Source organism: Salvelinus namaycush, chromosome 37, assembly GCF_016432855.1.
Source record: "Salvelinus namaycush isolate Seneca chromosome 37, SaNama_1.0, whole genome shotgun sequence".
Taxonomy (NCBI): domain Eukaryota; kingdom Metazoa; phylum Chordata; class Actinopteri; order Salmoniformes; family Salmonidae; genus Salvelinus; species Salvelinus namaycush.
The window spans coordinates 29,579,215-29,651,303 of NC_052343.1; the positions used below are offsets into that span (position 1 = coordinate 29,579,215).

General features: G+C 43.9%; 1 protein-coding gene across 1 annotated transcript; it reads left to right on the forward strand.

Moving 5' to 3' along the window:
- The first annotated feature begins 6,726 nt into the window (after positions 1–6,726).
- Positions 6,727–57,511, forward strand: LOC120031346 (copine-4). Its single transcript, XM_038977056.1, has 14 exons — positions 6,727–6,762; positions 8,065–8,136; positions 11,190–11,264; positions 16,068–16,151; positions 16,236–16,325; positions 33,548–33,646; positions 38,027–38,113; positions 41,622–41,681; positions 43,057–43,190; positions 43,522–43,576; positions 44,123–44,174; positions 56,024–56,157; positions 56,362–56,598; positions 57,196–57,511. Exons 1-14 carry the CDS (start codon positions 6,742–6,744, stop codon positions 57,325–57,327), a joined length of 1,332 nt encoding a protein of 443 aa, XP_038832984.1. The 5' UTR covers positions 6,727–6,741; the 3' UTR covers positions 57,328–57,511.
- Positions 57,512–72,089: the final 14,578 nt, after the last annotated feature.

Consider the following 72,089-nt stretch of genomic DNA (forward strand, 5'->3'; position numbering starts at 1 on the left):
CTATAGATCCTTCTATTGTTGTCTGTTCTTCTACTATAGATCATTCTATTGTTGTCTGTTCTTCTACTATAGATCATTCTATTGTTGTCTGTTCTTCTACTATAGATCCTTCTATTGCTGTCTGTTCTTCTACTATAGATCCTTCTATTGTTGTCTGTTCTTCTACTATAGGTCCTTCTATTGTTGTCTGTTCTTCTACTATAGATCCTTCTATTGTTGTCTGTTCTTCTACTATAGATCCTTCTATTGTTGTCTGTTCTTCTACTATAGATCCTTCTATTGTTGTCTGTTCTTCTACTATAGATCCTTCTATTGTTGTCTGTTCTTCTACTATAGATCCTTCTATTGTTGTCTGTTCTTCTACTATAGATCCTTCTATTGTTGTCTGTTCTTCTACTATAGATCCTTCTATTGTTGTCTGTTCTTCTACTATAGGTCCTTCTATTGTTGTCTGTCTTACTGCCTGTTAGGTCCTTCTATTGTTGTCTGTCTTACTGCCTGTTGGGTGTGTTAGTCTGGCACTAGATCTCAATACTTCTACTTAACAGCCAGATGGCACTGCCAAGAAAGACATCTCAGCAACCAATTTACGCCTGCCTGAAGCTAAATTGCTGAACCCCAAAAAAATGCAACATTAAAATATCAATAGATATCATTATTTCTGCATTGTGTCCCTCTCCCCTCAGACAAACACTATCGGAATATACCAGTGGCGGTCGGTGCCATTTAAGATGAGGGAGGACAATATATTTTTTATGAGCATGGCCTTATTTCTACTGTAGCATATTGGATTTTATTTAACTAGGCAAGTCAGTTAAGAACAAATTCTTATTTTCAATGACGGCCTACCGGGGAGCAGTGGGTTAACTGCCTTGTTCAGGGACAGAACAACAGATTTTTTTCCTTGTCAGCTCGGGGATTTGATCTTGCACCCTTTTGGTTACTAGTCCAACACTCTAACCACTTGGCTACCTGCCGCCTGTCATTCATATTCCATTCACCTAGCTCAATGCAACATCAATAGGTTTAGGCTACTACATGATACTCTAATTATCCCCATACCCATCATGAGGTTGCTACAACTTAGCCTATGAATTTAAGTTTTCAATGTAGGGGCAAAGGTCGCAAGAAATTTGAGTAATTGGATGACCGACAGAGACACATTAAATATCTCCTTGCACACTCTCGCCTTCATCTAGCTGATCTAGGGTGTTGTAATTAGTCCAACAGTTGCAAACAAGAGTTTCTTTTGGACAGATTCAAGTATGTTTATCCCCATTTCTTTCCGTTTGCTTCCGTTTAATATATTTTTTTCAACAGAATTAATATACCACTGATAGGACGCAAACACATTTCACTTCCATAGCAGCAATATTAATTTATTTTACTAGGCAGGTCAGTTAAGAACATATTCTTATTTTCAATGATGGCCTAGTGGGTTAAATGTCTTGTTCTGTGGAAGAACGACAAATGTTTTACCTTGTCAGCTCTGGGATTTGATCTTGCAACCTTTCGGTGACTAGTCCAACACTCTAACCACTAGGCTACCTGCCACCCCATATACAAACAGCATGATCATTTTGATCATTGGATAATTCCTTCTCACATCTACGCTCTCTCCTTTTCTCACATTTTCCCTTTGCTTGTGGACTTCAGTGCACAAAACATGAGCTGTCTGTGACTAGGCAAAAAAAACATTCCAAGCTAAACCTTCATATCATAACCGCTACACACAGCCTACATTGTTATCACCAATTTAGCTAATGTCAAGTCAACATAGCTAGTAGAAAACGAATGCATTAGTAAACCTGCTACAATCATGCTGTACAGTGTACAGTTAGCAAGCAGTTTAGCAGTTACACCGGCAAGCCACGGTGGAAATATATTAATTCAACCAAAAGCTTACCTTGACTTGGAATAGTTCCAGTATTGGATAGCCATAGCCAGCTAGGTAACATAGCATCCCTCTCTGTTTTAGCCGGGTGTTTGAGTAGGTTAAACTAGCTAGCTGCATTTGCTAGCTAAGTAAGTGAAAGTGAACGTTAAAAGAAATACAAAATATAGTTTATTCTCTCTCTCTCTTTCTCACTCTCTCTCTCTCTTGCTTCTCCTTCATTTTTGAAGAAATACATTTATACGTAACTGTTCAACTGTTGTCATTCTCTCTCTTTAAGTCATCTAATCAACACATTTTATGCACTGCAGTGCCAGCTAGCTTTAGCTTATGCTTTCAGTATTAGATTCATTCTCTGATCCTTTGATTGGGTGGACAACATGTCAGTTTATTTATTTATTTGTATTTTATTTCACCTTTATTTAACTATGTAGGCCAGTTGAGAACAAGTTCTCATTTACATCTGCGACCTGGCCAAGATAAAGCAAAGCAGTGTGACAAAAACAACAACACAGAGTTACACATAAACAAACGTACAGTCAATAACACAAAAGAAAATAAAAATAAAAATCTATGAACAGTGTGTGCAAATGTAGAAGAGTAGGGAGGTAGGCAATAAATAGTCCATAGAGGCGAAAATAATTACAATTTAGCATTAATACTGGAGTGATAGATGTGCAGATGGTGACGTGCAAGTAGAGATACTGGGGTGCAAAAGAGGAAGAGGGTAAGTAATAAAATGGGGATGATGTAGTCGGGTGTACTATTTACAGATTGGCTGTGTAAAGGTACAGTGATAGGTAAGCTGCTCAGACAGCTGATGCTTAAAGTTAGAGGGAGATATAAGACTCCAGCTTCAGAGATTTTTGCAATTCGTTCCAGTCATTGGCAGCAGAGAACTGGATGGAAAGGTGGCCAAAGGAAGTGTTGGCTTTGGGGATGACCAGTGCAATATACCTGCTGGAGCGTGTGCTACGGGTGGGTGTTGCTATGGTGATCAGTGAGCTGAGATAAGATGGGGCTTTACCTAGCAAAGACTTATAGATGACCTGGAGCCAGTGGGTTTGACGACGGGTATGTAGTGAGGGCCAGCCAACGAGAGCATACAGGTTGCAGTGGTGGTTAGTATATGGGGCTTTGGTGATAAAACGGATGGCACTGTGACAGACTACATCCAGTTTTCTGAGTAGAGTGTTCGGGGCTATTTTGTAAATGACATCGTCGAAGTCAAGGATCGGTAGGATAGTCAGTTTTAAGAGGGTATGTTTGGCAGCATGAGTGAAGGATGCTTTGTTGCGAAAAAGGAAGCCGATTCTAGATTTAATTTAGGATTGGATTAATGTGAGTCTGGAAGGAGAGTTTACAGTCTAACCAGACACCTAGGTATTTGTAGTTGTCCACATATTCTAAGTCAGAACCGTCCAGAGTAGTGATGCTGGTCGGGCCGGAGGGTGCGGGCATCAATTGATTGAAGAGCATGCACTTAGTTGTACTAGCATTTAAATTCAGTTGGAGGCCACGAAAGAAGTGTTGTATGGCATTGAAGCTTGTTTGGAGGTTTGTTAGCACAGTTTGCAAAGAAGGGCCAGATGTATACAGAATGGTGTCGTCTGCGTACAGGTGTATCAGAGAATCACCAGCAGCAAGAGAGATATTATTGATATATACAGAGAAAAGAGTCGGCCCAAGAATTGAACCTTGTGGCACCCCCATAGAGACTGGCAGAGGTCCGGACAACAGGCCCTCCGATTTGACACACTGAACTCTATCTGAGAAGTAGTTGGTGAACCAGGCGAGACAGTCATTTGAGAAACCAAGGCTATTGAGTCTGCCGATAAGAATTCGGTGATTGACAGAGTCGAAAGCCTTGGCCAGGTCGATGAAGAAGACTGCACAGTACTGTCTTTTATCGATGGTGGTTATGATATCGTTTGGGACCTTGAGCGTGGCTGATGTGCACCCATGACCAGCTCGGAAACCAGAATGCATGGTGGAGAAGCTACGGTGGGATTCGAAATGGTCAGTGATCTGTTTATTAACTTGACTTTCGAAGATTTTAGAAAGGCAGGGCAGGATGGATTTAGGTCTATAACAGTTTGGGTCTAGAGTGTCTCCCCCTTTGAAGAGGGGAGGGCAGCTTTCCAATCTTTGGGCATCTCAGAGGATACAAAAGAGAGGATGAATAGGCTAGTAATAGTGGTTGCAACAATTTCGGCGGATTATTTTAGAAAGAGAGGGTCCAGATTGTCTAGCCCGGCTGATTTGTAGGGATCCAGATTTTGCAGTCCTTTCAGAACATCAGCTGTCTGGATTTGGGTGAAGGAGAAGTGGGGGGAGGGTTGGGCAAGATGTTGGCCGGGGTAGGGGGAGCCAGGTGGAAAGCATGGCCAACCGTGGAAAAAATGCTTATTGAAATGATCAATTATCGTTTGATCGGTGGTGACAGTGTTTCCTATCCTCAGTGCAGTGGGCAGCTGGGAGGAGGTGCTCTTATTCTCCATGGACCTTACAGTGTCTTTGGACCCGTTACGGACCCGTTACGCACGCAGGCAATGAGGCAGTGATCGCTGAGATCCTGGTTGAAGACAGCAGAGGTTTATTTAGAGGGCAAGTTGGTCAGGATGATATCTAAGAGGGTGCCCATGTTTACGGATTTAGGGTTGTACCTGGTAGGGTCCTTGATAATTTATGTGAGATTGAGGGCATCTAGCTTAGATTGTAGGACGGCCGGGATGTTCAGCATGTCCCAGTTTAGGTCACCTAACAGTTCGAACTCTGAAGATAGATGGGGGGCGATCAAATCACATATGGTGTCCAGGGCTGGGATGGGATGGAAATGTCAGGATTTTCGGTGGTCTTTCAAAGCCAGGATTCAGACATGGCTAAGACATCCGGGTTGGAGGAGTGTGCTAAAGCCGTGAGTAAAACAAACTTAGGGAGGAGGCTTCTAATGTTAACATGCATGAAACCAATACTTTTACAGTTACAGAAGTCAATAAATGAGAGCACCTGGGGAATGGGAGTGATGCTGGGGGCAGCAATGCCTGGGTTAACCTCTACATCACCAGAGGAACAAAGGAGGAGTAGGATAAGAGTACGGCTAAAGGCTAAAAGAACTTGTCGTCTAGTGCGTTCGGAACAGAGAGTAAAAGGAGCAGGTTTCTGGGCGCAGAAGAATAGATTCAAGGCATAATGTACAATCAAGGGTATGGTAGGATGTGAGTACAGTGGAGGTAAGCCTAGGCATTGAGTGATGATGAGAGAGGTTTTGTCTTTAGAGGCACCATTTAAGCCATGTGTGGGGCATGTGTGGGGGGTGGAACATAAGGGCTAGCTAAGGGCTAGCTAAGGCATATTAAGCAGGGCTGGAGGCTCTGCAGTGAAATAAGACAAAAATTACTCTCCAAAACATCAATAGACACGGCATATTGACATTAGGGAGAGGCATGTGTAGCTGAGTGATCATAGGGTCCAGTGAGTAGCTAGGCGAGCTGGAGGCACGGCGATTCAGACAGCTAGCATGCCGGGGCTAGCAGCAGGCTAGCAGATGGGCCTTAGGGGGACGTCGCAACGTGAGAGCCTGTTGAAACCCCCTCTGATGGTTACGTCAGTAGACCAGTCTTGATGGATCAGCGGGGTTCCATGTCGGCAGCAAAGGGTCCAGGCCAATTGGCAAAAGAGGTAATTGAAGCCAGGAATTGCTTGATTGATCTCTTCGGCTAGCCGGGAGATGGGCAAGGTTCGAGGCTAGCTCCAGGCTAACTGGTGCTTGCTTCGGGACAGAGACGTTAGCCAGGAGTAGCCACTCGGATAGCAGCTAGCTAGCTGAGATGATCTGGAGTAAAGGTTCAGAGCTTGCGGTAGAAATCTGGAGATGTGGTAGAGAAAAAGCAGTCCGATATGCTCTGGGTAGATATCGCGCTGTGCAGGCTGGCAGGAGTTGACCGAGCTGAGGCTGGCAGTCCGAGTTAACGGTGATGACCGCTAGCAGTGGCTAACTGACTACTAGCTAGTAGCTAGTTAGCTGGCTAGCTCCTGAAGGGGTTCCGGTTCTAAAGTGTACAAAATAGCAGATCCATACCACATTGGGTGAGGCGGGTTGCAGGAGAGTATGTTCAGTCCGTAGATGGAAAATGAGATTGAAAATGTAAAAAATATATACGAAGAAAAAAACGATATATACAAATGACAGGGCAAGACAATCAAAACAGACATCCCACTGCTACGCCATCTTGGATTTTAGAGAGGGAGGGTAAGGAGTTAATGCTGCAAGAGCTCTAATAGGTTAGAGGACGTTCTCCGGAAGTTGTCATAAAAACTGTGTAACTCTATAGAAGGGGGTGAGAACCAGGAGCCTCCTAGGTTTTGTATTGGAGTCAACGTATACAGAGGAGGACGGAAGCTAGCTGTCCTCCGTCTACACAATGGTGCTACCCTACAGAGTGCTATTGAGGCTACTGTAGACCTTCATTGCAAAACAGTGTATTTTAATCAATTATTTGGTGACGTGAATATATTTAGTTTAGTTTTATCTTAAAGTGATAACTTTTTAGATGTTTCACTATTTTATTTATTTCTGAAATTCAATGAGGATGATGGTCCTCCCCTTCCTTCTCTGAGGAGCCTCCAATGGAATAAACCCACTGGGCACACACTCATTCTATCTCTCTCTCTCTCTCTCTCTGCAGGTTGACAGGACAGAGGTGATCCGTAGCTCTATAAGCCCCACCTTTTCTAAAGTCTTCACCGTGGACTTCTACTTTGAGGAGGTACAGCGGCTACGTTACGAGCTCTATGACATCAGCAGCAATCACAACGGCATCAAGGAGGCTGACTTTCTGGGGGCCATGGAGTGCACACTGGGACAGGTGTGTTCTCACGGCAACGCCACACTAACTCCGACACTATCTCTGACACAGTGCTAAGTGCTAATGCTGGACCGAGCTGAACTTAGAGACCATTAAAAGCAGTTAGCAGAGGCTTTTTAGTAGACCCAGTGAGACTGTTTATTCAAGAAAGACAACACCTACCTCTCACCCTCCCTCTCTGCACGGGTCATTTCCTGTAACGTAAAAAACAAGCGAGTTAAGTGGTTTAGTGGCAGTTGGTCGGGCAGTGTAGCGTGTTTTATATCAACCCTTTTCACCGGAAAAAGGGAGCTCTCTCTCTCTGTAATGTTTGCATACTGTCAGCCTCCAGTAAAATGACATGCCGCGTGCAAATAATGATAAGGCACATAATGAAATAATCTCCCAGACGTTCATTAAGAGTGTTTTGCTACATGCAGCTGTCGTCTGAAACAGTTGGCGTCCGGTACGCCAGCGGGCCTGGAATGTTTGAGCCTTCTGAGCCTCTCTCTGGTATTATTGTCTGTCTATGCCAACAGCAAACGATTCTTCCCCAGCACTGCTGACACATGGTTCATAGGCCCTGCTATCTTCATCTAGTTGTTCTGAGGAATTCTCCAGAAACTAATTTCATGTGTTATGAATTCCAATATTTAGTTTGAGTTTGATCCAAGTTTCAAAGTATCACTCTCTGCCTCCCTCTCTCCCCCTTCTCTCTCTCTCTCTGTCTTTTCCCTCTAACTCCTGGGAGATCTTCATATGGATGAGCTGTTCATTTTGTTCCACTCTGTTGTGTCTACAAGGAGACGGTGGGACTGTGGGTACATCTCAATGCAAATAAGAGACATCATTTAGAAACACCTTATATTGTGAATAGGATTCACCAAGGGGTTTTACTGCATTTCTACAGTTTTACTTCATATTTTATTCTCAAAATCATCCAATAGGCCTACTGTACCATGCAACCATTCCAGCATTGACAATTTACTGAGAAGGCTTTGAACCTTTACAAAGACTCACATATTGCATCTTACTTGCATAATGTGGAAAGCCTCACAGCATCCAATTATTTTATGGCATCTTTCCAGCATGTGTTTACGGCAAAACTTCTCTTCAGAACTCCCCAACCTCACCCTATACAACCACACTCTCTTTTACTTCAGACATTTGTGCAAAACTCTTCATTTTTTTTATTTATTTCTTTTTTACTGTGCCGGTGATTCCCTCATCCCAGTTTCCCCCGTCTGGTTCTCCTGAGTTGCTGTGTTGTTGATGTGAGGCATCGAGTCAGGGGAGTCTCACCTCTTATCTTTCTCCAAACAGATTGTGTCCCAGAGGAAGCTCACCAAACCGCTGCTCAAACAGGGCAGCACAGTGAGCAAGTCCTTCATCATGGTAAGGCCCTTCTCTGTCACTTAGCTCCCTCTCTCTCTCTAGCTTTCTCTCTCTCTCTAGCTTTCTCTCTCTAGCTTTCTCTCTGTCTGTCTGTCTGTCTGTCTGTCTGTCTGTCTGTCTGTCTGTCTGTCTGTCTGTCTGTCTGTCTGTCTGTCTGTCTGTCTGTCTGTCTGTCTGTCTGTCTGTCTGTCTGTCTGTCTGTCTGTCTGTCTGTCTGTCTGTCTGTCTGTCTGTCTGTCTGTCTGTCTGTCTAAAGCACAGCAAAGGTAACTGAACTTAATGACTATCGCCCCATAGCACTCACCTCTGTCATCACGAAGTGCTTTGAGAGACTAGTCAAGCATCATATCACCTCTACCTTATCTACCACCCTAGAGCCACTTCAATTTGCTTACCGCCCCAATAGATCCACACACGATGCAATCGCTATCACTCTGCACACTGCCCTATCCCATCTGGACAAGAGGAATACCTATGTAAGAATGCTGTTTATTGACTACAGCTCAGCATTCAACACCATAGTACCCTCCAAGCTCGTCATTAAGCTTGAGGCCCTGGGTCTGAACCCCGTCCTGTGCAACTGGGTCCTGGACCTCCTGACAGGCCGCCCCCAGGTGGTGAAGGTAGGAGACATCACCTCCACTCCGCTGATCCTCAACAAGGGTGAGTGCATGCTCAGCCCCCTCCTGTACTCCCTGTTCACCCATGACTGCGTGGCCAAGCACGCATCCAACTCAATCATCAAGTTTGTAGACAACACAATACTAGTAGGCTTAATTACCAACGATGATGAGACGGCCTACAGGGAGGAGGTGTGGACTATGGGAGTGTGGTGCCTGGAAAACAACCTCTCACTCAACGTCAACAGAACAAAGGAGATGATCGTGGACAACAGGAAACAGCAGAGGGTGCACCCCCCTATCTACATCGACGGGACAGCAGTGGAGAATGTGGAAAGCTTCAAGTTCCTTGGCGTACACATCACTGACAAACTGAAATGGACCACCCACACAGACAGTGTGGTGAAGAAGGCGCAACAGAGCCTCTTCAACCTCAGGAGACTAAAGAAATGTGTCTTGTCACCTAAAACCCTCACAAACTTTTACAGATGCACAATTGAAAGCATCCAGTCGGGCTGTATCAACGCTTGGTATGGCAACTGCACCGCCCGCAACCGCAAGGCTCTCCAGAGGGTGGTGCGGTCTGCCCAACGCATCACCGGGGGCAAACTACCCGCTCTCCAGGAATGGAACACTAATAATGTTTACATATCTTGCATTACTCATCTCATTTGTATATACTGTATTCTATACTATTCTACGGTATCTCGTTCACTTAATAATGGTTACATATCTTGCATTACTCATCTCATATGTATATACTGTTTTCTATACTATTCTACTGGATCTTAGTCCGTTCCACTCTGACATCGCTCGTCTGTATGTATATAGTCTTAATTCATTCCATTTGTGTGTATTGGGTATATGTTGTGTAATTTGTTATATATTACTTGTTAGATATTACTGCACTATCGGAGCTAGAAGCACAAGCATTTCGCTACACCCGCAATAACATCTGCTAATCAGGTGTCTGTGACCAATACAATTTGATTTGATTTGATTTGAGAAGCCTACCACCTAATCTACAGTCAAAGTGACCAGGCAAACTTTAATTCAGACACAGGAGTTATTTTTTACACTTTCTGAGTTTGGTGTAGAGTAGCATCTGAACTTAACAAATAGATATGCATGCATGTGTCTGTTTGAGATGAACATACGTATTGTTTTGTTTCTGAAGCACATTGCCTGTTTGCTTATGCATGGAAAATAACCTCTTTCAAAAAAGGCATCAAGGCAGTCTCAATAGTGTAATATATTCATCTTTTATTGGGCCACACGCACACAAACACACACACACAAACACACACACACAAACACACGCACGCACGCACACACACACACACACACACACACAAACACACACACAAACACGCACACAAACACGCACGCACGCACGCACGCACGCACGCACGCACACACACACACACACACACACACACACACACACACACACACACACACACACACACACACACACACACACACACACACACAATAGTACATAAAGAGAGAACTAAATAGAGCGGTATCTCAAGGTCATTATGAAAACAAGCTCCCAGCAGAAAGAAACTAACATCAGTGTCAATAGGACTTATATTAGACCAGATGAGGAATGGTTCCACAATATTTCATATCTAAACAGTTGACAAACAAATATGAACCCGGAGGCAGATACAGAACAGTACAAGCAATTTATGAACTCAAAGTATGAAAGACAATATGCCTATCATGCGTTTCACTACAATGATTACAAGTTCTTTTTGGTTTCTGGTTTCTGGTTATAACCAGGGTGTGTGTGAATATTAGTACCAGGTGTTTGTGAATATTAGTACCAGGTGTTTGTAAATATTAGAACCAGGTGTGTGTAAATATTAGAACCAGGTGTTTGTGAATATTAGTACCAGGTGTTTGTGAATATTAGAAGCAGGTGTGTGTGAATATTAGAACCAGGTGTTTGTAAATATTAGAACCAGGTGCGTGTGAATATTAGAACCAGGTGTGTGTGTGAATATTAGAATCAGGTGTGTGTGAATATTAGAACCAGGTGTGTGTGAATATTAGAATCAGGTGTGTGTGAATATTAGAACCAGGTGTGTGTGAATATTAGAAGCAGGTGTGTGTGAATATTAGAACCAGGTGTGTGTGAATATTAGAACCAGGTGCGTGTGAATATTAGAAGCAGGTGTGTGTGAATATTAGAATCAGGTGTGTGTGAATATTAGAAGCAGGTGTGTGTGAATATTAGAATCAGGTGTGTGTGAATATTAGAAGCAGGTGTGTGTGAATATTAGAAGCAGGTGTGTGTGAATATTAGAACCAGGTGTGTGTGAATATTAGAACCAGGTGTGTGTGAATATTAGAACCAGGTGTGTGTGAATATTAGAACCAGGTGCGTGTGAATATTAGAAGCAGGTGTGTGTTATGTACCTGCAGGTCACTGCCGAGGAGCTGACAGGGAATGATGATTATGTGGAACTTTCTTTCAGTGCCAGGAAACTTGACGACAAGGTAAGGTTTCAACGCTACAGAACATGTTTAATTTGCGCTCGTTAATTTATTATGAATGCATTACATTATCGTATATCCTCCATTAACCATGGCATCAACTGGTCTCAGAACAGTGATTATACACATAGAGCTATGCTTCAAGGGGAAAATCCCATCAGAGGAATAATTACAACAGAAACACATTAGCTACAGAGAACCAATCCCTCCTCAATGAGGATCTATGATCCATCCAACTCCCCATCTCAGTCTCTCCTGCTGTGTTTGTGGTTCTGGCTCACACAAACACACAACACACAGATGTGAGATGGGGAGATACGAAAGGAGAGAGAGAGCAGAGGTGTGTGTGGTGGGTTTGTGGTTAAGTCCAAGAGATGTTTTTAAGTCTCCTGGTGTCTTTCTCAGCCCCAGTGTATCTCTAATCACAGTCTAATTTAAATGAGTTAATCTCCACTAAATGGAAGATGCTGTGTGTGTGTGTGTGTGTGTGTGTGTGTGTGTGTGTGTGTGTGTGTGTGTGTGTGTGTGTGTGTGTGTGTGTGTGTGTGTGTGTGTGTGTGTGTGTGTGTGTGTGTGTGTGTGTGTGTGTGTGTGTGTTTGGCGTGTGTGTCTGCCTTCAACTGAAATAAGTTTCCCCTCACCACAGGTGCTAAAGTACATTATTCCAGCACTAAAATGCAAATAAGCATTGCATCTGCAGGGAGAAATGCAATCAATCAAAGCAATTTGCTCTTAACTTTCCTATCAGTATCCTATCAGTAAGAATTGTGTTTATAAATGATTGATTTCATGTTTTTTGAACTGTAGATTTATTCTGATCAGCAGGTATTTTGAGGGAATTTTTCTCCTGGAGCATCCAGTCAAGTTGATTGTAGTACTAGGATCAGACATCAGGTGTGCATAACCAGACCAGGATATATCATGACCATTGCTGGCCCCAATTCAAATCAAATCAAAGTGTATTTGTCACGTGTGCCGAATACAACCTTACAGTGAAATGCTTACTTACAAGCCCTAACCAACAGTGCAATTTTTAAGTAAAAAATAGGTATTAGGTAAACAATAGATAAGTAAAGAAATAAAAAAAACTGTAAAATGACAGTGAAAATAACAGTAGCGAGGCTGTATACAGGGGTACAGAGTCCATGTGTGGGGGCACCGGTTAGTCGGGCTAATTAAGGTAATATGTACATGTAGGTATAGTTAAAGTGACTATGCATAGATGATAAACAGAGAGTAGCAGCAGCATAAAAGAGGGGTTGGGGGGGACGGGGGGGATGACACACAATGCAAATAGTCCGGGTAGCCATTTGATTACCTGTTCAGGAGTCTTATGGCTTGGGGGTGAAAGCTGTTTAGAAGCCTCTTGCACCAAGACTTGGCACTCTGGTACTATTTGCCATGCGGTAGAAGAGAGAACAGTCTATGACTGGGGTGGCTGGGGTCTTTTTACAATGTTTAGGGACTTCTTCTGATACCACCTGCTGTAGAGGTCCTGGATGGCTGGCAGCTTAGCTCCAGTGATGTACTGGGCTGTTTGCACTACCCTCTGTAGTGCCATGCGGTCGGAGGCAGAGCAGTTGCCGTACCAGGCAGTGATGCAACCATTCAGGATGCTCTCGATGTTGTAGCTGTAGAACCTTTTGAGGATCTGAGGACCCATACCAAATCTTTTCACTCTCCTGGGGGGGAAAGGTTTTGCAATTCCCTCTTCACGACTGTCTTGGTGTGTTTGGACCATTCAAGTTTGTGTGTGATGTGGACACCAAGGAACTTGAAGCTCTCAACCTGCTCCACTACAGCCCCGTCAATGAGAATGAGGGTGTCCTCGGTCCTCCTTTTCATGTAGGCCACAATCATCTCCTTTGTCTTGATTACATTGAGGGATAGGTTGTTATTTTGGTACCACCCGGCCAGGTGTCTGACCTCCTCCCTATTGGCTGTCTCGTTGTTGTCGGTGATCAGGCCTACCACTGTTGTGTCGTCTGCCAACTTAATGATGGTGTTGGAGTCGTGTCTGGCCATGCAGTCGTGGGTGAACAGGGAGTACAGGAGGGGACTGAGCACACACCCCTGCTCCAGTATTGAGGATCAGTGTGGCAAATGTGTTGCTACCTACCCTCACCACCTGGGGGCGGCCCATCAGGAAGTCCAGGATCCAGTTGCAGAGGGAGGTGTTTAGTCCCAGGATCCTTAGCTTAGTGATGAGCTTTGAGGGCACTATGGTGTTGAACACTGAGCTGTAGTCAATGAATAGCATTCTCACGTAGGTGTTTCTCTTGTCCAGGTGGGAAAGGGCAGTGTGGAGTGCAATAGAGATTGCATCATCTGTGGATCTGTTTGAGCGTTATGCAAATTGGAGTGGGTCTAGGGTTTCTGGGCTAATGGTGTTAATGTGAGCCATTACCAGCCTTGCACTCACGGCTACGGACTTGAGTGCTACGGGTCTGTAGTCATTTAGGCAGGTTGCCTTCGTGTTCTTGGGCACAGGGACTATGGTGGTCTGCTTGAAACATGTTGGTATTACAGACTCAATCAGGGACGTGTTGAAAATGTCAGTGAAGACACCTGCCAGTTGGTCAGCACATGCCTTGCCAGCGGCCTTGTGAATGTTGACCTGTTTAAAGGTCTTACTCACATCGGCTACCTCAGTGTTGCCTCAGTGTTGCTTGCCTCGAAGCGAGCATAGAAGTGATATGGCTCGTCTGGTAGGCTCGTGTCACTGGGCAGCTCGCGGCTGTGCTTCCGTTTGTAGTCTGTAATAGTTTGCAGGCCCTGCCAAACACCCGACATGCATCGGAGCCGGTGTAGTACGATTCAATTTTAGTCCTTTATTGGCGCTTTGCCTGTCTGATGGTTCGTCACAGGGCATAGCAGGATTTCTTATAAGCTTCCAGGTTAGAGTTCCGCACCTACCCTTTAGCTCAGTGTGAATGTTGTCTGTAATCCATGGCTTCTGGTTGGGCTATGTATGTACTTTCACTGTGGGGACGACTTCCTCGATGCACTTATTGATAAAGCCAGTGACTGATGTGGTGTATTCCTCCATCGGAAGAATCCTGGAACATATTCCAGTCTGTGCTAGTAAAACAGTCCTGTAGTGTAGCATCTGCTTCATCTGACCACTTTTTTAATAAACCGAGTCACTGGTGCTTCCTGCTTTAATTTTTGCTTGTAAGCAGGAATCAGGAGGATAGAATTATGGTCAGATTTGCCAAAGGAGGGTGAGGGAGAGCTTTGTACGTGTCTCTGTGTGTGCCGTAAAGGTGATCTAGAATTTTTTTCTCCCTCTGGTTGACATATAACCTGCTGATAGAAATGAGGTAAAACGGATTTAAGTTTCCCTGCATTAAAGTCCCCGGCCACTAGATGCGCCGGCTCTGGGTGAGCAGTTTCCTGTTTGCTTATTACCTTATACAGCTGACTGAGTGCGGTCTTAGTGCCAGCATCCGTCTGTGGTGGTAAATAAACAGCCACGAAAAATATAGATGAACACTATCATGAGATACTCCACTTCAGGCGAGCAAAATCTAGAGACTTCCTTAGATTTCGTGCACCAGCTGTTGTTTACTAATATACACAGACCACCCTTGTCTTCGAAGTGTGCTGTTCTATTTAGCCGGTGCAGCGTATATCCCACCAGCTGAATGATATCCATGTCGTCATTCAGCCACGATTTGGTGAAACATAAGATATTACAGTTTTTGATGTCCTGTTGGTAGGGTATTCGTGATCGTTCCTCGTCTAATTTATTGTTCAATGATTGTACGTTGGCAAGTAATACTGATGGTAAGGGCAGATTTCCCACTCGCCGTTGGCGGATCTTTACAAGGCACCCCGCCCTATGTCCTCTATACCTGCGTCTCTTTCTCTTTCCAATGACGGGGATTTCGGCCTTGTTGGGTGTCTGAAGTACATCCTGTGCGTCCTGCTCGTTGAAGAAAAAATCTTTGTATAATCCGAGGTGAGTGATCGCTGTCCTGATACCCAGAAGCTCTTTTTTGCTGTAAGACATGGTGGCAGAATCATGATGTACAAAATAAGTTACAAATAATGCAAAAAAAACGTAAAACAGCTGCCATTTCTTCCGGCGCCATCTTACTGTAGACAATTCCCGATGACATGGTCAGAAATAACCCTGTCGTGATGTTGAGGAGTTGTGTTTTCGAAATGCAATCTGCAATTTGACATTTCTACTTGTTGTCCAAAAGTGTTGAGAACAATCTGTGATTTTCTACTTCCCAGTGCTGCTCTTATTAGATAAGTCAAAGTACCAAGACAATTTGAAAGGCGTCTTAGCTGTATACTGTAACGAGTTACAACCTCAGGGACTGGAGTTATGTATGAGGTACAGTGTTTCTTCAGCTAATTTAGCTGTTGAGGAGTTTTGGCACCCGTCTCGGGAGTTACCAGAGATAACCCTCCTACAGATTGCATCACAGCTCAGCTCTATCAATCATTGAACAGGAAGGAGAGAGACCAGCCTCTCAGGCAGAGATATAGTGGCAGAGAGTTAGATAGATGTCAGTACAGTATATTCTATGTATAATATATATTCCATGTAGATTACCTATACACATACAGGAGCGTTTGTAGAGGACCTCAGTGTGTTGTTGACTTTGATAAACGCATGAATTTGGACAACATGGCAACCATCTTCCTCACAACAACGTTAGGTATTTTATTGACCACTTTCACAGTTTTAGGGCCAAAGCGGTTGGAAGGGAGATATTGCAATCCCTCAGCATGGCATTAAGATGGTAGTTGATGTATTTCTGAAAGCCCACTGTGTATCTCTCTGTGCAGGACTTTTTTAGTAAATCAGACCCTTTTCTGGAGATCTTCAGGATGAACGATGACGACACGCTACAGCTTGTGCACAGAACAGAGGTAAAACCAGCAGTCGTTTTGTTCAAACGGATCCATCCAATTACTTTAGCTTATTTACTTTTCTCTTTCCTGTTTCACTCACAGACTGTTATGAACAACCTTAACCCGGTGTGGAAAACCTTCAAGACTTCCCTGAATTCCCTCTGCAGTGGAGACCATGACCGGCCTCTAAAGGTATAGATGTGTGTGTCTGATTGATTGTATGTATGTGCTTGGCTCTATGTCTTCTTGCCAGCCCAGGGGACCTGATTGAGCACTTTTGCCACAGTAGTGGACTGACTGGCAGGTGAGCAACACTGATTTCAGCACCATGGCCTCAATCTTATAAGGGGTTTGTCTACTAGAGTCAGGAGGGAGGGCTGGACTAGGGAGGAAGGGGATTCTCTATAGCAGGGGTATTCAACTCTTACCCCTTGTTTTCTGTTATACCTGATAATTACTACCACCCACCTGGTGTCCCAGGTCTAAATCAGTCCCTAATTAGTCTCTCTCTCCTTCCCTCTATTCTTCATTCCCTCCTCTCCAGTCAATCAGTCCTTGATTAGAGGGGAACAATGTAAAAATGAACTGGCTTCAAGGTCCAGAGTTGAGTTTGAGGGCTCTCTAGACGAGTCATTTGTGGCTTGGCCTGATCATACAGGACCAAGACGGAGGACGTCTATTAGACCAGGGGAGTGGAAAGAGAGACACTCTCAAACGCCCCGCCCCCACCACCTTTATAACTCCTCCTCTTTCCTCCCTCTCATGGTCTGTATCTTTCCCCTTTTCCTTTATTGCCTTGTGTGTGTGTGTATTATTGCCTTTTCCCCCCTTTCTAACTCCCTGGAATTACTAAATCATTAAACTACAGTTAGTCTAATGCGCGCCTGAAGGGCCTGCTCTAAACAAATAAGACTTTCTCATTAAACATTTAGGCACCAACAATGAGCTGCAGCAGTGTCTCATTGTGTTTAGGGGCACTGAGTCTCTCTCTCTCTCTCTCTCTCTCTCTCTCTCTCTCTCTCTCTCTCTCTCTCTCTGTCTCTGTCTGTGTGTGTTCTTCATTCCCTCCTCTCCAGTCAAGGAGATAGAGAGGGTGGTGCTGAGGTGGGAGGAGGTTAAGCTCTCAACGGCCCCCCCACCCCAACAACTCCCCTCCCACCTACCTTGCCCCAATCCCTCCATGTTGCCAATCACACCTCTCCTCTTCATCCCAAGATTTCAATCAGCCCTGGTTGCCACGGTCGTGCTCTTTAGTGGTATGAGTGATGAGGTCACTGTAGAGTTGAATGTGTGTTGGTGGGGCCAACAGCAATTAACCCCAGGGCAGGAAATGACATGGAGCTAAAGAGATCATTCACATTTAAACGTTGAAGGCTAAGAAACTGTCTGACCATATTACTACCAACATTAACCGCACCTACGGTATCAGCAAACCTTTTTGAAATAAGTATTGAAATTATAGAGCCACTGCTTAACAACCAGTCGTTTCAGGGAAAGAGCTTCCTGTTTGTCTGTTGGGATTGATCATCCAGTGGGACATGGTGAGTCCCATGCTGCCTTGCCAACTAGGACCATAATAGTAGCACATAATGGTAGCATCATAATAGTACCCTCATAATAGCAACATCATAATAGTAGCACCATAATAGTTGCCTCATAATAGTAACATCATAATAGTAGAACCATAATAGTAGACCATAATGGAAGCATCGTAATGGTAGCATCATAAAAGTAGACCATAATGGTAGCATCATAATGGTAGCATCATAATAGTAGACCATAATGGAAGCATCATAATAGTAGCACATAATGGTAGCATCATAATAGTAGACCATAATGGTAGCATCATAATAGTAGACCATAATGTCAGCATCATAATGGTACACCATAAAGGTAGCATCATAATAGTAGACCATAATGGTAGCATCATAATGGTAGCATCATAGTAGTAAACCATAATGGTAGCATCATACTGGTAGACCATAATGGTAGCATCCTAATAGTAGACCATAATGGTAGCATCATAATAGTAGACCATAATGGTAGTATCATAATGGTAGCATCATAATGGTATTATTATAATAGTAGATCATAATGGTAGCATCATAATAGTAGACCATAATGATAGAATCATAATAGTAGACCATAATGGTAGCATCATAATGGTAGCATCATAATAGTAGACCATAATGGTAGCATCATAATAGTAGACCATAATGTTAGCATCATAATGGTATTATTATAATAGTAGATCATAATGGTAGCATCATAATAGTAGACCATAATGATAGAATCATAATAGTAGACCATAATGGTAGCATCATAATGGTAGCATCATAATAGTAGACCATAATGGTAGCACCATAATGGTAGCATCATAATAGTAGACCATAATGTTAGCATCATAATGGTAGCATCATAAAAGTAGCATCATAATAGTAGACCATAATGGTAGCATCATAATAGTAGACCATAATGGTAGCATCATAATAGTAGACCATAATGGTAGCATCATAATGGTAGCATTATAATAGTAGACCATAATGGTAGCATCATAATAGTAGACCATAATGGTAGCATCATAATCTTAGCATCATAATAGTAGACCAAAATGGTAGGATCATAATAGTAGACCATAATGTTAGCATCATAATGGTAGCATCATAAAAGTAGCATCATAATAGTAGACCATAATGGTAGCATCATAATAGTAGACCATAATGGTAGCATCATAATAGTAGATCGTAATGGTAGCATCATAATAGTAGCATCATAATAGAAGACCATAATAGTAGCATCATAATAGTAGACCATAATGGTAGCATCCTAATAGTAGACCATAATGGTAGCATCATAATAGTAGACCATAATGGTAGTATCATAATGGTAGATCATAATGGTAGAATCATAATAGTACCACGTAATGGTAGCATCATAATAGTAGACCATAATGGTATCATCATAATAGTAGACCATATTGGTAGCATCATAGTAGTAGACCATAATGGTAGCATCATAATGGCAGCATCATAATAGTACAACCATAATGGTAGCATCATAATAGTAGATCATAATGGTAGCATCATAATAGTACCACGTAATGGTAGCATCATAATAGTAGACCATAATGGTAGCATCATAATAGTAGCATCATAATAGTAGGCCAATACCGGTAGCATCATAATAGTAGACCATAATGGTAGCATCATAATAGTAGACCATAATGGTAGCATCATAATAGTAGATCATAATGGTAGCATCATAATAGTAGACCATAATGGTAGCATCATACTAGTAGACCATAATGGTAGCATCATAATGGTAGCATCATAATAGTAGACCGTAATGGTAGCATCATAATGGTAGCATCATAATAGTAGACCATAATGGTAGCATCATAATAGTAGCATCATAATAGTAGACCATAATGGTAGCATCATAATAGTAGACCATAATGTTAGCATCATAATGGTATTATTATAATAGTAGATCATAATGGTAGCATCATAATAGTAGACCATAATGATAGAATCATAATAGTAGACCATAATGGTAGCATCATAATGGTAGCATCATAATAGTAGACCATAATGGTAGCACCATAATGGTAGCATCATAATAGTAGACCATAATGGTAGCATCATAAAGGTATTATCATAATAGTAGATCATAATGGTAGCATCATAATAGTAGACCATAATGGTAGCATCATAATAGTAGACCATAATGGTAGCATCATAATGGTAGCATTATAATAGTAGACCATAATGGTAGCATCATAATAGTAGACCATAATGGTAGCATCATAATAGTAGACCATAATGGTAGCATCATAATGGTAGCATTATAATAGTAGACCATAATGGTAGCATCATAATAGTAGACCATAATGGTAGCATCATAATCTTAGCATCATAATAGTAGACCATAATGGTAGGATCATAATAGTAGACCATAATGTTAGCATCATAATGGTAGCATCATAAAAGTAGCATCATAATAGTAGACCATAATGGTAGCATCATAATAGTAGACCATAATGGTAGCATCATAATAGTAGATCGTAATGGTAGCATCATAATAGTAGCATCATAATAGTAGACCATAATGGTAGCATCATAATAGTAGACCATAATGGTAGCATCATAATAGTAGATCGTAATGGTAGCATCATAATAGTAGCATCATAATAGAAGACCATAATAGTAGCATCCTAATAGTAGACCATAATGGTAGCATCATAATAGTAGACCATAATGGTAGTATCATAATGGTAGATCATAATGGTAGAATCATAATAGTACCACGTAATGGTAGCATCATAATAGTGGACCATAATGGTATCATCATAATAGTAGACCACATTGGTAGCATCATAGTAGTAGACCATAATGGTAGCATCATAATGGCAGCATCATAATGGTACAACCATAATGGTAGCATCATACTAGTAGATCATAATGGGAGCATCATAATAGTACCACGTAATGGTAGCATCATAATAGTAGACCATAATGGTAGCATCATAATAGTAGCATCATAATAGTAGGCCAATACCGGTAGCATCATAATAGTAGACCATAATGGTAGCATCATAATAGTAGACCATAATGGTAGCATCATAATAGTAGACCATAATGGTAGTATCATAATGGTATTATCATAATAGTAGATCATAATGGTAGTATCATAATAGTAGATCATAATGGTAGCATCATAATGGTAGCATCATAATAGTAGACCGTAATGGTAGCATCATAATGGTAGCATCATAATAGTAGACCATACTGGTAGCATCATAATAGTAGCATCATAATAGTAGACCATAATGGTAGCATCATAATAGTAGACCATAATGGTAGCATCATAATGGTATTATCATAATAGTAGATCATAATGGTAGCATCATAATAGTAGACCATAATGGTAGCATCATAATAGTAGACCATAATGGTAGCATCATAATGGTAGCATCATAATAGTAGACCATAATGGTAGCACCATAATGATAGCATCATAACAGTAGACCATAATGGTATTATCATAATAGTAGATCATAATGGTAGCATCATAATAGTAGACCATAATGGTAGCATCATAATAGTAGACCAATACCGGTAGCATTATAATAGTAGACCATAATGGTAGCATCATAATAGTAGACCATAATGGTAGCATCATAATCTTAGCATCATAATAGTAGACCATAATGGTAGGATCATAATAGTAGACCATAATGTTAGCATCATAATGGTAGCATCATAATAGTAGACCATAATGGTAGCATCATAATAGTAGACCATAATGGTAGCATCATAATAGTAGATCGTAATGGTAGCATCATAATAGTAGCATTATAATAGAAGACCATAATAGTAGCATCATAATAGTAGACCATAATGGTAGCATCATAATAGTAGATCGTAACGGTAGCATCATACTGGCAGCATCATAATAGTACAACCATAATGGTAGCATCATAATAGTAGATCATAATGGTAGCATCATAATAGTACCACGTAATGGTAGCATCATAATAGTAGACCATAATGGTAGCATCATAATAGTAGACCATAATGGTAGCATCATAATAGTAGACCATAATGGTAGCATCATAATAGTAGATCGTAATGGTAGCATCATAATAGTAGCATCATAATAGAAGACCATAATAGTAGCATCCTAATAGTAGACCATAATGGTAGCATCATAATAGTAGACCATAATGGTAGTATCATAATGGTAGATCATAATGGTAGAATCATAATAGTACCACGTAATGGTAGCATCATAATAGTGGACCATAATGGTATCATCATAATAGTAGACCACATTGGTAGCATCATAGTAGTAGACCATAATGGTAGCATCATAATGGCAGCATCATAATGGTAGCATCATAATGGCAGCATCATAATAGTACAACCATAGTGGTAGTATCATAATAGTACCACGTAATGGTAGCATCATAATAGTAGACCATAATGGTAGCATCATAATAGTAGCATCATAATAGTAGGCCAATACCGGTAGCATCATAATAGTAGACCATAATGGTAGCATCATAATAGTAGACCATAATGGTAGCATCATAATAGTAGACCATAATGGTAGTATCATAATGGTATTATCATAATGGTAGTATCATAATGGTATTATCATAATAGTAGATCATAATGGTAGCATCATAATAGTAGACCATAATGGTAGCATCATACTAGTAGACCATAATGGTAGCATCATAATGGTAGCATCATAATAGTAGACCGTAATGGTAGCATCATAATGGTAGCATCATAATAGTAGACCATACTGGTAGCATCATAATAGTAGCATCATAATAGTAGACCATAATGGTAGCATCATAATGGTAGCATCATAATAGTAGACCATAATGGTAGCATCATAATAGTAGACCATAATGGTAGCATCATAATAGTAGCATCATAATAGTAGACCATAATGGTAGCATCATAATAGTAGACCATAATGTTAGCATCATAATGGTAGCATCATAAAAGTAGCATCATAATAGTAGACCATAATGGTAGCATCATAATAGTAGACCATAATGGTAGCATCATAATAGTAGATCGTAATGGTAGCATCATAATAGTAGCATTATAATAGAAGACCATAATAGTAGCATCATAATAGTAGACCATAATGGTAGCATCATAATAGTAGATCGTAACGGTAGCATCATACTGGCAGCATCATAATAGTACAACCATAATGGTAGCATCATAATAGTAGATCATAATGGTAGCATCATAATAGTACCACGTAATGGTAGCATCATAATAGTAGACCATAATGGTAGCATCATAATAGTAGCATCATAATAGTAGGCCAATACCGGTAGCATCATAATAGTAGACCATAATGGTAGCATCATAATAGTAGACCATAATGGTAGCATCATAATAGTAGACCATAATGGTAGCATCATAATAGTAGACCATAATGGTAGCATCATAATAGTAGCATCATAATAGTAGACCATAATAGTAGCATCATAATAGTAGACCATAATGGTAGCATCATAATAGTAGACCATAATGGTAGCATCATAATAGTAGATCATAATGGTAGCATCATAATAGTACCATGTAATGGTAGCATCATAATAGTAGACCATAATGGTATCATCATAATAGTAGACCATATTGGTAGCATCATAGTAGTAGACCATAATGGTAGCATCATAATGGCAGCATCATAATAGTACAACCATAATGGTAGTATCATAATAGTACCACGTAATGGTAGCATCATAATAGTAGACCATAATGGTAGCATCATAATAGTAGCATCATAATAGTAGGCCAATACCGGTAGCATCATAATAGTAGACCATAATGGTAGCATCATAATAGTAGACCATAATGGTAGCATCATAATAGTAGACCATAATGGTAGTATCATAATGGTATTATCATAATGGTAGATCATAATGGTATTATCATAATAGTAGATCATAATGGTAGCATCATAATAGTAGACCATAATGGTAGCATCATACTAGTAGACCATAATGGTAGCATCATAATGGTAGCATCATAATAGTAGACCGTAATGGTAGCATCATAATGGTAGCATCATAATAGTAGACCATACTGGTAGCATCATAATAGTAGCATCATAATAGTAGACCATAATGGTAGCATCATAATAGTAGACCATAATGTTAGCATCATAATGGTATTATTATAATAGTAGATCATAATGGTAGCATCATAATAGTAGACCATAATGATAGAATCATAATAGTAGACCATAATGGTAGCATCATAATGGTAGCATCATAATAGTAGACCATAATGGTAGCACCATAATGGTAGCATCATAATAGTAGACCATAATGGTAGCATCATAAAGGTATTATCATAATAGTAGATCATAATGGTAGCATCATAATAGTAGACCATAATGGTAGCATCATAATAGTAGACCATAATAGTAGCATCATAATGGTAGCATTATAATGGTAGACCATAATGGTAGCATCATAATAGTAGACCATAATGGTAGCATCATAATCTTAGCATCATAATAGTAGACCATAATGGTAGGATCATAATAGTAGACCATAATGTTAGCATCATAATGGTAGCATCATAAAAGTAGCATCATAATAGTAGACCATAATGGTAGCATCATAATAGTAGACCATAATGGTAGCATCATAATAGTAGATCGTAATGGTAGCATCATAATAGTAGCATCATAATAGAAGACCATAATAGTAGCATCATAATAGTAGACCATAATGGTAGCATCATAATAGTAGATCGTAACGGTAGCATCATACTGGCAGCATCATAATAGTACAACCATAATGGTAGCATCATAATAGTAGATCATAATGGTAGCATCATAATAGTACCACGTAATGGTAGCATCATAATAGTAGACCATAATGGTAGCATCATAATAGTAGCATCATAATAGTAGGCCAATACCGGTAGCATCATAATAGTAGACCATAATGGTAGCATCATAATAGTAGACCATAATGGTAGCATCATAATAGTAGACCATAATGGTAGCATCATAATGGTATTATCATAATAGTAGATCATAATGGTAGCATCATAATAGTAGACCATAATGGTAGCATCATACTAGTAGACCATAATGGTAGCATCATAATGGTAGCATCATAATAGTAGACCGTAATGGTAGCATCATAATGGTAGCATCATAATAGTAGACCATACTGGTAGCATCATAATGGTAGCATCATAATAGTAGACCATAATGATAGAATCATAATAGTAGACCATAATGGTAGCATCATAATGGTAGCATCATAATAGTAGACCATAATGGTAGCACCATAATGGTATCATCATAATAGTAGACCATAATGGTAGCATCATAAAGGTATTATCATAATAGTAGATCATAATTTGTAGCATCATAATAGTAGACCATAATGGTAGCATCATAATAGTAGACCATAATGGTAGCATCATAATGGTAGCATTATAATAGTAGACCATAATGGTAGCATCATAATCTTAGCATCATAATAGTAGACCATAATGGTAGGATCATAATAGTAGACCATAATGTTAGCATCATAATGGTAGCATCATAAAAGTAGCATCATAATAGTAGACCATAATGGTAGCATCATAATAGTAGACCATATGGTAGCATCATAATAGTAGATCGTAATGGTAGCATCATAATAGTAGCATCATAATAGAAGACCATAATAGTAGCATCATAATAGTAGACCATAATGGTAGCATCATAATAGTAGATCGTAATGGTAGCATCATAATGGCAGCATCATAATAGTACAACCATAATGGTAGCATCATAATAGTAGATCATAATGGTAGCATCATAATAGTACCACGTAATGGTAGCATCATAATAGTAGCATCATAAAAGTAGCATCATAATAGTAGACCATAATGGTAGCATCATAATAGTAGACCATATGGTAGCATCATAATAGTAGATCGTAATGGTAGCATCATAATAGTAGCATCATAATAGAAGACCATAATAGTAGCATCATAATAGAAGACCATAATAGTAGCATCATAGTAGTAGACCATAATGGTAGCATCATAATGGCAGCATCATAATAGTACAACCATAATGGTATCATCATAATAGTAGATCATAATGGTAGCATCATAATAGTACCACGTAATGGTAGCATCATAATAGTAGACCATAATGGTAGCATCATAATAGTAGACCATAATGTTAGCATCATAATGGTAGCATCATAAAAGTAGCATCATAATAGTAGACCATAATGGTAGCATCATAATAGTAGACCATAATGGTAGCATCATAATAGTAGATCGTAATGGTAGCATCATAATAGTAGCATCATAATAGAAGACCATAATAGTAGCATCATAATAGTAGACCATAATGGTAGCATCATAATAGTAGATCGTAATGGTAGCATCATAATAGTAGCATCATAATAGAAGACCATAATAGTAGCATCATAATAGTAGACCATAATGGTAGCATCATAGGGGTAGCTCATGTAGAACATGTCAGGGAACATAACTGGTGACTATTGGATCCAATGATGTCATTGCTGGAAAGCACAGACTCATCAACGAGCAGCAAAGAGCATTGTTCCCAACAACCATCATTAGACAGATAATATTCAGCCATACCCTCCTAACACAAAACGAAACCTTTGCCAGCCAGGGCTATCTAAAAGTAATGTTAAATTATACAAATCTGTGAAATGGAACGGTCAGCTGAACTAACACATTGTGGCAGTATGTAAATGCTTAGAAAGGAGGGTAGTAGGCCTATCTCTTCCTTTGGGTCTCAGTCATCATCTTATTGAAATGTGAGAAGTTCTTTGAAGTTCTTTAGTAATTTCAACTGCACACTTGAGTTGAGAATATCAACCTCTAGAATCCATACAGTAGATGATGTCAGTGTTCTGATATCGAAGCAGAGTTTCCATATGACCCAGCTCTTCTAGTTCTGTCTAGTTAATGAGGGAAGCTAATGGTTTTGGATGAAAGTCCCGCACTCCCCTTCAACCTCTCTGGCCCCTGAATATCCCTTCTTGTTAATTGGAAAGCGACCCAATTGGTTGAGCCTTTCACCAGAGGAAAAGAGAGTCGTGTAGAAAAGACACCAATTTAGCCCTCCTTGCCAAGCCCAAAGAGGAGTCTCACCGTCTACCTGGTGGGGTATCTGGATGGAGCTGAGAGACAGGACCTTTAAAGGGAAATGACCCTCTTGTCCTTGCATTATTCATGGTTACTTAAGGAGGGAAAGTGGAGTTGCTGTGGAGAGAGATGCGGATGGCTGACAAGCATGTGTCAAAGTCCTTCTGATCCCCTTAATCCAGTGTCAGATTTCCATTCCATAATATCCACTTAAGTATGACCGAGTGTGTGTGGGGTGTGGATGGATATGTGTTAGGGGTGGGGGTGTATGTGGGTGGATGTGTGGCTGGATGTGTGTTAGGGGTGTGGGTGTATGTGGGTGGATGTGGGTGGATGTGTGGGTGGATGTGTGTTAGGGGTGTGGGTGGATGTGGGTGGATGTGGGTGGATGTGTGGGTGGATGTGTGGGTGGATGTGTGGGTGTGGGTGTATGTGTGTGTGGGTGTCAGAAGCAGTGATAGTGAATGATTCCCTGTGGAGTTAATATGCCTCTAGTTTTAATGGATAATAAAATGTCTTCCCCTCCAATGGGACTTTTCAGAAGATGCTGTTAATGTTAGCTCAGGTTAACCTCCTTATCACAAACTGTATAATACAGGAGCATTAATTGAACACACATTTATTAAACAGACGTTACAAGGCCACTGTCACGTTCCTGACCGGTTTTCTGTTATTTTGTATGTGTTTGACGGTCAGGGCGTGAGTTTGGGTGGGTAGTCTATGTTATGTGTTTCTATGTTTGTTAAAGGGTGACCTGATATGGTTCTCAATTAGAGGCAGGTGGTTTTCATTTCCTCTGATTGAGAGCCATATTAAGGTAGGTGTTTTCACATTGATTGTTGTGGGTGGTTGTCTCCTGTGTCTGTGTCTATGTTGCGCCACACGGGACTGTTTCGGTTTGTTTGTCCGTTCGTTCGTTTTGTGTAGTCATTTTTCCTGTTCGTGCGTTCTTCGTGTTTCATGTAAGTTCGTCGTCCAGGTCTGTCTACATTCGTTTTGTTATTTTGTTTATATTCAAGTATAGTTCGTTTTTTTGTCTTGTTAAATAAATACAATGTCAAACTACCACGCTGCATATTGGTCATCTGATCCGTCTCGCCTCTCCTCGTCTGAGGAGGAGGACGAAGTAGAGAATCGTTACAGAACCACCCACCGAACCAGAACCAAGCAGCGTGAGTTCGAGCAGTGGCCTACGAAACAGGAATCCTGGACATGGGAAGAAGTATTGGAGGGAAAAGGACACTGGGCTCATATTGGGGAATATCGCCGCGCTCGTGAGGAGATGGAAGCAGCGAGAGCCCAGGAGCGGTGGTATGAGGAGGCAGCAAGGAGACGTGGCTGGAAGCCCGCGAAGAAACCCCAAAAATTTCTTGGGAGGGGGGGGGGGCTAAGAGGTAGTGGGCCAAGGGCAGGTAGGAGACCTGCGCCCACTTCCCAGGCTAACCGTGGAGAGCGGGAGTACGGGCAGACACCGTGTTACGCAGTAGAGCGCACGGTGTCTCCTGTACGTGTTCATAGCCCGGTGCGGGTTATTCCACCTCCCCGCACTGGTAGGGCTAGATTGAGCGTTGAGCCGGATGTCATGAAGCCGGCCCTACATATCTGGCCACCAGTACGTCTCCTCGGGCCGGCTTACATGGCACCAGCCTTACGCATGGTGTCCCCCGGTTCGCCTACATAGCCCGGTGCGGGTTATTCCACCTCCCCGCACTGGTCGGGCGAGGGGGAGCATTCAGCCAGGTAAGGTTGGGCAGGCTCAATGCTCAAGGGAGCCAGTACGCCTGCACGGTCCGGTATTTCCGGCGCCACCTCCCCGCCCCAGCCCAGTACCACCAGTGCCTACTCCACGCACCAGGCTTCCAGTGCGTTTCCAGAGCCCTGTTCCTCCTCCACGCACTCTCCCTATGGTGCGTGTCTCCAGCCCAGTGCCTCCAGTTCCGGCACCACGCACTAAGCCACCTGTGCGTCTCCAGAGCCCTGTACACACTGTTCCTTCTCCCCGTACTCGTCCTGATGTGCGTGCCCTCAGCCCGGTGCCACCAGTGCCGGTACCACGCACCAGGTCCATAGTGCGTTTTGAGATTCCAGTGTGCCCTGTCCCTGCTCCCCGCACTAGCCTGAAGGTGCGTGTCCTTAGCCCGGTGCCTCCAGTTCCGGCACCACGCACCAGGCCTACAGTGCGCCTCATCCGGCCAGAGCCATCCGTCTGCCCAGTGCCATCTGAGCCATCCGTCTCCCCAGTGCCATCTGAGCCATCCGTCTCCCCAGCGCCATCTGAGCCATCCGTCTCCACAGCGCCGTCTGAGCCATCCGTCTCCACAGCGCCATCTGAGCCATCCGTCTCCCCAGCGCCATCTGAGCCATCCATCTCCCCAGCGCCGTCTGAGCCATCCGTCTGTCCCGAGCCATTAGAGCCGCCCGTCTGCCCCGAGCCGTCAGAGCCGTTAGTCAGTCAGGAGCCGCTAGAGCCATTCGTCAGTCAGGATCTGCCAGAGCCGCCAACCAGACAGGATCTGCCAGAGCCGCCAACCAGACAGGATCTGCCAGAGCCGCCAACCAGACAGGATCTGCCAGAGCCGCCAACCAGACAGGATCTGCCAGAGCCGCCAACCAGACAGGATCTGCCAGAGCCGCCAACCAGACAGGATCTGCCAGAGCCGCCCGCCAGCCATGAGCGTCCAGAGCCGTCAGCTAGCCATGAGCGTCCAGAGCCGTCAGCCAGTCATGAGCTGCCCCTCAGCCCAGAGCTGCCATTTATCCAGAACTGCCCCTCAGTCCAGAGCTGTCTCTCTGTCCGGAGCTGCCCTTCAGTCCGGAGTTGCCCCTCTATCCTGAGCTACCTCTCTGTCCTGAGCTATCTCTCTGTCCTGAGCTACCTTATCCCGGTGCTGCCCCTTGTCCCGGTGCTGCCCCTTATCTTAAGGTTACCATTTAAATTAAGTGGGTGTAATATGAGGGTGGTCATTCTAAGTGGGAGACGTAAGCTGGGATTGACTATGGTGGGGTGGGGACCTCGCCCAGAGCCTGAGCCACCACCGTGGTCAGACGCCCACCCAGACCCTCCCCTAGACTTTTGGTGGTGCGTTCGGAGTACGCACCTTGAGGGGGGGGTTATGTCACGTTCCTGACCGGTTTTCTGTTATTTTGTATGTGTTTGACGGTCAGGGCGTGAGTTTGGGTGGGTAGTCTATGTTATGTGTTTCTATGTTTGTTAAAGGGTGACCTGATATGGTTCTCAATTAGAGGCAGGTGGTTTTCATTTCCTCTGATTGAGAGCCATATTAAGGTAGGTGTTTTCACATTGATTGGTGTGGGTGGTTGTCTCCTGTGTCTGTGTCTATGTTGCGCCACACGGGACTGTTTCGGTTTGTTTGTCCGTTCGTTCGTTTTGTGTAGTCATTTTTCCTGTTCGTGCGTTCTTCGTTTCATGTAAGTTCTTACGTCCAGGTCTGTCTACATCGGTTTTGTTATTTTGTTTATATTCAAGTATAGTTCGTTTTTTGTCTTGTTAAATAAATATAATGTCAAACTACCACGCTGCATATTGGTCATCTGATCCGTCTCGCCTCTCCTCGTCCGAGGAGGAGGAAGAGCTAGAGAACCGTTACAAGGCCACGGTTCTGACACTTGACACAACCATGGATGTAGGAGGCTGTGCTGGAATGGCCACTGTAGTGAATGTGTATCATAGATGAATGTTCAGCATAGCTAATGGCCAAATGAGGGTCAGAGGTCAGTTTATTTATCTATGATCCATGTGAAACCTAGACACACACACACACACACACACACACACACACACACACACACACACACACACACACACACACACACACACACACACACACACACACACACACACACACACACACACACACACACACACACACACACACACAAACAAACAGTGTCCTTGTCCATGCACCCATTATTTTAGAGGTTCATGAGGATGAAGGCTGTGTGTGTGTGGGACTGGCCAGCCCCCCTCTGGAATTCTGAGGATTTAGTATTTTTCGAACAACTAAAACAGCTTGTTCCTGCAATCTAGAGCCATAATCATTATGCCTAATACTATGTACCAAAAAAAAGAAGTGAAAAAAGAAGGCTATCTAAGCATACCTCTTTACCTGTTCAAATGTCATTTTAATGAATGATGCACATTGATTCTATGACAAATGTTATGCCTTAGTAGTTTAGTACAACTGCCCCACTGTTACTGTATATACAGCGCATTCAGAAAGTATTCAGACCCCATCCCTTTTTCCACATTTTGTTACGTTAAAGTCTTATTTTAAAAATATTGAAATAAATAAAAATCCTCATCAACCTACACACAATACCCCATATTGACAAAGCGAAAACAGTTTTTTAGAACGTTTTTTTTATCCTCTTTCCATTGATCATCCTTGAGATGCTTTTACAACTTGATTGGAGTCCACCTGTGGTAAATTCAATTGATTGGACATGATTTGGAAAGGCACACACCTGTCTATATAAAGTCCCACAGTTGACAGTGCATGTCAGACTAAAAACAAGCCATGAGGTCGAAGGAATTGTCCGTAGCGCTCCGAAACAGGATTGTGTCGAGGCACAGATCTGGGGAAGTTTACCAAAAAATGTCTGCAGCATTGAAGGTCCCCAAGAACACAGTGGCCTCCATCATTCTTAACCACCAAGACTCTTCCTAGAGCTGGCCGCCCGGCCAAACTGAGCAATCGGGGGAGAAAGGCCTTGGTCAGGGAGGTGACCAAGAACCCGATGGTGACTCTGACAGAGCTCCAGAGTTCCTCTGTAGAGATGGGAGAACCTTCCAGAAGGACAACCATCTCTGCAGCACTCCACTAATCAGGCCTTTATGGTAGAGTGGCCAGACGGAAGCCACTCCTGAGTAAAAGGCACATAAATTTGAGTTTGCCAAAAGGCAGCTAAAGACTCTCAGACCATGAGAAACAAGATTTTCTGGTCTGATGAAACCACGATTGAACTCTTTAGCCTGAATGCCAAGCGTCACATCTGGCGGTGAAGCATGGTGGTGGCAGCATCATGCTGTGGGGATGTTTTTCAGCAGACTGGGGTGAAGGTTCACCTTCCAACAGCACAACGACCTGGACAACGATTTACAAACATACCTCCTGCGAGTTCTGCCCATCACTGGCAGCTAAAATCAAATCAAATGCTGTGCATGTAACTCAACACTCTCTCTCCTCCTCAACTGACGATACTGTCTGCATGCACAAGAGTATCTAGCGACCTGCCTAGCATATCTTTGCTCGGTGGCGCACCTAGGAAGAAACCACTTACTAAGGAGAAAAGGGAGGGGGGTTGAGGGGGTACTTTTTGCCTGGTCCAGTTAGTCTTCCCCTCGGCAAAATACCGCTGACAGATCTTTTTATAAGAAATTATGATAAAATGTGTGCTTAAAAATGAAGTGTAGTAATTCATTTAAAAATGTATAATGTTAAACAAAATAAACATACACACACACACACACACACAAATTCAATGCTGTTGTCAGGATTCACCTAGCGGTCATGATTTGGGGCTGTACAAATGTTTGATGTATTAGAATAATTGATTATGCTTATGTTATATTAATAGAAGGGGAGGGGTTATAAGACCCCTCCCTCCTTACATTTATAGGGTCCTAGACTACAGATTAACAATATATATATTCATTATATGGTTTTAGAATTGTTCCACAGTTGTTTTCTCATTCACTCACTCAATGTGTGACTGAGACAGAACTCTGCAGGGGAGTGTGGGAGATTAGAGACTACTCAGACATTCCACAGTAAATCTACTTTGGGGAGGGGACATTTATTGCCTAGCTTTTAGATAAACACTGAACCTCTGTTTGTACAGCTATGGATGCAGGGTTTTGGTCTCAGGAGTAAAAAGGTAATGACGTAGTCAGTTTCATCACTAAGGCGGGACTTTGGTTTAATAAAACAACTTGAGACCTTTTGTTTGGGGCAGAACTTACTCAGAAACATGCGTGCTATGTTCCTGTTTGTCAACTTCTGTCTGAAATTGCATTAATAAAGGTTTTTGAACCAATGATTGACAAAGAAGAACGTAAGGAACGAACCCTAACACTCTCTCTCTCTGTCTTATGTCAAAAGCCTTTCACATCCTCAATTCTATATTTCATGAGACTATTAAAACTCCAGCAATGTCGCCTTACTGATTTATTAATGGAGAAGCATCACAGGGGAGTCTGCTCTAGTTTTCTGAAACTGGCCCCAGTGAGTTGTAACGAGTGTGAACACCAGGGGAAGAGCTTTCAACCATGCCAGAATCTACATGACACCACATAGTTGGTCACATTCAGTCTGGAGATCTTGTTCAACTGCAGCATTCACAGATAGGTTAGGTGATATGTTCATATTGACACCGTAGTATTTGATCATTAACTGAAGTCCCTTTTTCTAACATACTCTTTCTCTCTTCTCTTTTCTCTCTCTCTCTCTTCCCCCCCCACTCCCCCCCCCCCTCTCTCCCTTTCCTCTCTCTCTCTCTCCCTTTCCTCTCTCTCTCTCTCTTTCCTCTCTCTCTCTCTCTCTCTCTCTCTCTCTCTCTCTCTCTCTTACTCTCTCTCTCTCTCTCTCTCTCTACCCCCCTCTCTCTCTCTCCCCCCCTCTCTCCCTCTCTCTCCCTTTCTCCCCTCTCTCTCCCTTTCTTCCCTCTCTCTCTCTCTCTCTCTCTCTCTCTCTCTCTCTCTCTCTCTCTCTCTATCAGTGCACAGTGTGGGACTGGGACTCCAATGGGAAGCACGACTATATTGGTGAATATCAGGCCACATTCAAAGAGATGAGAGGGGCAATGGATGGGAGACAGGTAGGCTGTACAGGTGTTGTGTGAGTTTATAAGTGGGGTTGGCTGTTTTTTTCAGATAGTGTTGGTTGTTTTTCTTTTAGGTAGCGAGGGCATCAATCAGGTTTGTAAAATGATCATTTCTAGATGCCTGTCACGGAGTTCTACATCACCGGCCTTCTAGGCTTCACTGAACTGTCCAATTACGCACTCCTGGTTACCATTTTCCCTGATTAGTAATTGTATATATGTGCCCTCTGTTCCCCATTGTCCTGGTCGATTATTGTTACCATGTCTGTTGGTCCTGTGAGTACCTGTGTTTTGGCGTTCTGTGTGTTTTATGCAATTGTTATTACGGGTCCTGTGCAGTGTAATTACTGGTCTCGTCCTTTGTATTTCTTAGAGGTTTAACCTCGTTCTTTTGTTTGGGTTAAATCCCTGTGTGTTGGTATACGTGTTTGTTTTGGGCTTCGTCCCCGTGCCTGTCATGGCATGTTGTGTAATTTGGGTGGAGTATTAAAACCCCTTATAACGTATTCCTGCGCTTGTCTCCAATCATATATACAATGTGACAACGCATCCATATCTTTTCATTATCATCATGCTTGTAGCATCTGGAATTTGTCGAATTAGAAAAAGAAAAAAGTCACAAAAGTCACAAACAATTTTTGGGGTGTACATCTACCTAGTCATTTTACTAGCCCATCTGGAAACATGGTCATTATCATATACCGAAGACTTCTCAGACTGTAGGAATCACACTCTGATATGGTTCTGTACTCACTGCAATGTATGTCTCTCCAGATGATATGTCAGAGCAGAGAGAAAGTGGGTTAGAGAGGCAGAGCTCATGTGGGTTAGAGAGGCAGAGCTCATGTGGGTTAGAGAGGCAGAGCTCATGTGGGTTAGAGAGGCAGAGCTCATGTGGGTTGCCGACTGGAGATTTGTTTTCATCCAACTCCTCTGAAGGTTTATCTAGCGTCCTCTCTCTGGGGGATGTGACCAGAGGGTAGTGTCCTCTCTCTGGGGGATGTGACCAGAGGGTAGTGTCCTCTCTCTGGGGGATGTGACCAGAGGGTAGTGTCCTCTCTCTGGGGGATGTGACCAGAGGGTAGTGTCCTCTCTCTGGGGGATGTGACCAGAGGGTAGCGTCCTCTCTCTGGGGGATGTGACCAGAGGGTAGTGTCCTCTCTCTGGGGGATGTGACCAGAGGGTAGTGTCCTCTCTCTGGGGGATGTGACCAGAGGGTAGTGTCCTCTCTCTGGGGGATGTGACCAGAGGGTAGCGTCCTCTCTCTGGGGGATGTGACCAGAGGGTAGCGTCCTCTCTCTGGGGGATGTGACCAGAGGGTAGCGTCCTCTCTCTGGGGGATGTGACCAGAGGGTAGTGTCCTCTCTCTGGGGGATGTGACCAGAGGGTAGTGTCCTCTCTCTGGGGGATGTGACCAGAGGGTAGCGTCCTCTCTCTGGGGGATGTGACCAGAGGGTAGCGTCCTCTCTCTGGGGGATGTGACCAGAGGGTAGCGTCCTCTCTCTGGGGGATGTGACCAGAGGGTAGCGTCCTCTCTCTGGGGGATGTGACCAGAGGGTAGCGTCCTCTCTCTGGGGGATGTGACCAGAGGGTAGCGTCCTCTCTCTGGGGGATGTGACCAGAGGGTAGCGTCCTCTCTCTGGGGGATGTGACCAGAGGGTAGCGTCCTCTCTCTGGGGGATGTGACCAGAGGGTAGCTTCCTCTCTCTGGGGGATGTGACCAGAGGGTAGTGTCCTCTCTCTGGGGGATGTGACCAGAGGGTAGCGTCCTCTCTCTGGGGGATGTGACCAGAGGGTAGTGTCCTCTCTCTGGGGGATGTGACCAGAGGGTAGTGTCCTCTCTCTGGGGGATGTGACCAGAGGGTAGTGTCCTCTCTCTGGGGGATGTGACCAGAGGGTAGCGTCCTCTCTCTGGGGGATGTGACCAGAGGGTAGCGTCCTCTCTCTGGGGGATGTGACCAGAGGGTAGCGTCCTCTCTCTGGGGGATGTGACCAGAGGGTAGCGTCCTCTCTCTGGGGGATGTGACCAGAGGGTAGCGTCCTCTCTCTGGGGGATGTGACCAGAGGGTAGCGTCCTCTCTCTGGGGGATGTGACCAGAGGGTAGTGTCCTCTCTCTGGGGGATGTGACCAGAGGGTAGCGTCCTCTCTCTGGCGGATGTGACCAGAGGGTAGTGTCCTCTCTCTGGGGGATGTGACCAGAGGGTAGTGTCCTCTCTCTGGGGGACGTGACCAAGTGCAGTGGAATGGGGCCATTTGGGGCTCAGGACATTTTTCTCCCCCGGGGGAGATACTTACTTCTCTCATTGGGTGCTGAGGATATTTCTGCGCTCCACAGGGAAGAGTAGGACAGAAGCCTTCAGGAAAAACCAAACAAATGACAATGGATCTCTCTCAGCCAGGAGCCTCCCCATCATCCGGTAGCCACCGTCTCCTCTTTCTCTCTCTCTGTGCCAGTGTAATTCAGAAATCAGCACTCTCTCCTTCACTGTATGGAGGACAAGAGTGTGTGAGAGTGAAAGTTCTGTCCTGCCTGGTGTGTTTGGGAAAGAATCCTTGCCGTTTCCTTCCAGCTCAGAATGCTTGGTAATGGATCCTTTGAGCCATGGTTAGTGCTATTCGGCATCCTTGGGACATCCCTACCCGAACCTTAACCCCTACCTTCACCCTAACCTTAACCATAACCCTTACCTTAACTCCTACCCTCACCCTAACCTTAACCATAACCCTTACCTTAACACCTACCCGAACCTTAACCATAACCCTTACCTTAACCCCTACCCTCACCCTAACCTTAACCATAACCCTTACCTTAACCCCTACCCTCACCCTAACCTTAACCATAACCCTTACCTTAACCCCTACCCTCACCCTAACCTTAACCATAACCCTTACCTTAACCCCTACCCTCACCTTAACCATAACCCTTACCTTAACCCCTACCCTCACCCTAACCTTAACCATAACCCTTGCCTTAACCGTTTCAAATTTCTACTTCAATGGGGTGACATCATAGTTGGGACATCCCAAGGAAACCGTTAAAACTTTTCAGTTGAACCATGACTCTCAGTGATGTTTGATTTCAATTGAAGGCACTTTGATAAAGACAGATTTATTTTTTACTCTTTTAATAGAGATCAGCCTTCATCACCACTTAAAGAGACAGTTTGAGGAGACTGTTTTAAGACATTTTAAGTTTTATGTTTGGTATTTACGAGTTCTGCATAATGCCTTTTGGTTTAAGCCATGCTCTAGTGTTTTCTTTTTAAAGGCATTTACCTAATGTCCAGAGTTTTGCAAACCGAACAGCTTCCCTTGGAACAAGAACAAGAAAGAATGCATTTAATTAGTCAACGTTCATGGTGAGGATGACAGGTGACGACCCGTACGGCCGTGCAACACTGGACGGCTCTCCTTCATCACGCCGACCGGCCCAGGCAGACAGCTGTGTCTTCATTAGCACACAAAAGGAGCTCCAGGCTAAGGCGTCTAGGCTAATTACATTACAATGTCGCTCACTTCGTAGTCTGAATAAACCCTACGGTGCTCGGGCCTCAAACGCAGCAAGCTTTTAAAGGCCGGTCACACCACTAATTGGCTCCGTCATGGAATTGAAGAAGACTGCAGGACCTGCTGGCATTAAACGCGTTACAGTAAGGTCCATTTCATTAGACTCCAATGCCACATATGCTGTAGGATACACAAGGGTTGCTGACTCCTACTGAAATTGGGGATTTGGCTAATGGAGATATCTAGTTTTTTTACCCATTATCTGACAATCATTCATGGAGCTACAACTAGTTGGGTATCCACTTTTACAATAATGGTTATATAATCGGTTTTGTAAGCTAAAGTGAATGACTGAGAACAGCACGGACAGACTGTCCCTGAGACGATTAGGTGACTGATGTTTTGTTTTTCTCTCCCATGACCCTTAGAGGAAAAGTTGCGGATTTTAACACAGGAGTTGTTTTCTGTTTTTGAGCAGCAGATTGAAATGACTGGGCTAATCTGTACAGTCATGAACGGATAACACTCCCCTCATTAATGACGAACAAACGATCCAGAAACCGAACCTCGTCAGGCTGTTGCTTGGATTTGCTAATTATTCTCCCTAACACGCTCCACAGTACCATTTCCTTGCCACTTCTCATTGCTGTGGATCATATTGTTTTCTTTCACTCCATTGTCTGGCCTCCACTACCATCGTTCCATGTTATCCAATGGGACGATATAGTCTATCAATTCTGTCTTTTTTTAATGATGCTTTTAATCTCTGTTTAGCACAGTCAGTCTCCCTCCACCAAGTCACATACTGTAGGGATGATACTGTACTTATCGTGTTAATAGTGTTTTTTATATTTGATCAACGCCAGGTCCAATGGGAGTGTATAAACCCCAAGTATCAGATCAAGAAGAAGAATTACAAGAACTCTGGTATCGTCATTCTCAATCAGTGCAAGGTGATTCACGACTCGCTCTCATTCACACACTCATTCCATCCTTCCTCCGCCCACCACTTTCTCTAACCTGATGTCTAAGTCTCATTGGCAGACGGTTCCAGAACATTTATCATCCTGTTGCTGTTATGGATGTGAAGGACGGTTGTGATCAGATGGAATCTGACTAATATGACATTTCTTCCATCTGCTGAACCCACAGATGGCCTTATAATTTGTGTCATTTTGGGGACAACTATGTCTGCATGGAGACACTGTGGAATAGCTAATGTTGTTTTTAAATGCAGACATATTCCTATTAAATAAGTGCTGGCCTTTCTCAGTGTCTTTATTGGCAGATTGCTACTTACCAAGATGATCTATTATATTGAGAAGATAGTCGAGTGACCGCTCCAACAAAGGAAATAAACTCAGCAAAAAAAGAAATGTCCCTTTTTCAGGACTCTGTCTTTCAAAGGTAATTAGTAAAAATCCAAATAACTTCACAGATCTTCATTGTAAAGGGTTTAAACACGGTTTCCCATGCTTGTTCAATGAACCAGAAACAATTAATGAACATGCACCTGTGGAATGGTCGTTGAGACACTAACAGCTTACAGAAGGTAGGCAATTAAGGTCACAGTTATGAAAACTTAGGACACTAAAGAGGCCTTTCTACTGTCTCTGAAAAACATAAAAAGAAAGATGTCCAGGGTCCCTGCTCATCTGCGTGAACGTGCCTTAGGGATGCTGCAAGGAGGCATGAGGACTGCAGATGTGGCCAGGGCAATAAATTGCAATGTCTATACTGTGAGACGCCTAAGACAGCGCTACAGGGAGACAGGACGGACAGCTGATCGTCCTCGCAGTGGCAGACCACGTGTAACAACACCTTCACAGGATCGGTACATCCGAACATCACACCTGTCACATGAGTTGACGCTTGAGAGACGAAGCAGGAACGAGGAGTAAAACATTTTATAAATAACGGACATGGAACGAGACAGGAACAGCGTCATAAAACTAATACTAAGGACAAAAAACAATACAATGCAGCAGCGGGGAACAGAGCTGGGGAACTGACAAATATAGGGGAGGAAAAGAACAGGTGATAACTGAGTCCAGGTGAGTCCAATAACGCTGATGCGCCTGACAAGGGAAGGCAGGTGTGCGTGATGGATAGCAGGAGTGCGTGATGCAGGGCAACCTGGCGCCCTCAAGCGCCAGGGGGAGGGAAGAGCAGGAGCAGACGTGACAGTACCCCCCCTCCCCCCCCTCTTGGGGTGAACCGGCTGAGACATGGGCGCTGGGCAAGCCGGTTGGGGCATGGAATCCCGACAAACCGGCAGGAGCGTAAGAGCCTGGTGACCCGGCTGAGGAATGGAAGCCCGAGGATCCGGCTGAGGCAAGACGCCTGTCGATCCCGCTGCAGAGAGGGAGCCCAAAGATCCGGTGGAGTGTGACGTGGGATGGGAAGCCGCCCAGCCAACTGAGGCAAGGAAACCTCCCGAGCCAGCCAGGGCGTGAAAGCCCGACGGGCTGGCTTAGGCACCCCCAGTTCCATCAGCAGCGGAATCCACCCCGACGTCACCAACAAAACAAAAACAAAAACTCCTGGACCGGCTGGGCGAACAAGAACTGATGATCCGTCTGAGGCCCGACGTGGGATGGGTGCCTTCCGAGCCAACTGGCGCAAGGAAACCTCTCGAGCCAGCTAGGGCGTGGAAGCACGACAAGCTGGCTAGGCACCCCCGGTTCCATCGGTGGCGACTCAGAGCCGATGCCACCATACCAACCGGAACGCCAGTACTCCCCGATGCTTCGTATGTTGGCTGCTGCATTCTGTCACATGAGTTGACGCTGGAGAGACGAAGCAGGTACGGGGAGTAAAACAGTTAATAAATAACAGACATGGAATGAGACAGGAACAGCGTCAGAAAACTAATACTAAGGATAAAAAACAATACAATGCAGCAGCGGGGAACAGAGCTGGGGAACTGACAAATATAGGAGAGGAAATGAACAGGTGATAAGTGAGTCCAGGTGAGTCCAATAACGCTGATGCGCGTGACAAGGGAAGGCAGGTGTGTGTGATGGATGGCAGGAGTGCGTGATGCAGGGCAACCTGGCGCCCTCAAGCGCCAGGGGGAGGAAAGAGCGGGAGCAGACGTGACAACACCTGCGGGACAGGTACAGGATGGCAACAACAATAGGCTGAGAGAGGCTGGACTGAGGGCTTGTAGGCCTGTTGTAAGGCAGGTCCTCACCAGACATCACCGGCAACAACGTCGCCTATGGGCACAAACCCACCTTCGCTGGACCAGACAGAACTGGCAAAAAGTGCTCTTCACTGAGCGTTACACCGAGGCCTGTACTCTGGAGCGGGATCAATTTGGAGGTGGAGGGTCCGTAGTGGTCTTGGAGGATGTGTTACAGCATCATCGGACTGAGCTTGTTGTCATCCCTCCAGCATGACAATGCCACCAGCCATACTGCTCGTTCTGTGCGTGATTTCCTGTAAGACAGGAATGTCAGTGTTATGCCATGGCCAGTGAAGAGCCCGGATCTCAATCCCATTGAGCACGTCTGGGACCTGCTGGATCGGAGGGTGAGGGCTAGGGCCATTCCCCCCAGAAATGTCCGGGAACTTGCAGGTGCCTTGGTGGAAGAGTGGGGTAACATCTCACAGCAAGAACTGGCAAATCTGGTGCAGACCATGAGGAGGAGATGCAGTGCAGGACTTAATGCAGCTGGTGGCCACACCAGATACTGACTGTTACTTTTGATTTTGACCCCCCCCCCTTTGTTCAGGGACACATTATTCAATTTCTGTTAGTCACATGTCTGTGGAACTTGTTCAGTTTATGTTTCAGTTGTTGAATCTTGTTATGTTTAAACAAATATTTGCACATGTTAAGTTTGCTGAAAATAAACGCAGCTGACAGTGAGAGGACGTTTCTTTTTTTGCTGAGTTTAGATGTTCTCAAAGATGGGAGGCAGGTGGGAGGAGCCGAGATAAAGTGGGACCATTCTAGCTAATGAGAGGGCAGATACGTGTGTGAACAACAGGCACAACTAAGTCATATTTCTTAAAGTTGCCGGAATGCCACGTTCATCCACTTATATAATTTGTAACAGCCTAAACATTATTTAACTTCTGTTAGATTAAATAAGCCTCACGTAATTTGACAAGCTCTCATAGACCAAAAAAAGGCTTATCTCACGTAGATAGATTTTGTTGCCGGAGTAAATCCCCACTTTGCATCTTCCTCTCTGATATTTCCCAACACTGGCCAACATGTGACACCAGTTGTAACAGAGACATAATGGACAACACACACAGCCAGCTGCTTTCTCAAAGCTAATGGCTAACATGCTGAACTAGCTGCTTTGTAATAGGCTGGAATAAGGGATAAGATGCTCCTAAGTGGTCAGTTACTGTGTCCGTCATGTCATCCCCAAGTGATTGGTGCCAATTCTCACTGTGGATAGCTGAGGTCCCCCGCCCTCAACTGCTGTCTCCCATCCACAGATCATCAAGATGCACTCCTTCCTGGATTACATCATGGGAGGCTGTCAGATCCAGTTTACAGTGAGTTCACACTGACACTCACACTAACATGCATGACTCACACATTCACACACAGGATGCCAAAATCTATTCAAATACACACAATAATGCATATGACATTTAAAAAATGGCACTTCCCTCATTATTCTCTTTTTAGTTGGGTGACGTATATGTGACAGACTGGGTTTTAACCAGGGTCATCTGTGTGCCACAAGTTAGCCTGCCGAACTTAAGCCTAGGCATTAGCTTAGGGAGCTTACATAAATAATCCTCTTTTGTTCTGATAGTTAGAATGGTTCATTTTCACCACCTGGGAAGCAAACCTCTGCCATTAGCTGCAGCTTTTCAAGAATCCCTTTCTCCAAGCTGTGAACACGTGGGTTCTAATTATCTGTTGTTCTTCTGGCTAAGTGATGCCCTCTGCCCCCTGCCTGTAAATAGTGTTTGTGTGAAACTACATCTCAAGGGAGGTCTTATTGAGGTACATTTAATTGACCAGGAAGTGTTTGCTCTTATGACACACTAACTTTTCCTTTTATTCCTACCACCTAAAAGGCGACCGTGGTTGATGTTGACATTTAAATGGGCTCCATACTTCCTTCAGATCCCTTGGCGAGAGTGTTAGGCTCTCTCTCTGTGCCAGGCTGAACAACAGATGAGAAACGTTCTGCCTCTAACCGTTTCTAACGAGGAACAATGTATCCATAGATCACAGACGTGAGAGAAAGAATCAAAGAGATGACTGACTTTAAATGAGGAGAAAAAGAATAAGAGATGACAAAAGAGAGAGGGGGGGGAACAAGCCCACCAGAGTAGAAGAGGATAGCAGAGCAGACAGAGTGGGATGGTATATGTGTCAGAGTGAGTGAGAGGTGTAAAGGGAAGGTGGGATGGTGTATGTGTCAGAGTGAGTGAGAGGTGTAAAGGGAAGGTGGGATGGTGTATGTGTCAGAGTGAGTGAGAGGTGTAAAGGGAAGGTGGGATGGTATATGTGTCAGCATGAGGGAGAGGTGTAAAGGGAAAGTGGGATGGTGTATGTGTCAGAGTGAGAGGTGTAAAGGAAAGTTGGGATGGTATATGTGTCAGTGAGTGAGAGGTGTAAAGGAAAGTTGGGATGGTATATGTGTCAGTGAGTGAGAGATGTAAAGGAAAGTTGGGATGGTGTATGTGTCAGAGTGAGAGGTGTTAAAGGGAAGTTGGGATGGTGTATGTGTCAGCATGAGGGAGAGGTGTAAAGGGAAGTTGGGATGGTGTATGTGTCAGCATGAGGGAGAGGTGTAAAGGGAAGGTGGGATGGTGTATGTGTCAGAGTGAGAGTGAGAGGTGTAAAGGGAAGGTGCATACATTTGAGGTAATTGGAGTCAAACTCCCCTTTGATTGCCACTTGTCTTCCCAGGTAGCTATTGATTTCACCGCCTCGAACGGGGATCCTCACAACAGCTGCTCCCTACACTACATCCACCCATACCAGCCTAACGAGTACCTCAAAGCTCTGGTCGCTGTAGGGGAGATCTGCCAGGATTACGACAGGTGAGGCCAATCACACTCAGCCATTCGTTAACAGGTATTATGTAAAATGTTGTGCAATGACTGTTGCTCGTGACTTCAATGTTGATTCCTCCTCTCCTGAAAAAATTACTTTTCAAAGTTTGTGTGTGAAAGTTTCCTCTAGTTGTCCAGTGACTCAGAGGTTATGTAAATGAGAAGTCATTCAGAGCCCATGGTAGTCCTGGGTCGCCAGCAGAATGGACTTGTTTATGGGCATCTGTTTCAGATAACAATCCCTGGCTCAGAATCAAGTGTGCCATCGCTTAAATTCTAATCACTCTTGTTCTCTGTCCCTGCATGCATTTCAATCCAGTGACAAAATGTTCCCAGCGTTTGGCTTCGGAGCTCAGATTCCGCCCGACTTCAAGGTAATTTCCAACCATATTTTTCATAGAGTTGGTCTATGGCTCAGCCTCAGCAGGGTGTCGTAATCACTCCTGTGACAAGATGAGACGAGGTGAGACTCTGGCTCTGCTCTCCTGCTTCTGTAGTGATTATGAAAGCCCCGCTGGCCTCCGCTCTGCTCTGTTCTGTCACACAGAATGGGCCTGTCCAGCCCAGGGTTCTTTACTGCTGGATTGACTTTCTGAGTCACTAAACTGTGCCCAGCAGGAAATAGTTGACATTCTGCCTGGGTGACTGGTGCTACCGCTGGCTGACACATGATGCTGCCTCTGGTCCAGAGAGGAGGGGAGGGGGGTACCATGGCTCACAATTATGCTAATTATCCAACCCACAAAAATGCATCAATTGACTTTTAAATTTGATTGTGTGATTGATTGCTTCTGGCCAACTCTGTGTTAGTGTGTTAGTGTGCGTGCGCATGCGTGCGTGCGTGTGCGTGTGCGTGTGTGTGTTCCTTTGTCTCACTGTTCCATGATGATCAATAGTCCATCTTTTTCATCTTCCTCCAGGTTTCTCACGATTTTGCAGTGAATTTTAATGAGGAAAACCCAGAATGTGCAGGTAGGTGCTTCGCCTCAAACAGATTAGAGGTTCACCCTGCCTTTGAAATCAGACTGTCAAAATGCTTTATTTCAAATGCTCATCACCAGCTCTGGGGTGGGTGGTTACCTTAAATTGGCAAAATTGGGGTCAATTTCCCCTTGCACTGAATAACTATTAAATATTAAAAGCACAAATCTACCTTTAATAACATATTAACCAGATAATAAAACTACATATATTTAATAACACATTAACCAGATAATAAAACCACATATCTTTAATAACACATTAACCAGATAATAAAACCACATATCTTTAATAACACATTAACCAGATAATAAAACCACCTATCTTTAATAACACATTAACCAGATAATAAAACCACATTTATCACGTTCTCTCTTCATGCCGGCCCAAACACTTTGTTGGGATGCATCAATAAAAAGTTTTAACAGTGAGTCTACAGTCATTCAGAATCGTAACGGCTTAAGGAAAATGTTGAACAGCCAAAGGTGACCTGCATAAAGTCCCACAGACAGGCCTAGATGAAGCTGCTGTCATCGCACACCACAGGGGATCAACGTACGTAAATCAACCTGGTGGCAGCCAGCCTTCCTTTCTTGACATTAAAGTTGACTGTTAATGTTAAATACCCTGACTGCCCCACAGGGACATCATGTCTGGAGGAGAGAGGCCAGGTCTGTACTGTAGTCAGATAATTAGCCCCGAGGGGGAGAACTACTGCACTGACACTGGGGTGGGTAACGGTTAGAGAGCCGAGCCAACAACCGCAGCGTTTGCTGTGAACACCGAGGCTGTACCAGCTTTATTTGACTGTTTTACTGTGAACCCTGAGGCTGTACCAGCTTTATCTGACTGTTTTACTGTGAACACCGAGGCTGTACCAGCTTTATTTGGCTGTTTTACTGTGAACGCTGAGGCTGTACCAGCTTGATTTGACTGTTTTACTGTGAACACCGAGGCTGTACCAGCTTGATTTGACTGTTTTACTGTGAACACCGAGGCTGTACCAGCTTTATTTGACTGTTTTACTGTGAACCCTGAGGCTGTACCAGCTTTATTTGACTGTTTTACTGTGAACACTGAGGCTGTACCAGCTTTATTTGACTGTTTTACTGTGAACACTGAGGCTGTACCAGCTTTATTTGACTGTTTTACTGTGAACAGTGAGGCTGTACCAGCTTTATTTGACTGTTTTACTGTGAACACCGAGGCTGTACCAGCTTTATTTGACTGTTTTACTGTGAACACCGAGGCTGTACCAGCTTTATTTGACTGTTTTACTGTGAACACCGAGGCTGTACCAGCTTGATTTGACTGTTTTACTGTGAACACCGAGGCTGTACCAGCTTTATTTGACTGTTGTACTGTGAACACTGAGGCTGTACCAGCTTTATTTGACTGTTGTACTGTGAACACTGAGGCTGTACCAGCTTTATTTGACTGTTTTACTGTGAACACTGAGGCTGTACCAGCTTTATTTGACTGTTTTACTGTGAACACTGAGGCTGTACCAGCTTTATTTGACTGTTTAACTATGAACGCTGAGGCTGTACCAGCTTGATTTGACTGTTTTACTGTGAACAGTGAGGCTGTACCAGCTTTATTTGACTCTTTTACTGTGAACGCTGAGGCTGTACCAGCTTTATCTGACTGTTTTACTGTGAACACTGAGGCTGTACCAGCTTTATTTGACTCTTTTACTGTGAACGCTGAGGCTGTACCAGCTTTATCTGACTGTTTTACTGTGAACACTGAGGCTGTACCAGCTTTATCTGACTGTTTTAACAATGGCCAAGTAGTAGGCTACTGTGGCTATTTGATTGTAATGTACACTATATATACAAAAGTATGTGGACATCCTTTCAAATGAGTGGATTCGGCTATTTCCGCCACACCCGTTGCTGACAGGTGTAAAAAAAAAATCGAGCACACAGCCATGCAATCTCCATAGACAAACATTAGCAGTAGAATGGTCTTACTGAAAAGCTCAGTGACTTTCAACGTTGCACCGTCATAGGATTCCACCTTTCCAACAAGTCAGTTCTTCAAATGTCTGCCCTGCTAGAGCTGCCCCAGTCAACTGTAAGGGCTGTTATTGTGAAGTGGAAACATCTAGGAGCAACAATACAGAACAGACCGCTGGGTGCTGAAGCGCTTAGCGCGTAAAAATCGTCTGTCCTCGGTTGCAACACTACTGCTGAGTTCCAAACTGCCTCTGGAAGCAACATCAGTACAAGAACTCTTCGTCCATGGCTGAGCATGGACGAAGATAATATCACCATGTGCAATGCCAAGCGTCAGCTGGAGTTGTGTAAAGCTCATTGCCATTGGAATCTGGTGCAGTGGAAACTCGTTCTCTGGAAACGCAGTCCGACTAAATGGTCACAAAATTTCGTCTGCCGGTAATTGTCAAGCAATTAACTATCCGTCTCACTGTAATTGACTGTTAATGAACATAATCACATTTAACATCTCTTGGCTTCCACACAGCCTACAAGCTACTGATGCAGACCTTTGGAGCATCTACATTTTAAAATGTCTAATGAATCCATTATGTATTTTAGACAGGTCTAAAAAAAAACATGATATGAAGAAAATGTAGTCTATTTCAGAAGAACAGAATAGCATACTCTGAGTTGTCCTTATGTTAGGTCCTGATCAGGCTATACCATATGGCTGTGGGATACACTAGTTAATTTAGCATACAAGATCTGGTTAGAATTCCATGGCATTATTATATAGTATGAGGAATACAATTGAACAAAGCTGAATAAAATAGAAAGGATATTTCCTCCAATTGTTTTGAGGAAGTGCGCACATGCGGCTATCCTATATGCTTAATTTAGAGTTATTAATGTAACTTTAGTTGTTCTACAAACGTTGGGCTATATGTTTTGTTTTGTTTCAAAAAAGTTGCTTGAAAGGCATGAGCTCTGCTTTGTTTTTTGGTGCAGGCTGTACACACTTCATCAGTCTCTCATTCAGAATTGTATTTTATTTACCCCCTTTTTCGTGGTATCCAATTGTTAGTAGTTACTGTCTTGTCTCATCGTTACAATTCCCGTACAGGCTCGGGAGAGATGAAGGTTGAGAGCCATGCGTCCTCCGAAACACAACCCAACCAAGCCGCACTGCTTCTTAACACAGCGCACATCCAACCCGGAAGCCAGCCACACCAATGTGTCGGAGGAAACACCGTACACATAGCGACCTGGTCAGCGTGCACTGCACCCGGCCCGCCACAGGAGTCACTAGAGCACGATGAGACAAGGATATCCCTACCGGCCAAACCCTCCCTAACCCGGACGACGCTGGGCCAATTGTGCATCGCCCCATGGACCTCCCGGTCGCGACCGGCTGCGACAGAGCCTGGGCTCGAACCCAGAGTCTCTGGTGGCACAGCTAGACCACTGAGCCACCCGGGAGGCCCTTTCTCATTCAGAATTTGACAAGCACTTGATAATGCCTCAACTTCCCGGCGGCATCCCCTTTGTGTGGCCCTAATGCACCCTAAAGAAACTCCATGCCTTTTGCGGCCAGTGGCCGTTGTTCCCTACTCCCTGAGTGCTGCGTGCTCCAAAGCACCTCTCACTCACATGGCTCTCCTTCACGTGATTGGGTCTTTCTCACAGGCTACAAGTGAAGACAGACACTTCGGGGACACAACTGTGCGCACCGTTATCCAATTCAGAGGTGCATATTGAAGATATTGGAAGAACTGTTCACATTTACTTTTCAGCCTACGAGATGAATAGGCCTAACTAACAGCAAAAGAACTAACCTATGTCAATCTACTATCCCCCATAGTACAAAAGTTGACCTATTCTGTACGAGAAAAAAAAAGTTTTTACGCAATGAGGCTGACGCAACAGATTAGAACATTTAACTTAAAATGTGATAAACTATTACGCTATTTCTTCACAATATAAGCGCAGCAATGCGCACACGGCAGTAGGCTATATGCACAAATGTTCCATTAGCGGGAAACCACCATTCTCAAATGTGGACACAAATGTGATTATGCTAGTAATGCTTTTATTGTAAAGGTGCATTTTTTTGTGAAAAGGATCTTCTCCAAACGTGAAACTCACACGCTGCTTATGTATGCCAGTCAGACTCTACACCCCTTGTAAAGCGGATTCATGTGCTTAATTTTAGGAAGTTATTTGGCCACTTTAGTTGTGATACAAACCTTATCAAAACATATAGGCCAATAGGCTAGGCTACATGAGGTGTGCGACTATGATTAGAAAAAGTAAACAACTTAAAAAGGCAATGTTTCTTATGCTGGGCATTATTGACAAGTGATAATATATAATTCACAACTGATAAGCTAATATTTTCACCCATCAGACTATTCTTGATTTAATCTTGTCATTACATATACTAAATAATATATATGTGTGAAATTTGTTTTGATTTAGAATGGACCATAATCATGCATCTGTCTCAAAACAACAGGGTCAGGGGAAAAAATACATGTCATCTATGCACTTAAATAGCGAATGGAGGACACTTTCCCATGGTTAATTTTCATGCCAGCCAGGTAGGCTATACTCCTGTTATAAAGATAAGCAATGTACTTAATATTAGGAAAGTTGAAAAATAAATATAGTAGGCCTAGCCTACAGAAAGCTGATGGGAACCTCCTCTTTTTAATAGAGGCCATCACTCTGTTTTCTCTCCCAATTGCATAGCCTATAGAAATGTTGCGCACATGACCTCATGGACTCTCATTAAGTGTTTGATTAGATTTTCAATTATATTTGCGTTGATGTCAGAGTGATTAGAGGGACAATAGAGTGCTGAGTACCAGGTAGTTAGCTAGTTTGGTAGGCTACTAATGACCGTCAGCAGCATCAGAGCTCGGAGAAGCCTAATTACCGTGACTAAAAGGTCACATGGAAATAGACTGCCTTCATGACTCGTGACCGCCGGTGTGGCAGTAATACGGTCACCGCAACAGCCCTTTGAGTATTACTCCCTGGAGATAAATAATGTTTTCTGAATGTCTAAAACAACTCCCTGGAGAGAAATACTTTTCTAAAGCTGCTAGCAAGACAAATGTTTTATAACATAAACAAAATGTAATACAGCATCGAATAGGATGAACAGGTGGTATAACAACATCCTTTGTGTATCTTTATGAGGTTGTGGGAGAGATATAGACAGAAAAGTAATGAGACAGTGAGGTGTGAAGTGAGAGACAAGCCAGTTTTTCACAATTCCTGACATTTAATCCAAGTAACAATTCCCTGTCTTAGGTCAGTTAGGATCACCACTTTATTTTAAGTATTTGAAATGTCAGAATAATAGTAGAGGGAATGATTTATTTCCACTTTTATTTCTTTCATCACATTCCCAGTGGGTCAGAAGTTTACATACACTCAATTAGTATTTGGTAGCATTGTCTTTAAATTGTTTAACTTGAGTCAAACGTTTCGGGTAGCCTTCCACAAGCTTCCCACAATAAGTTGGGTGAATTTGGGCCCATTCCTCCTGACAGAGCTGGTGAAGAAAAAAAAAGTGGTGAAAAAAAAAGAAGAAAAAGTCAGGTTTGTAGGCCTCCTTGCTCTCACACGCTTTCAGTTCTGCCCACAATTTTTCTACGGGATTGAGGTCAGGGCTTTGTGATGGCCACTCCAATACCTTGACTTTGTTGTCCTTAAGCCATTTTGCCACAACTTTGGAAGTATGCTTGGGGTCATTGTCCATTTGGAAGACCCATTTGCGACCAAGCTTTAACTACCTGACTGATATCTTGAGATGTTGCTTCAACATATCCACATAATTTTCCTCCCTCATGATGCCATCTATTTTGTGAAGTGCACCAGTCCCTCCTGCAGCAAAGCACCCCCACAACATGATGCTGCCCCCCCAGCTTCCCGGTTGGGATGGTGTTCTTCGGCTTGCAAGTCTTCCCCTTTTTCCTCCAAACATAACGATGGTCATTATGGCCAAACAGTTCTATTTTTGTTTCATCAGGCCAGAGGACATTTCTTCAAAAAGTATGATCTTTGTCCCCATGTGCAGTTGCAAACCGTAGTCTGTTTTTTTATGGCGATTTTGGAGCAGTGGCTTCTTCCTTGCTGAGCGGCCTTTCAGGTTACGTCGATATAGGACTCGTTTTACTGTGGATATATATACTTTTGTACCTGTTTCCTCCAGCATCTTCACAAGGTCCTTTGCTGTTGTTCTGGAATTTATTTGCACTTTTCACTCAAAAGTATGTTCATCTCTAGGAGACAGAACGCGTCTCCTTCCTGAGCGGTATGACGGCTGCGTGGTCCCATGGTGTTTATACTTGCGTACTATACATCCACAGGTACACCTCCAATTGACTCAAATTATGTCAATTAGCCTTTCAGAAGCTTCTAAAGCCATGACATCAATTTAGGGAATTTTCCAAGCTGTTTAAAGACACAGTCAATTTAGTGTATGTAAACTTCTGACGCACTGGAATTGTGATACAGTGAATTATAACTGAAATAATCTGTCTGTAAACAATTGTTGGAAAAATTACTTGTGTCATGCACAAAGTAGATGTCCTAACCGACTTGCCAAAACTATAGTTTGTTAACAAGAAATTTGTGGAGTGGTTGAAGAACGAGTTTTAATGACTCCAACCTAAGTGTATGTCAACTTCCGACTTCAAGTGCATCATTATCAAGTGAATATGATTCTCCTTGAAAAGTGAGGCTTCATTCTCATAGAAAGAGTTCAATATGTTACAAAGTTGCCAAGTTTAATTCAATTGATCTCATTTGATCTATCCAGCTCACAGCCCTAACACTTTTCACACACTGTAAAAGAATAGACTATAAGAATAGCTTTCATTTTTTTCAGCTCATCCTCCTCTTTCTACCTTGTATTCGTGTCACTCTATTATCGTGCTTGTTTTGATTGGCAGCTGCCCTGGATGGGTGGAGAGGAGCCAGACAGGTTCTGATCCAGTCCAGAGATTCTTGCCAGGAAAGCAGCCAGGAATAGATCAGTCTCAGTACTCCTCTGTCAGGCAAGCTTCCAGCCCACCTCCCAAGGCAGAGGGCATGGCTTGCAGTTTCTCATGCAAGAAAACTGACTGTCGTACAGATGCTGTTAGATGTGGACACACACCAATGCGCGCACACACACACGCTCAGTCAAACACTGTCTTCCTTTGTGCCTGTACCAATTATTGATATTGATATCTGTTTGAATGTGAAAGTTTGCATGACTGTGGGTAGAGGGAGTGGCAAGCTGAGACTGCCTGTGTGTGGACGTGCTTGTGTAAGATACACTATATATACACAAGTATGTGGACACCCCTCAAATGAGTGGATTCGGCTATTTCAGCCACACCTGTTGCTGACAGGTGTATAAAATCAAGCACACAGTCATACAAAAACACTGGCAGTAGAATGTCCTTACTGAAGAGCTCAGTGACTTTCAACGTGGCATCGTCATAGGATGCCACCTTTTCAACAAGTCAGTTCGTCAAATTTCTTCCCTGCTAGCACTGCTCCGGTCAACTGTATGTGCCGTTATTGTGAAGTGGAAACCTCTAGGAGCAACAATGGCTCAGCCGCGACGTGGTAGGCCACAAGCTCACAGAACTGGAAGAATGTATCATGTTTAAATCATCTGTCCTCGGTTGCAACACTCACTACCGAGTTCCAAACTGCCTCTGGAAGTAACATCAGCACAATCATTGTTCGTCGGGAGCTTCATGAAATGGGTTTCCATGGCTGAGCAGCCGCACACAGGCCTAAGATCACCATGTGCAATGCCAAATGTAAAGTTTGGAGAAGGAGGAATAAAAGTTGCGTCTGTTTTTCACGGTTCGGGCTCGGCCCCTTAGCTCCAGTGAAGGGAAATCTGCTACAGCAGACAATGACAATCTAGACGATTATGTGCTTCCAACTTTGTGGCAATAGTTTGGGGAAGGCCCGTTCTGTTTCAGCATGACAATGAGATGTTCGACGAGCAGGTGTCCACATCCACATTGCAGTATAGTGGTCAGTAGTCAGATCTCCAGATGTCTGCAGTATAGTGGTCAGTAATCAGACCTCCAGATGTCTGCAGTATAGTGGTCAGTAATCAGACCTCCAGATGTCTGCAGTATAGTGGTCAGTAATCAGACCTTCAGATGTCTGCAGTCTAGTGGTCAGTAATCAGACCTCCAGATGTCTGCAGTCTAGTGGTCAGTAATCAGACCTCCAGATGTCTGCAGTATAGTGGTCAGTAATCAGACCTTCAGATGTCTGCAGTATAGTGGTCAGTAATCAGACCTCCAGATGTCTGCAGTATAGTGGTCAGTAATCAGACCTCCAGACGTCTGCAGTCTAGTGGTCAGTAATCAGACCTCCAGATGTCTGCAGTATAGTGGTCAGTAATCAGATCTCCAGATGTCTGCAGTATAATGGTCAGTAATCAGACCTCCAGATGTCTGCAGTATAGTGGTCAGTAATCAGACCTTCAGATGTCTGCAGTATAGTGGTCAGTAATCAGACCTTCAGATGTCTGCAGTATAGTGGTCAGTAATCAGACCTCCAGACGTCTGCAGTCTAGTGGTCAGTAATCAGACCTCCAGATGTCTGCAGTATAGTGGTCAGTAATCAGACCTCCAGATGTCTGCAGTATAGTGGTCAGTAATCAGACCTCCAGATGTCTGCAGTATAGTGGTCAGTAATCAGACCTCCAGATGTCTGTAGTCTAGTGGTCAGTAATCAGATCTCCAGATGTCTGCAGTATAATGGTCAGTAATCAGACCTCCAGATGTCTGCAGTATAGTGGTCAGTAATCAGACCTTCAGATGTCTGCAGTATAGTGGTCAGTAATCAGACCTCCAGATGTCTGCAGTATAGTGGTCAGTAATCAGACCTCCAGACGTCTGCAGTATAGTGGTCAGTAATCAGACCTCCAGATGTCTGCAGTCTAGTGGTCAGTAATCAGACCTCCAGATGTCTGCAGTATAGTGGTCAGTAATCAGACCTCCAGATGTCTGCAGTATAGTGGTCAGTAATCAGACCTCCAGATGTCTGCAGTCTAGTGGTCAGTAATCAGACCTCCTGATGTCTGCAGTATAGTGGTCAGTAATCAGACCTCCAGATGTCTGCAGTATAGTGGTCAGTAATCAGACCTCCAGATGTCTGCAGTCTAGTGGTCAGTAATCAGACCTCCTGATGTCTGCAGTATAGTGGTCAGTAATCAGACCTCCAGATGTCTGCAGTATAGTGGTCAGTAATCAGACCTCCAGACGTCTGCAGTCTAGTGGTCAGTAGTCAGACCTCCAGATGTCTTAATGTTGCTGCTCTACACCTCTCCACACACTCACACTCTCATCCCCTCAGGAAAGCTTCTCACTGATAATGAAATCTCTCTCTCTCTGTGTGTGGACCCACTCCAATTAAATTCGCATACCCACTCCAATTAAATTCGCATACCACCCCAACAGATCCACAGATTACGTAACCTCTATTACATTCCACACTGCCCTCTCCCATGTGAGAACACAGTTCATCGACTACAGCTCAGCGTTCAACACCATAGTGCCCACAAATCTCATCACTAAGCTCAGGACCCTTGGACTGAACACTACCGTCTGAAACTGAATCCTGTACTTCCTGACAGGCCGCCCCCAGGTGGTGAGGGTAGGCAACAACACATCCGCCACGCTAACCCTCAACAAGGGCCCACTCAGGAGTGTGTGCTTAGTCTCCTCCTGTACTCCCTGTTCAGCCACGACTGCCTGGCCGCTCACGACTCCATCATTATGTTTGCTGACGACCCGACCCGATGAGACACCCTATAGGGAGGAGGTCAGAGACCTGGCAGTGTGGTGCCATGACAACAACCTCTCCCTCAATGTCAGCAAGACAAAGGAGCCAATTGTGGACCACAGGAAACAGAGGGCAGAGCACACCCCCATCCACATCGACAGGGCAACAACGCCTCTTCCCCTTCTACAGCTGCACCATTGAGAGCGTGTTGACTGGCTGCATCACCACTTGGTATCTGACCGCAAGGCGCTTCAGAGGATAGTGTGTACGGCCCAGTACATCACTGGGGCTGAGCTCCCTGCTATCCAGGACCTCTATACCAGGTGGTGTCAAAGGAAGACTCCAGCCACCAAAGTCATATACTGTTCTCCCTGCTTCTGCACAGAAAGCGGTACTGAAGTCTGGAACTAACAGGACCCGGCACACAGCTTTTACCCCCAAGCCATAAGACTACTAAATAGTTAACCAAATAGCTACCCGGACTATCTGCATTGACCCTTTTTGCACTAACTCTTTTGAGTCTTACAGTCACTGCTGCTACTGCTTATTATCTATCCTGTTGCCTAGTCACTTTACTCCTACCTATATCTACATACATTGGGGCAAAAAAGTATTTAGTCAGCCACCAATTGTGCAAGTTCTCCCACTTAAAAAGATGAGAGAGGCCTGTAATTTTCATCATAGGTACACTTCAACTATGACAGACAAAATGAGAAAAAAAAATCCTGAAAATCACATTGTAGGATTTTTAATGAATTTATTTGCAAATTATGGTGGAAAATAAGTATTTGGTCACCTACAAACAAGCAAGATATCTGGCTCTCACAGACCTGTAACTTCTTCTTTAAGAGGCTCCTCTGTCCTCCACTCGTTACCTGTATTAATGGCACCTGTTTGAACTTGTTATCAGTATAAAAGACACCTGTCCACAACCTCAAACAGTCACACTCCAAACTCCACTATGGCCAAGACCAAAGAGCTGTCAAAGGACACCAGAAACAAAATTGTAGACCTGCACCAGGCTGGGAAGACTGAATCTGCAATAGGTAAGCAGCTTGGTTTGAAGAAATCAACTGTGGGAGCAATTATTAGGAAATGGAAGACATACAAGACCACTGATAATCTCCCTCGATCTGGGGCTCCACGCAAGATCTCACTCCGTGGGGTCAAAATGATCACAAGAACGGTGAGCAAAAATCCCAGAACCACACGGGGGGACCTAGTGAATGACCTGCAGAGAGCTGGGACCAAAGTAACAAAGCCTACCATCAGTAACACACTACGCCGCCAGGGACTCAAATCCTGCAGTGCCAGACGTGTCCCCCTGCTTAAGCCAGTACATGTCCAGGCCTGTCTGAAGTTTGCTAGAGAGCATTTGGATGATCCAGAAGAAGATTGGGAGAATGTCATATGGTCAGATGAAACCAAAATAGAACTTTTTGGTAAAAACTCAACTCGTCGTGTTTGGAGGACAAAGAATGCTGAGTTGCATCCAAAGAACACCATACCTACTGTGAAGCACAGGGGTGGAAACATCATGCTTTGGGGCTGTTTTTCTGCAAAGGGACCAGGACGACTGATCCGTGAAAAGAATGAATGGGGCCATGTATCGTGAGATTTTGAGTGAAAACCTCCTTCCATCAGCAAGGGCATTGAAGATGAAACGTGGAGGGGGACCGACCAGTGAGGTCGTGATGGAGGGGTTGTTAATTAAATGAAATTCTCCAAAGATGTGTGTGTGACCTCAAATGCCCACTCAATCAGTAAATAGCATTACTCCTGCTGCTCGTCCTAATGGGAGGCCACTGCTGTGATCCATGTAGTGGTGAGAAGAGATAAATACAAGTTAATGCAGCTGTGAAGATAACTAACTATTCACAGAGTGACTGCTTCCCTCAAAGTGAAAAATATCCTGGAATATCATGGGTCTCAATTACTCCACAAAGATAACTTCACACCTGTGTGCATTGCTGTTGGTCGTGTGTCCCCAAATACCCAGAGTTCTCCAGAGGTATATGACTGTGAGTGTTACTGTGTGTGTGTTATTCTGTGTTTTTCCAACATATGTCTATGGGTGTGCAGGTATCCAAGGGGTGGTGGAGGCCTATCAGACATGCCTTCCTAAGCTTCAGCTCTACGGCCCCACCAACATCGCCCCCATCATCCAGAAAGTAGCCAGCTCCGCTTCACAGGAAATGCACACCAAGGAGGCCATGGTAAGCTAGCTGTCAGTTGTCCTCCTCTCCTTGGAACCAATCGATTGGGAGCTTGAACCTAGCTTGAGCTTAAATCATGTATTGATGACAATGGGAGACTTGCGCAACGTTTTAGACTTATGCTCAACATGTATTTCCAACACACCCCACAGACATTACTCTCTCACGTTTCTCCCCAGTCATTGACTTCCTTTATCTCTGCAGCAGTACTTCATTTTGCTCATCCTAACGGACGGAGTGATCACAGACATGGCAGACACCCGCGAGGCCATCGTCCAAGCCTCCCACTTGCCCATGTCCATCATCATTGTAGGCGTGGGAAGTGCTGATTTCAGTGACATGCAGATGCTGGATGGAGATGACGGGATCCTTCGCTCGCCCAAGGGGGAGCCCTGCCTACGAGACATCGTCCAGTTCGTCCCCTTCCGCAACTTCAAACATGTGAGTCTTTACTGGAACTGGGAGGGTTACCTGAGGAACTGGGAGGGTTAACCGAGGAACTGGGAGGGTTACCTGAGGAACTGGGAGGGTTACCCGAGGAACTGGGAGGGTTACCCGAGGAACTAGGAGGGTTACCTGAGGAACTAGGAGGGTTACCTGAGGAACTAGGAGGGTTACCTGAGGAACTAGGAGGGTTACCTGAGGAACTAGGAGGGTTACCTGAGGAACTGGGAGGGTTACCTGAGGAACTGGTAGGTTACCTGAGGAACTGGTAGGTTACCTGAGGAACTGGGAGGGTTACCTGAGGAACTGGGAGGGTTACCTGAGGAACTAGGAGGGTTACCTGAGGAACTAGGAGGGTTACCTGAGGAACTAGGAGGGTTACCTGAGGAACTAGGAGGGTTACCTGAGGAACTGGGAGGGTTACCTGAGGAACTGGGAGGGTTACCTGAGGAACTGGGAGGGTTACCTGAGGAACTGGGAGGGTTACCTGAGGAACTGGGAGGGTTACCTGAGGAACTAGGAGGGTTACCTGAGGAACTGGGAGGTTACCTGAGTGTTACAGGAAGTGACAGGTTTCTCTCTGTCCTTCTCCAGGGCTCACCTGCAGAGCTGGCAAAGACTGTCCTAGCAGAAGTGCCCAACCAGGTGGTTGACTACTACAACAACAAGGGCATCAAGCCCAAAGTGCCCAGCGAGTTCGAGTCTTCCAGGACATTCGCCCCCTGAAAGGAGGGGCCCAACGCACTCGTTACAACAGACAGCACCTTACGCTGACTAACTGAAAAGTTTACTGTTTTGCTCTTCGTTTGTTTGTTCTTTTCATTGTGCATGCGTGGCCTCCGAGGCTTGCATCTGTAAAGCAACTGTATCATTCAAAGCATTGGTATGGTGGGGGGGACACAAACGAACAATCAAACTGACATCCCTACAGATGAACATTCAACTATCGATGAAGGAATGTACAGAACACCCCCGTTCCTTGTTTTATAAGAGTTTGTTGAGATTTTGCTAAATTTCTTGATATTCATACATTGTAAAACATTTTGGACCACAGTGAATGAACTAGCTACCTGCGTTTATAAACGTCTTCGTCCTCAGAAGTCCATATTGCAGATAAGGCAGATGCATGAACTGTTCTTTTGCATGCTGGTAATAAAGCAGACACTGTTTTCTCATGGTTCATGTTGTTTTCTTAGTGAACAATAGAGCTCACAGTATTGTAGGGATCAAGGACGTTCTACTATGAAGCATGTTGACAGCACAAACGCAGTATTCTGGGATGTTCACTGGAGAATATTATGGGCACATCATTTGCCGTTGTCATGTTACAATGCAGTATTCTGTGAAATTATGAATTACTTATAATAATAAAAGCTTTATCAATATGCTTGTGACTTGTATTATGTTAAAAAAAATCTATTGGGTTTCAAGTCAAAAACATCATTGGAATTGTGGTCATATCAATTTCAATTCATTCTATGAAAAATCCATAGAAAATGCAGAGAACTGAATTGGCAGAATTTCAATATTTCGGTGTGCGTGTCAAAGTAGTCAAAGGAATTGGGAATTGGGGTCACTTTCTTAGCATTTCCATTGTATTCTATTGATTTAAAAACCTCCATAAAAATGATGGGAATGTTCTGATTGAAGTTGAACAGAACAAGTCTGTCCATGTGCAGCCATGTGAGGACGGTGACAATTCCTCCTAGGATTGGAGTAAGTCACGACTCTCCCTTTGAGGTGTCTGGGGAGGAGGGAGGGAGATGGGGAGATGGGGGGAGAGAGAGGGAGGGAGATGGGGAGATGGGAGGGAGGTAGATGGGGAGAAGGGAGGGAGGGAGATGGGGTGGAGATGGGGAGAAGGGAGGGAGATGGGGAGAAGAGCGAGGTAGATGGGGAGATGGGGGGGAGAAGGGAGGGAGGGAGATGGGGAGAAGGGAGGGAGGGAGATGGGGAGAAGGGAGGGAGGGAGATGGGGAGAAGGGAGGGAGGGAGATGGGGGGGAGAGAGAGGGAGGGAGATGGGGAGATGGGGAGAAGAGAGAGGGAGATGGGTAGATGGGGGGAGAGAGAGGGAGATGGGGAGATGGGGGGGAGAGAGAGGGCGTTGGGGGGGAGGGGAGGGGGGAGATGGGGAGGAGAGAGGGAGGGAGATGGGGAGAAGGGAGGGAGGGAGATGGGGAGAAGAGAGATGGGGAGAAGAGAGAGGGAGATGGGGAGATGGGGGGAGAGAGAGGGCGTTGGGGAGATGGGGAGATGGGGAGGGGAGGGGGAGATGGGGAGAGAGTGGGAGGGAGATGGGGAGAGAGATGGAGGGAGATGGGATAGAGGGAGGGAGATGGGAAGAAGGGAGGGAGGGAGATTGAGGAGGAGAGGGAGGGAGATGGGGAGGACTGAGGGAGGGAGATGGGGAGAAGAGAGGGAGGGAGATGGGGAGAGAGAGGGAGGGAGATGGAGAGGAGGGAGGGTGGGAGATGGGGAGGACTGAGGGAGGGAGATGGGGAGAAGAGAGGGAGGGAGATGGGGAGGAGGGAGGGTGATGGGGAGAGAGAGGGAGGGATTGATAGCAATGAGAGGGACAGAGCTTTCTGAGATGCGTGATGAATACTATTGAAAGGGCAGGCAAGGGCCCTTTCATATCCAGAGCAGCCGGCAGTCCATTAATTCTGTCCTGGTTCATAATTAACTATCTGACGAGTTGGACAGGCAGCACCATGGAGACAGCCAGAAGGATCAGCCTCCAAAAACAACCAAACCATGTGACTAATAAAACACATCGCATTCAGTTGTAAGTGCCTTCAGTCTCAATAGTGACAGTAACATACAGTTGAAGTCAGAAGTTTACATACACTTAGGTTGGAGTCATTAAAACTCGTTTTTCAACCACTCCACAAATGTCTTGTTAACAAACTATAGTTTTGGCAAGTCGGTTAGGAATTCTACTTTGTACATGACACAAGTAATTTTTCCAACAATTGTTTACAGATTATTTCACTTATAATTCACTGTATCACAATTCCAGTGGGTCAGAAGTTTACATATACTAAGTTGACTGTGCCTTTAAACAGCTTGGAAAATTCCAGAAAATTATGTCATGGCTTTAGAAGCTTCTGATAGGCTAATTCACATAATTTGAGTCAATTGGAGGTGTACCTGTGGATGTATTTCAAGGCCTACCTTCAAACTCAGTGCCTCTTTGCTTGACATCATGGGAAAATCAAAAGAAATCAGCCAAGACCTCAGCCAAGAATTGTAGACCTCCACAAGTCTGGTTCATCCTTGGAAGCAATTTCCAAACGCCTGAAGGTACCACGTTCATCTGTACAAACAATAGTACGCAAGTATAAACACCATGGGATCACGCAGCCGTCATACCGCTCAGGAAGGAGACGCATTCTGTCTCCTAGAGATGAACATACCTTGGTGAGAGAAGTGCAAATCAATCCCAGAACAACAGCAAATGACCTTGTGAAGATTCTGGAGGAAACAGGTACAAAAGTATCTATATCCACAGTAAAATGAGTCCTATATCGACATAACCTGAAAGGCCGCTCAGCAAGGAAGAAGCCACTGCTCCAAAACCGCCATAAAAAAGCCGGACTATGGTTTGCAACTGCACATGGGGACAAAGATTGTACTTTTTGGAGACATGTCCTCTGGTCTGATGAAACAAAAATAGAACTGTTTTGCCATAATGACCATTGTTATGTTTGGAGGAAAAATAGGGAGGCTTGCAAGCCGAAGAACACCATCCCAACCGTGAAGCACGGGGGTGGCAGAATCCTGTTGTGGGGGTGCTTTGCTGCAGGAGGGACTGGTGCACTTCACAAAATAGATGGCATCATGAGGGAGGAAAATTATGTGGATATGTTGAAGCAACATCTCAAGACATCAGTCAGGAAGTTAAAGCTTGGTCGCAAATGGGTCTTCCAAATGGACAATGACACCAAGCATACTTCCAAAGTTGTGGTAAAATGGCTTAAGGACAACAAAGTCAAGGTATTGGAGTGGTCATCACAAAGCCCTGACCTCAATCCTATAGATATTTGTGGGTAGAACTGAAAAAGTGTGTGCGACCAAGGAGGCCTACAAACCTGACTCAGTTACACCAGCTCTGTCAGGAGGAATGGGCCAAAATTCACCCAACTTATTGTGGGAAGCTTGTGGAAGGCTACCCGGAACGTTTGACTCAAGTTAAACAATTTAAAGGCAATGATACCAAATACTAATTGAGTGTATGTAAACTTCGGACCCACTGGGAATGTGATGAAAGAAATAAAATATGAAATAAATCATTCTCTCTACTATTATTCTGACATTTCACATTCTTAAAATAAAGTGGTGATCCTAACTGACCGAAGACAGAATTTTTTTTGCAAGGATTAAATGTCAGGAATTGTGAAAAACTGAGTTTAAATGTATTTGACTAAGGTGTATGTAAACTTCCGACGTCAACTGTACATGCCATGTCGCCGAGACCGACGTCTTGCTTCAGGACAGGCTAAACACATTCTTTGCACGCTTTGAGGATAACACAGTGCCACCGACACGGCCCGCTACCAAGGACTGTGGGCTCTCCTTCTACGTGGCTGACGCGAGTAAAACATATAAACGTGTTAACCCTCACAAGGCTGCTAGTCCAGACGGCATCCCTAGCCGCATCCTGAGAGCATTCGCAGACCAGCTGGCTGGTGTGTTTATGGGCATATTCAATCTCTCCCTATCCCAGTCTGCTGTCCCCACATGCTTCAAGATGGCCACCATTGTTCCCGTACCCAAGAAGGCAAAGGTAACTGAACTTAATGGCTATCGCCCCGTAGCACTCACCTCTGTCATCATGAAGTGCTTTGAGAGACTAGTCAAGGATCATATCACCTCTACCTTACCTGCCACCCTAGACCCACTTCAATTTGCGTACCACCCCAATAGATCCACAGACGATGCAATCGCCATCACTCTGCACACTGCCCTATCCCATCTGGACAAGAGGAATACCTATGGAAGAATGCTGTTTATTGACTATATAACTCACCATTCAACACCATAGTACCCTCCAAGCTCATCATTAAGCTTGAGGCCCTGGTCTGAACCCCGCCCTGTGCAACTGGGTCCTGAACTTTCTGACGGCCGCCCCCAGGTGGTGAAGGTAGGTAACATCACCTCCACTCCGCTGATCCTCAACACCTGGGCCCCACAAGGGTGCGTGCTCAGCCCCATCCTGTACTCCCTGTTCACCCATGACTGTATGGCCAAGCACTCCTCCAACTCAATTATCAAGTTTGCAGACTACACAACAGTAGTAGGCCTGATTACCAACGATGACGAGACAGCCTAGTTGATGGCTCTGCAAGTGTGGTGCCTGGAAAACAACCTCTCACTCAATGTCAACAAAACAAAGGAGATGATTATGGACTTCAGGAATCAGCAGAGGGTGCACCACCCTATCTACATCGACAGGACCGCAGTGGAGAAGGTGGAAAGCTTCAAGTTCCTTGGCGTACACATCACTGACAAACTGAAATGGACCACCCACACAGACAGTGTGGTGAAGAAGGCACAACAGAGCCTTTGGCTTGTCACCTAAAACCCTCACACATTTTTACAGATGCACAATTGAAAGCATCCGGTCGTGCTGTATCTCAGCCTGGTACGGTAACTTCACCGCCCGCAACCACAAGGCTCTCCAGAGGGTGTTGCGGTCTGCCCAACACATTACCGGGAGCAAACTACCCGCCCTCTAGGACACCTACAGCACCCGATGTCACAGGAAGGCCAAAAAGATCATCAAGGACATCAACCACCCGAGCCACTGCCTGTTCACCCCGCTATCATCCAGAAGGTGAGGTCAGTACAGGTGCATCAAAGCTGGGACCGAGAGACTGAAAAACAGCTTCTATCTCAAGGCCATCAGACTGTTAAACAGCCATCACTAGCACATTAGAGGCTACTGCCTATAGGCATAGACTAGGAATCACTGGCCACTTTAAGGAATGGAACACTACTCACTTTAATAATGTTTACATATCTGGCATTACTCATCTCATATGTATATACTGTATTCTATACTATTCTACGGTATCTCATTCACGTAATAATGCTTACATATCGTGTATTACTCATCTCATATGTATATACTGTTTTCTATACTATTCTACTGTATCTTAGTCCGTTCCACTCTGACATTGCTCATCCATATGTATATAGTCTTAATTCATTCCTACTTAGATTTGTCAGTATTGGGTATATGTGGTGTAATTTGTTAGATATTACTTGTTAGATATTACTGCACTGTCAGAGCTAGAAGCACAAGCGTTTTGCTACACCCGCAATAACATCTGCCAATCACGTGTTTGTGACCAATACAATTCGATTTGATTTGATACTGGAGTGATGACACCTCGAGGTGTGTGTGTACTGTGTTTGTGGCTTGAGCGTTTTGTTTGAACCAACCTTCCCTGCTGCGTTCTTTGAAAGTCGACATCTGTTGATGGGTACATACTGTAGGGGGGCTGGTGTTACATCAGTAAGAGTCCTATGATGGGGAAGAGTTGCAGTGAGTCATCTGTTATGGAGGGCTACATGACAGCACCAAACGGTATGTCTGACAGGCAAGAAATGGGCTCGTCAACACTCCCCGTTAGGACTGGTGCTGAGGAAATATGGAACAAAACACACACACACACACACACACACACACACACACACACACACACACACACACACACACACACACACACACACACACACACACACACACACACACACACACACACACACACACACAAGCACGTACACTGTGGTATAGTTGTGTGTTGGCATTGTACATTTGGTGTTGTAGATTTGTAGTGGTGTCGTAATGTTATATGATGTAGCTGTTGTTTTATGTATTTCTTATGTGCCTAATGTGTTTGGAACTCAGGAAGAGTAGCTGCAGCCTTGGCAACTGTTAATGGGATCCCTAATAAAATATTACTGAATACTCAACACATAAACAATAAATCATAATTACATTACATCAGATTAGACAACGATGGGTAGTTTGATTTCAATCACTGCTTATAGTTCATCACATACTGTATGAGTCACATATGAGTCACGTAATGTAAATGTCACACCAATTTAGAATTGGCTTTGTCCTTGTCCCGGCTGTTCTTGGAAAGTATTTCACTCTCTAATTGCTTAACTGCTAACATCTGACCATACTATTTTAAGCAAATGTATCTAAAGGCTATAGGTTAAGGATTCTGACATTTTGGGTTGTATTGTGTATCTTTGGGAAGTAAGGGAAGGACATTCAAATAGGTAACTCAAAATTTTCTGCATGGCTGTATGCAATCTCTTAACCACTGTCTGAAATGAAAATGACTTGAGGTTTGTACCGTGTGTGTGTGTGTGTGTGTGTGTGTGTGTGTGTGTGTGTGTGTGTGTGTGTGTGTGTGTGTGTGTGTGTGTGTGTGTGTGTGTGTGTGTGTGTGTGTGTGTGTGTGTGGTGTGTGTGTGTGTGTTCATGTGCTTGTGCCACACATATCAGATAGAGTTATAAATGGGTGAGGGTGCAATGTGTCGTCAAGGGAAATGAAAGTTCTCTTTCCTCCTGGATATACATTATATCCCATCTAGATTCTAGAATCATAAGACATTTTCTGTCCTGAAAATAAATCATCTTTCCCACGTTTTCCACTCAAACCGGAGAGGATATTTAAAATATTTAAATTGCCTCTTTATATAATGTGTATCCAAAACCCCCAGCGCCAGCCAGCTCCTTGGTTGGTTGTGTCGCGGGTCACTGCCATGGTAATTTTCTAATGAAAAAATCCATAGAAAACGCTCACTGGCCAAGGGTTCTGTCACGACTTCTGCCGAAGTCGGTTCCTCTTCTTGTTCGGGCGGCGTTCGGCGGTCGGCGTCGCCGGTCTTCTAGCCATCATCGATCCACTTTTCATTTTCCATTTGTTTTGTCTTGTCTTCCCACACACCTGGTTTCAATTCCCTCATTACATGTTGTGTATTTAACCCTCTGTTCCCCCCATGCCCTTGTCCGGAATTGTTTATTGTAAGTGCATTGTGCACGTTTATCTGGTGTGCGACGGGTTTTGTACCCATTGATTGTTTGTTTCTGGATGCCGGCGGATTTATGTATTAAACTGCTCCGTTGTAAACCCCGTTTTTGCTCTCCTGCGCCTGACTTCCCTGCCGCCAGTACGCACCCCTTACAGGTTCATAATTAGACCCATCATTGATCTGCCAGGAGACAGGAGAGCTTCAATCTGTAACACTTAAATTACACAGTATTATTTCATATGGTAATTATTGTATCTAGTATTTACTAAGAAATTATGTGGAGACAAAAGGTATTGATACTTCAATTCAACACAATTAGTAACTAGCTACCTACCAAATGGTACATTCCTATTTAAATGGTAGGTAAAGAGCAGAATAAACCATGAACCATTAATCATTAGCCTGGTTCCCCTGTCAGGGCTTGGATTGGCAGAAAGGGGACTGTTGTTGCCATATAGTTATTGTGTTATTTAAGCCATAAGGTCAGAGGAGGTGTGGTATATGGCCAACGTACCTTGGCTAAGGGCTGTTCTTACGCACGACCCAACGCGTACTGCCTGGATACAGCCCTTAACCATGGTATATTGGCCATATACCACAAACCCCCGAGGTGCCTTATTGCTATTATAAACGGGTTACCATCGTAGTTAGAAGAGTAAAAATACATGTTTTGTCATACCCATGGTATAAGGTCTGATATACCACAGCTTTCAGCCAATCAGCGTTCAGGGCTCGAACTACCCAGTTTATAATGTACATTGGCTAAAACTGCATCCCAGCCGTGTGTATATGAGACCTTATACCATGGGTATGAGGCAAAAATACTTGTTTACTGTTCTATTTGAAGTATCACTACGCATTCCACGGCAAATGACAAGTGAAAAGCAAAGCAATAAGGCTTATTTTTAACACATTACATCCTCTTCTTCTAGCCAACAATGGGGATTTGTATAAACCTGCTGTCTGTGTTATTGTTCAGAGTGACTCATCTTCAGCTGACCAAGCAGTGGACCATGTTCATGTCAAGTGGGTGCAATTATGGTGGTAATATTGGGAGGAAACATTTTAATGGGAAGAAATGTGTCTCCCAGATAACACACAGCCTTCATTACCAACTCCGTTCTCCTCTAGTTTGCCGCTAGACTAGCTGAATATATATTTTCTAGCTGGGAGCAATTTTGGCAATTTTGACTCTAAATTGCCAATGTTCTAGAAGTCTATCTGATTAAAATAATTGAGAAAGTATATTGTTTGTTTGCCTCAAATTATACCAGTTGATAGTGTAACTACATACAGTTGGAGTAGAATAAATATAAATGATTTACTGTTAAACAAACATGCCGTCTGTGTACATTCTGTGATTACTGAATATTAAATAAATGTGTTTGAATGCTACTAATGAGTAATTCAGCCATAATGGCGAGCATGGAATCTCTGCAGAAAAAAAACAATAAAAAATAGCTGTGGCTTTATTCTGAAGGTCTTGATTCTGAAGGTCTTGACTCTGAAGGTCTTGATTCTGAAGGTCTTGATTCTGAAGGTCTTGACTCTGAAGGTCTTGACTCTGAAGGTCTTGACTCTGAAGGTCTTGACTCTGAAGGTCTTGACTCTGAAGGTCTTGATACGGAAGGCCTTGATTCTGAAGGTCTTGATTCTGAAGGTCTTGATACTGAAGGTCTTGATTCTGAAGGTCTTGATTCTGAAGGTATTGATACTGAAGGTGTTGATCCTGTGGTGTTGATTCTAATAGTCTTGATTCTAAAGGTCTTGATTCGGAAGGTCAGACGCTACAGTAAGTCATCTTCTTACACAGTCTCCTAGTTGTCCTAACAGCTGTGCCAGAACACCCAACATTCCCACAGACACAGGTGGTTATTACCCCAGATAAAAACACCCATTTCCTGCTTTGTTGATTCCTCTATTGTCTAAACCTGTGTCCAGAATGTCCCTCTAGTCTTTGTACTGTGCCTAAACCTGCTATTTGGCTCAGGAGGTTAATGCCATGCACATTAACCATTAGAGGGAGGGGAATTGGGCTAATGACGGTCTTGTTCACAGAGGAAGAACAGTGAAAGGGCTTGATTAGCTTCAGAGAGGACATATCGGAATTGAGCTGCTAGCTAGCATAGACTGGTGACCGGGAGGGAGCTAGCCTCTGAAGAACGATGACTGTACAGACACAGCACAGTTGACGTCAACTGATGAAAAGTGACTTTACGCCTTCATGTCAAAGTGTTTAGCTAAGGTACCTGGCTGTCAGACATAATAACAGGCTTGCAACGGGCTGCAATTTAGAGTAGCTGTTTGCTCCATGCAGCATGACAGTGTTACATCATTTGATATGTTAACCGTCTAAACATGACTAAACACAGGGAACCTCTTATGTTGTGCTAATGACAGTGTAACACACAGACGGCTGGTGGTACCTTCATTGGGAGGACAAGCTCATAGTAAAGGCTGCTCATAGTAATGGCTGGAATGGAATGAATGGAATGGTATCAAACACATCAGACCCGTGGTTTCCTTGTGTTTGATACTATTCCATTCACTTCATTGCAGTCATTATTATGACCCGTCCAAAGTCACCCAGCGACAAGAGTCCTCTGCGTTGAGAACCAGCATTTAGAGTGGGTCTGACACCTGGCTTCACTACAGCTGTCCTTCCCCCTTACTCACATCTTTCTACTGTTTACTGTCTCATATTTAAGACGGACAAAGTAGCCAAATCGTTAATGGGAGCCACTACTAGAAAACGGTGTTCACTGAGGCCTAACACTGACCTCAGCATATCCTGCTCTCCATTTCAGCCGACTGCATCCACCATGACTCAGCAACAAAGATGAAATAGTATTAAAAAGTTGTATTAGTCATATGTATGGGATATGCAGGTATACATCGTCCAACCAAATGCTTACTTGCAGGTTCCTTCTCGACAATGCAACAACAATAAGAAATAATACAAGATAAGAATACGAACATTTTGTAAATTGCTCAGTAGAATAGAATAAACATTTTAGCATAAGTATAATGAAGTAAGACATAATTTATAGACCAATATTTACATGTACATTGGGGAAAGGGGGGGCAGTGTATAAACTGAGCAGCATAAAGAGAGTCTGTCTGGAATCAGTCAGTCAGTCAGTCAGTCAGTCCAGTTCAAGTGTTCAGCAAAAGTTTTGGCAAAAGTTCAATATTCTGTAGTCTATACAATGTGACTCTGCATTGGATGTGGCATTTGACAAGGAAAGCTGTTAGTAGGAACTCCAGGAAGTAGTTTTCTTCGAGTTAGAGAACAGAGGCCGTTGTGTTAAGTTGATCGATGGGATATAAAATACCTTGAGCCACTCTGGAGAGGTGGGCTGCGTGTGAGACTACTGTTTTGGGCAGATTGTTAGAGGCAGGGTTCTGCTAGGGGACTGAATCAGTTCCGTCTTTGTTGTAATCATCCCAGAGAGAGAGACATAAGTAGGTGTCTGCTGTCGGGTCCTGGTGAGGCTCAGCTTCTGGGAAATGTCACCTTCCTCCTCCTCTTTCCTCTCACACGCTCTGTACCAGAGGTAGAACATCTTCTTCAGCCCACTGTCACTGCTGATAGTAGCAAGGTACTGTCGGACATGATTATGTAGGCCACCATTTTATTTTATTTGTCCCATTCTGTGTGGTATACTGTATGCACTGTATTGTGTTTTATGACTCTGATAGCTTTACTGGTATGTGTGACTTAAACATGTGAAGTCACTCATGCGTCACTAACTCAACATCAACATCACTCTGGAATGCTGCAGCAGCCCCTGATCAATTACAAGTCAAGAACTGCCGACCTCATAGACACTATTATTCAATCAGATCAAGCATTAACCTGCGATAGCAGACACCCGCATAACGGATGGACATTTTTGTCACAATTAAAAATAAAACATGTTTTACTTGTGATTTATCACGGGGTGCTGCAGCACAGTCAGCCCCCCTACTTCCCGTGGCTATCTAATCAGATGTTGGCTAAAGTGTATCGGATTGAGTAGAGCCCTAAATCCCCTTTAGAATAAGCTGAATAGTTGAGCAGCAGGTAGCAGCAGGAGAAAAACAGTAACAAACAACCAACTCAACTGCAGAAGAGATTATTTATGAAACCTGCGGCTACATTCCTCAGTTTGTCCTCATTTCAGACCTGTGGACAACTTAAATAAAGCTACCTGAGGGAGCGAAATAACCCTTCCGTTTTCTCTTTTTACGAGGGTCTGATAGGCTGCTGATTTGTTTGGGGGGAAAAAAATAAAGATATCAACTTAAAAATAAATTGTTTCTTCACAGACTGTATTTAACACCAAGGAAACGTTTTATGATGAAATTTGCCCCAACTACCAACTGTTCCCTAAATCAGGTCGCCAAATTCCTTAATGGGGTAATGGGGGGTTGGATGGAGACATGTTGGCTGGGTGGGGTTGGGGTAATGGTGTAGGGGTTGGGGTAATGGGGGGGGTTGGGGTAATGGGGTAATGGGGGGTTGGGGTAATGAGGGGTTGGGGTAATGAGGGGTTGGGGTAATGTGGTAATGGGGGGTTGGATGGAGACATGGGGGTGGAGGCCCACTTCTTTTTTGTTTTCTTTTCCTGTTCATATTGAATTTATTATCACTTAAAACTCTGTATGTATTTCTTCCTGTTGTTTTTCTTTGGAGTGGAAGCCTACGGGTATATGTTTTATAAACTTATACATTGAAATTGAAAACGTACTGTACCTGTAACCACCCCCCCCCCCCAAAAAAAAATAACAAAACAGATAAAAACTTAGTAGAAAATATACGGGGGGAAAGTCAGAATGATGCTTTCAAATCAAAGCGGTTCATAGGAAATGCGGAAATCTCTCACTTCAATCAAGCTAAAGAGTATTAAGTAGCTCTCATCTTCTACAGAATTGTACTTTCTCTGGTGTCTGTAGCTTCCGGCCAGACTATTGTAATGGTAGGGTTGATTGAGTCCAGGCTGAGTGTGTCAGAAATGCTATGGTTTGCTCTTTAAGAACAGCTGACACGTTGGATCTGACATAGTACTGGTCTGATGTTACATGAAGCAATTTCAAGGCAATTTTTGTTTCATACCATTGTCACAGGTGACAACCTCTGTCCAACTTTTATGTTATATTAAGGGTTTTGATTGCTGTCATATGCCTTTTGAATCATCATTTAATTCAGAATTATATACAGGATTTCAAACACGCTTTCACGGGCAATTTCTAATGACATGGGATTAATATTATAGAATATAAAAACCATAGGTTTCTAGAGTAATTTGAATCTGAATAGTCAATTGACTTACTGCCTCTTGGGCCTGAGTGTACCCCACTAGGTACACCTCCCCCTTTGTGTTGTTCGGCAACTCTGCCTGTCATGTGATCTCCAACCAATTCATTATTAAATTGAGACGAATGAGTCCAATATTGTATTGGTGGATGACAGAGGGGCTACTCCCATACCCAGGGGGGTATTACTGTGACACCTGCCTGAGGGGAAGAAACCACACCGTTGCGTTATCTGTTATCATGTCCCCTTTACCCCGTTATCACTACAACATTATCAAACAGTGAAAGGGGATACTCCCAACATTGAGATATAATAACAAGGATATTCTTTTCTTATTTTTATCTAAGTTGAGATTCTACTCATTAGTCTTCTACCGGGGTTGGAATTATACCAACGACTCTCGGGAGGGAGCCAAGAATAGTATCTCTGTACTAACATTCACATTTAGAAGGAGTGTGTATGGGGATGGCCCACATAAATCATACTGAATCATTATGCCGGTATGTTATGGGAGTGCTCAGCATCCCTCACTATCCCCATTACTCAACCTCTGACCTCCATTCCCGAGTCGTTTAATCAAGCGTTTGTAATTTCTGCATCATTTTTGGTGCAGATGGAGGGTGGAGTAGCCTACGTAGACCACAACTCAGAGCCACTCAACATTTCACTCTTGGGAATATTTCGTTAGAATTGCACACACAGACACAATGTTTGGACAAGCAGCGCCACATTATTCCCTGCATGCATCTCTCTTGCACCGCTGAATGGTCCGCCCCCCTCCTCGTTATCAGTTCCCCCTCACATCCGCCATGCTTCCTCCACATGATCTGATTGTTATACTTAACAACCGTGCTGCTACGCTAATTCAATTAGGCTTTTTTTTCAAGGCTCCCTCTCATTGTGCCTGCTGTTTAGAGGAGTGGTCAGTTCCATGATGCCAGAGGACTAATTATGGACTAACTTTTGCTTTAAAAAAATGACACCCATGTAAACCTATGTGTGTGTGTGTGAGTGCGTGTGCGTGTGAGTGTGTGTGTGAGAGAGAATATACATTACTTTCAGTTATGAAAATAAATGACCTGCATTTCTGCCATCAAACTTTCTCCATGCCTAAATCCCTTCCTAATCCTACAAACCGCTGGCTGCGATACAGAGAGGGTTTTTAGGCACTCCCCAATTATCTGTGATTGTAAACCATCCATACACAAACACAAACACCCACACCAACCCATCCCCCCCACCACAACCCATCACACCCACACCAACCCATCACCCACTGTCTAACCCCCTGACTCTATCCTGGAGTTAGGCTAGCGTAACATAGTTTAATAAAAGTAGCAATCTATCATTAGACTAGTTCATGGCAATGCTGAGTGAGTCAATGTTTTCATGTCACTGCATTGCGGCCAATCAGAATCACTCAGCAGGGAGCGCCACAGTCATTGGTCCTTCACAGTCAGTTATTAACAGGGGTAGACACAAACGGAACGGCTAATCATCACTCATCAATGGAGATTTCAGCTACACACACCACCCACACACCTGCCTAAAGCACCGCTCGAGCTGAAAGTTAAAGATGTATAGTCCTGTACCCCCAACCCAGTGAAGGACGAGAGTTGAGCTGTCTTTCTCATCAGCAATTAGAACTAAACTAAGAGAGAGAGAGAGAGAGAGAGAGAGAGAGAGAGAGAGAGAGAGAGAGAGAGAGAGAGAGAGAGAGAGAGAGAGAGAGAGAGAGAGAGAGGGGGGAGAGAGAGAGAGGGAGAGAGAGAGAGAGAGAGAGAGAGAGAGAGAGAGAGAAGAGAGAGAGAGAGAGAGAGAGAGAGAGAGAGAGAGAGAGAGAGAGAGAGAGAGAGAGAGAGAGAGAGAGAGAGAGAGAGAGAGAGAGAGAGAGAGAGAGAGAGAGAGAGAGAGAGAGAGAGAGAGAGAGAGTATATAGGGAAAAAGACATAGCCAACACTCATGGAACATCAACTTGCTCACCTCCCAGTCAGTCCCACAGCTCAGCTCTTTATGACTGAAAAAACAACACATACGCAGAAACGCCTTGACAGAATTACCATAACATTACTCATTTCCAATTTATTCATGTGTAATTCATTCCAGCCTGTGCTCTTCCACCAATCTAT

Bases quoted from the DNA above. Each gene is read 5' to 3' on its own strand.
- LOC120031346 (XM_038977056.1), top strand. From the start codon at position 6,742: ATGGAGTGCACACTGGGACAG. The intron at 8,137-11,189 runs GTAAGGCCCTTC...ATGTACCTGCAG, and splicing joins TGAGCAAGTCCTTCATCATG to GTCACTGCCGAGGAGCTGAC. The intron at 16,152-16,235 runs GTAAAACCAGCA...TTTCACTCACAG, and splicing joins AGCTTGTGCACAGAACAGAG to ACTGTTATGAACAACCTTAA.